The 72,089-nt window shown below is 37.8% G+C and overlaps 1 protein-coding gene across 4 annotated transcripts; it reads left to right on the forward strand.

Annotated features, from left to right (window-relative positions):
* The first annotated feature begins 15,775 nt into the window (after positions 1-15,775).
* LOC143358736 (myosin-IIIb) lies at positions 15,776-59,075 on the forward strand. Of its 4 annotated transcripts, XM_076796124.1 has the most exons (17): positions 43,240-43,374; positions 45,510-45,844; positions 46,221-46,502; positions 47,842-48,426; positions 48,999-49,390; positions 49,545-49,873; positions 50,889-51,395; positions 51,490-51,776; positions 52,765-53,039; positions 53,753-54,120; positions 54,330-54,440; positions 54,522-54,778; positions 55,436-55,644; positions 55,757-55,837; positions 56,407-56,574; positions 56,794-56,815; positions 57,124-57,264. In XM_076796124.1, the coding sequence occupies exons 1-17, from the start codon at positions 43,359-43,361 to the stop codon at positions 57,133-57,135; spliced, it is 4,236 nt and encodes a 1,411-aa protein (XP_076652239.1). In that variant the 5' UTR covers positions 43,240-43,358; the 3' UTR covers positions 57,136-57,264. The 4 variants fall into 4 exon arrangements, with proteins under 4 accessions (XP_076652219.1, XP_076652239.1, XP_076652213.1 ...); XM_076796104.1 differs by lacking the exons at positions 43,240-43,374; positions 56,794-56,815 and adding an exon at positions 15,776-16,075 and having other exon boundaries at positions 57,124-59,075; XM_076796098.1 differs by lacking the exon at positions 56,794-56,815 and having other exon boundaries at positions 43,241-43,374; positions 57,124-59,075.
* Positions 59,076-72,089: the final 13,014 nt, after the last annotated feature.

A 72,089-nucleotide genomic window follows, 5' to 3' on the forward strand; every position in this document is an offset into this window, starting at 1 on the left:
GTAAAAAAATTGTTTAAAAATTGCAATTTGTCGGAATAAAGATAGTAATATTATACCAAGATTTTTAATCTGTGCTTGTATTGAAAATTTCAGTCACGAAAATTTAATCAGTAGCGAGAATGAGTGTACAGAAATTTACTGTTTATTGTAATTAGGTGTAAAGTGCAATCTTTGTTTGACAATATGCGCATCCTATGCCAACTGCAGAGGCCATAAAGGATATTTTATGAAATTCGTAAATAAACGATTTATTCGTGATACAAATATGTGTATGTATTAAATGGTAACGCACAATTCACGTATGCAAAATGTACAATATGAAATCTTTGAATAAAATATAATAAAACAATATTTGTCGAACGATATCAAATAAAACATATTTTTATTCACCTTGTCTGCAATATGCCGGAGCAGTTTTAAACTTTTGTACTAGTGTATGGATAATATTAAAACTCGAGACTGTGCATCTAAAAATTCCATGAAAATAAAGATTATGTTCCCGGGTGCCTGTCAGGTTTCTTAATGACTGTTTTATATCTATGTATAAGAAGCTCGACAATTTTCGTTTAAGTAATAATCTCAAAACAAATTAGTAAAAGGTACTATTCAAAGTACCTTGTTTGTACACAAATAAAAATAGTAACCCTACTGATTAATTAATTTTAAAATCCTGAATTATTTATCATCGATCTTTAAAAAACCATTAAATAATTTCTAGTTGTCAAATTTTATATATTAAATGACTAAAAATTAATGTACATCTAGCAGGGAATTTTAAAATAATTTTTTTTCGAATTGAAATTCATTTGTCAGGAATATGAACAGTTAATTTGTTGTTTGTCAAGCGAATTAACTTTTGTGATATTTTTATCGTACGTTCGTTTAGTGTAGTTAGTGTCTTAAACGGATCGTGTGACTGAATTCAGCTACGATACCATATACTGTGTATGGCATTTCAATTAAGACTTCACTTTAATTTACCCCCCGACGATTTGGCGCGTCACTCCGAGATATTAGTTCATCGAAGCCCTTAAAGTGTACCCCTACCAATCCCGTTACGTGTTCATTCATTTATTTATACCGCAGGAGCCAATTATAAGTCGCCTACAAATTATTCAATAACAAGGACAAAGTTCTACATAGCCAATGCCATAAATTCAGAAACTGACAGTTCGAGTTAAAATATCATTACTTCCCCTTCAGAATGGCGCAGGAATAATATTGAGCAAGCTTACTATGCTATACTTGCGCAGTCAAAAACTGTTAATAAAAATCCCAATTCTTAATTGTTTACTGGTATACACGATCAGATCTTTGAAATTTATACTCCAGTTGTTGAGAGTTTGCATCAACTGTGCAGTTTCAACAATTGTTTTGCTAGGTAGTTTTTATCAACAAAAAAAGACGCACTTGATTAAAATTTTTTCTTATTCTAGTCAGAAATCAAACATTCAATATTCTTGATATCGCTTTTTTGGAAACGTCCGTAGTTTTGCAATGTATTTAAATTTGTCGATTCAGATAAAATTCTGTAGAAATATTCTATTAATTAATCTACATTATTTTTTCAGGACCTTTGATTTCGTTAACCCTTGTTAATCGGAATCGCAATTTGGATAGAATATTTTCAGCCTTTATTTGAAAGCTATAAATACATTTTCAGTACTTAAATTGAGATAGTAAATTGAAATAATAGAACTATAATTTCTGTGTAATAACTCTGTCCAGTATTTATCCAGTTCTGTCGCAGAAGTCAATTCAGGCTAAGTAAATGCGACATTGCGTGACCACCAATTAGATGGAGAAGGAGCTGCAATTTTTACAAATTACAGCACAATCACTCTAGCATTTTAATTATAGTTTTTAAACGATCCTATTGCTCAGTAGTCCTTACGGTGAAATAATATGATTTTGCGTATCAATTAATCAATACAGAACATTTAAATAACGCAGCATTACCTTATCTAGCATTAAAAATTTATCGCAAGGAATGTAGGCAGGTTGATGTCAACCTGTTATCAATAATCCGATTGCTGTGGCACAAAGGCTGATGCCGCTTGTTAGGAAGATCAAATTAATCGGCAGATACTCATGCCTGAATAATGAGAAATCAAAGCTTATACACGGGAAATACGATAATCCACATCGTATCGTCACATTATAATTATAATCGTTCAAACAGAACAGGGAAGACAGTGACATTTATTTTTACACGTGTAAACTCGATTTTCGTTTTGCACTCTTTCAGATCACCATTTGATTAAACATTTTAATTATCTCATCATTTCATTATTATGAAAACAAGCTAAACAATTCGCGATACGAGAAGAGAATGTATTTCAATTCAGCTGTGCATGTTGCAGAAGAAAAATTTTATCAATGTTAGCGGTGGTCCGACGATCTGACCCTCCAACGTCGGAGTCCGGGTCTATTTTGACCCAGAGTATCAAAATCGTCGTCCAGTTACTCAGTTTCAATTAAACAAGGAAATAGAATATTTCGGGTAATTGTAAAATGTTATTTCGTTATTTTTAGGTGATTGCAATTAAGAAAAAGTGTCCACAGATTTTTAAGCAGCGATATAGTATTCTAAATACCTGTAAAGCCTGCAAAATCCTGGTTGAAACAGTTTCATAATTCGAATAGAAATTTCTGAAAATTTGTACAAAAATGGCGTTCAAAATCAAAATACCTCTTCAATAGTTTAAGCACCCACTGTTCTATGGTAATTATTAGACTGCGGATTTTATGCATATACGAGAAAAATGAATAGGTCAAATACAAACATAAAATGACATTAGAACTATTTAAAAATCTCGTTACATTATTTTCAACTTCGCAAGATGGTGAAAAGAGGGAACGCATTTTCATTTAGCTTCGGTCTCTTAGAATCGATTTAGATTATTTTCAGCTTGCATACAGATCGGCAGTCCAGTAATTATTATTGATAAAACACGGAAACCGAGCTGTCTCCGAAGACACGTCACCGAAATGAACGCGCGGACGTCCCGCATCGTCCAGATCGATTGCCAAACCGCGGGTGGCCAACTTATTGCTTTGCTAATGCGAACTGGAGAGATCAGGAGTGACGCACAACTGACGATGCCCCCCCGCGGAGAAATTAGGCGTTTGTCACTCTGCCCGCTAAGCAGAATTTATCGTTTCTGCGGGATCAACCGATCCCGTCGCGAGCTCTCCCCCTTTTTCAAAAAATTCTTCAATTTATGCAAGGGGCGTCCCGGGGCCTCGAACGAGCAGCTGATCATTTCAACGCTGGGTCCGTCGCGTCGACCGATCGATACATTTGTAATTCGAATGATGACTGTTCGATAGATGCGGGAGCACAGGACGTCGGCGTCGGCGTCGGCGTCGGCGTCGGCGGCGTCGCGTCCGCCAAATCAGAATTGTATTTCTGAAGCGCTTTTGTGGATTGTGTCGTAAAATTTCGTATGTGTGCTGGGCTTTTTGCATAGCATGCGTGTGGAATGTAAATCAGGCGAATAATAGAGGCTCTCTAATAGAACTTGTGTTTTTCAGCGAGTATTGGAGAATTGTCGAGAAAATAAAATATGTGGGAGAAACTATATTTTGTTTCGTAGAAATTTTAATGGTTATTCCAACAAGCCGAACTTCGTGTCGTTCATGTTCTCAATGTGACGGTAACAGGTTCATAAATAAATTTTTCAGAAGAATGAACATTCACTGTCCACACTGCGCATATGGTACCTTTCCATACTTATCTATGGGCTGACGTAAGTCAAACAAAGGCAGATGTTTGTCAGCAAATATAATATAAATCGATAGACAAAAGTGAAAGTGTTTCGGTTCCTTACATTGCGACAGAAACTGTTTTTGTTCGAAGAATATTTGATTGTTTGTTTAAAGTTCATAGCGACCAGAATCTCACGAATGCTTTAACATCGGATATGACATACACTTCGAAACGATTGTCAAATCTGTCATTAGAACCATGATAGCTATTATAATGAATTTCAATAGTCTACAGTTTTGACACGCTACGTTGTACGACAGTATCGTGGATGTAACAGACATTTGCAAATTACTGACAAATTAGCCTATTACAGTCCCCGCTCTGATCAATGATACCTATTGTAATGAATTTCAATAGTCTACAATAGTCTACAGTTTCAATTGCGCGGATGACTTCGAACGTGGTTCGTTGAACAGGATTTGTTGTCACATTTAGGTTACTAAAACTATAAAAGTATTGTATAAACAATTACGTAATTATATTGTAAATAGATCCGGCTTAGGAGACTAACGGTTTTTCATGTGATCAATTATTCAAAGTGAAATAATACTTCCTATTTGCAATATAAACTTCCTCTCTGTTTTCGATGTAGGATTCGTTATCGGTACTGTGTAGTTTCATTTAGCAGTATTTGTATAGCTTGTGTATAGTTCTTCCATTGTTAAAAAAAAACCATAAACTTGTACCCTTTTATTCCATTGAACAATTTGTGGGCCAAACAGTTGTTGAAGACAATAAAAACTGTTGTAAAGTTGAATGATTGTTTCGAACTTGCAATTATTGTTGGTATGAATCGAAAGCAATTTTATAAATGTTAGAAAAGAAAGCTAACTAAACTGAAGGAAACTGTAAAATTGTTCAACGTTCTAATAGCTAACCATGTGCATAATAATAAATTACAGTGTCCCACATATTCACTCATAAAATAATACTTCGTTGTTCAATGTGATTACACGTAACAGTAATATTGTATATGAAGTTAAATTATTATAACTATGCCTTGATTAATTTCTATATTTTAGAATAAGGTTTACACGCTTGTATAATAAAACACTATTAAATGTTTAGTAACCTGATTCTCGTGTCGTTTACGGACAGTTTTTCATTTAAAATATTTGCGATATTAATGTATAGAATCTACCACATTGTAAATTACAAGTAACTAACTAAAAATAGAGAACAGAAAGTATTAATTAATATCATGGGAAACCTTAATAAATGATAGGACCAAAAATTGTTTGCTTTTAATATCAACGCAATATTCAGTGTAATACGATATTATTAAACAATATGATATTTCCACATTGTGTATAATGATAAAATAGATTTCTGCAAACTTAAGGTGAATTTTATGGAGTGTGTTGCTCCATCTATTTGACAGTAATGGTATTGCGTGAGAAAGAAAGGAGAAAATCAATAACACAGACGTAAAATCCGTAGCAGAGACGAGGTATGGAAGCACAGACGAGGTACAGGAGTAGACCAATCACCCAATGTATTATTTCGACTCAAACCCTTACCATTTTTGTGTCACATCCTACCGTATCGGTCGGAACTAATATTGTGGAACTAATATCACAGACGTGATGTAGGAATAGGCCAGTTCAATCATTTCATCTTATGCTGTTTCGTGTCGCACGACATGAAATACCGCGAGAATGTTCATGGTTTACAAGTTATTCTGTACCTTGAATTCTATTACCTACCTTTACTAAAAAATTCGGTGACAAGATGGTCAAGGGAGTGCTTGTCCACATCATTGGCGAAAGGAATTGTTATAAACATTTGTTTGGAACTATAGCGACGGAAGAAGGTATGGAAGTTGCGATAGGGAAGAACAGAGAGTAAGCGTGGACTGTATGGTATTAGATAATATATTATAACAGGAGGCGAGGTTTATACAAACGGCGAGATGATAAGGCGGTAGATCAAGCGAGCCAAGGACGACGGGTACCGGATTTGATATTTTGGATAGGGGAAACGATGGCCCACGCGACAAGTATGACACCAGACGTAAACAGAAGGTTTACGTTTACGTTCGTTCACCCGGTCCCAGCCTCGAGCTCGACTAGCTGAGCTATTGTCAACGCCGGGACACGGTCGCACCGAGGCAGTTCTTATATGGATGCCATAAACTTTTTGCCTGGTAATCCACATAAGAACTGTGGTGGCCCGAAATGGTTTTTGCGTTACCGGAGTTACCGGTAATACCTGCAATGATTTCGAACAAGTTTAAACAGCCAGAAATAATAAATTTAACAGTGAATTGCGTACGATAAATTAATGCGTGCGAAGATTCATGGCTTAAAAGTTATTCTGTATCTCGGTTTTTATAATTTATTTTTACTAAATAATTAGATGGCAAGATGGTCAAGGGAGTTCTTGTTGATATCATTACCAAAAGAAATTGTTATAAATATTAAACAGCCAGAAATAACAAATTTATCGATAATTACTATCCCGGCGATCGAGATCTACCGAAATTAATTAGGGTGGGAGAGTTGCGCACAGCCTTCTGCTGTGTCGGTCCTTGCTTGTATGTACCAGACCGGTTGGTATCGGTGCTCGACGTAGATCCATTGAGAGGGATGTTTGAGAGACCTGTTCACTCGTGTAAAATCCTCCCTGCCGTAAGTCCACCCGATTCGCTTCAACGCTAGTCGTTGCCTGGCGGCAGGTGGGTGGGGGAAACTTAGGGTATTGTTTGAACGCTTCTCTCGTCCATCGCTCTTCGTGAGGACACGTCGGGTATCGGTGCTGGCTGGAGTTGGGCTGCAAGCATTGTACGCGTCGCGTCACCCCTCGATCCAGAGCCTTCTGCTCTGGTTCGGTTTTGTTTCTCTCTTTGAAAGAATCAGAGCCTTCTGCCTGATTTGTTCTTGATTCCTCGTGGATCGGAGACTTCTTCTCCGATTCACACCTTTTTCTCCGCAATAATTACTCAACATACGCTGCGAAATTTAGTCTGTAAGACACAAAACCGTCGTTGTAAGAAAGGAAGCCAGAAGGAAGCGTATTGAATTCCTTCTGGGTTCCTTTCGGGTCTCTTGTGCAGCAACCTCCTCGTGGTGAGACCCGGGCAATCGGTATTATTCTCTATTTGTAAGAACATCTAGTATTTTACAAATAGAGAATAATATCGAGCTAATAGCTGCACATAATTTACAATTTGCGATAACATTGTAAAATAGAATGTAAGACTTAGTAATTACAAAAACTTGTGTACGTAATTGAATTGTCTCTGAATTTACTTTAGGCTAGCTTGGGATGGGCCAAGGTGGGCCTTCAATGCTTTCCTCGTTTTCCTCTGATCCACCTTCAGCTTCTTGGTAACCTCCTTTCAATTATTAACCGAAACACACAGTTTTCGTTTCGGATTACATAGTCATTCAATGAACATCATCAACTTCTTTCTGGATTTCTAATTAAAATTTGCTTTTGAATTTTTCAAAAGTTCCTTTTCTTAAAATTGATATGTTTTGCTCAAAATTAGTATTCCTCCGATCGGTGGTCTCCCAGGGGCTCACTCACGGGTGGGGCCCGTGGTTGAGTACGGGTATTTGCGAACCCGGGGCGTCCCGAAGCGTCTTTAGGTCGTTGCGTTCCCATTTTAGTTAGTAGTTTGAAGTTATGTCTTCTTCTACTTTTGTTGAATTTTGGTTGGTTAGGCCGCACTCGAGTGCGGGGTTATTGGCTTGGTTCTCGTGAGCTGGTGTTACGTTTTGCTTGAAGTTCTCCGATCAGTGGTCCCTCCATTTATTATAGGTATATGGTCTAAGCTTCTCGTGGATCTAGTTGCAACATTTATCGTTCGTCAGAGTAGAGGGCGTAAGAAGTCTAGTTGTTGTTAACGATGTCGGTATTTCAGATCGTGATACACGAAACCTTATATGGTGATTGGTCTATTCCTATACCTCAACTGTGGTAATACGGCATTTTCTACAGAGTCGCTAATTTAGAACTGTAAACATAAAATTGTATTGCATCGCAGACGAAATATGCAATATCTGTCAAGCTTGTGACGGACTACATACATTGCTAATGTCACCAGCAGCTTTACCAACAGAGTAGGAATACATTGTAGTGCCACAAGTTGTAAGTAAGAATCGAGTATTCTTTATACTTCATTTCTACTACTAATGTGGATTGTTCTAATTTAATTTGGACTTGTTTAGGGTTGTAGGAAAATTGGAGATCACGTCGAAGAATCAATGAATCTTAAACGATAGGTCAAAGAAAATTAGTTGCATGTTTAGAGATTTTTAATCAATTTCAAAATGTGGTTCCGTAAGATTTTTTTTAACTATTACCTGCTCAAATTACATCTGAAAATTCGCACTTGCTGGCAGATTCGATTATGTTTGAAAAAAAAGCTCGAAATTGTTCCGAAAAATCGGTAAATCCCGATTGATGGATCCGGCGAGAAATTAAAGTTTTCACTAAATAGAATCATGGTTCCAAAAAATTCGGAAGTCTTGTACACACACGTCAGTTGTGTATATGTCCACAGAATATGTGGCAAAGTAATAATCACTAAGCAAGACAGAGTAGGGTAGTAGGTCAAGAAATTTACCCTTGCTGTTAGGTGGCTGCCTTTCTATGAACATTCTTGATGCTTCTTCCTCAGTACGAAATGCTCGAAGGTGAAAGAATTAAGGGGACAGTTCGTTTTACAAATTTCACAATATCGCTATATTTTACTTCGATCGGTGTTTGTGCCACTAGAATTTCGGAAATCGAAGTGATTTAATCAGTGTAACAAAAACTGGGACGATGCGATTTATTATAGTGTTTATTCCTCTAACTCCTCTGCATCCTTCAATCCTAATAAAAATTAATTTTCTTCAATATATTGTTGTAAAAATTAATTTACAAGCCTGGTGAGAAAACAGTGTCGCTTATATATGACATACGTGTCGGTCGACGGAGTAATTATTAATAGCTGTCGCATGAAAGTTCTAACTGGAATATAGGTATGTATATGAAGAACGATGAACCGTGTTATAAAAATTGTAGGTGAAAAAGATTCTGCATCACATCGGTTCCGGTTACGATTCTGAAGCATATTATTATGTCGGTTATACGACAGTTCTGTATCGGTCCTATAACGGTCATGTATCGTGTCTATCATTTTATCTTTCGGTTTGGTATTTCTGCACAAAACAAAGTGTAGATGGAGGGTATTCACCTTTACGTTCCAGTTTGATTTATACCAGCGAGGCTCGGCCATGAAGAAACGTATTATGCGAAGAGCGACACTTGAGACTAATGGAGCAGAGCGTGAACTTCAGTCACAGTTGGTCGGAATGGCATTTCTACACTTATTATTACGTTTTTCGTAATAACTTTACACGAAAGCCCATTGGTACAATTTCCTTTTTCAGTGATTCGTTACGCGCGAAAACAACGGGATAGTTTAGAAACTATGCTCGACAACAAAAATCGATACAGTTCATTTGATAGTGACAGCGTGGCTTAATACAAAACAAAAATTTTCCGTATCAATTGCAAGGAACAGAAGTGTAATAGGAATTTTTGTTTTTCTTTAATAATTCTGATCAAATCAAAATAAATCGATGCGCTTGGACTTTGTTTATCTTTCTACTCTTTTAAATCTTACCAACTCATTTGTGCCATAATTACGTAAAATCCGCGATCTAGTTATAAAAGAAGCGAAAAAAGTATCATTCGTATATGTCAAGTATAATTTTTAATAATTTATTATAGCAGTTCAGTTCCATGTGCACAAAAATGTGCAGTTTGTTCATCACGCACAACAGTTAGGGTACTCGACGATCGAGTCAGTCTGTTCTAGAAACGTCACAGAAACAGTTACTACATGAACAAACAAATATTTTAGAGCATAAATGAAACATTTCAAGAACAGTGACACACAAACGACATTCCGCATTGACTTCTTCCTCGCATTCGCACAATTAGTATCGCTTATTCTACTCGTTTCGGGCCGTTCACCGTAGCTGAGCATCTGTTAAAGATAAAGTGACAATTGAATGGTTAGAAAGAATGCTCCCCGATTCCTCAGTTAAATCGTAACCCAATCAGCAAGATAATTATGGGAGATATAGTACTGACACGAAGTATCCAAGAGAAAGGTACAAAAATTCATTAAAAATATACCAGAATACTTCCATAGAAAACTGTTAATAGGACGGGTGATGTGTATCTGCACGATATTAGGTCGTAGCCTGTGGAAAGTAGTTTCTTTAATCAGATATCGAAAGCACACGACTTTCATGAAACTGTATAAATTTATTTCAAGTAATTCCTGTTCCTATTTCCCCGATGGCAAACTTATTGAATCATAATTATCGCATTATTTTCATGTGCGGAGTAACCTTATGACGTAAGAGAAAGTATTCTGGTTGTTCGGATTTTATTTGTGCGTTCAATTAGACAATCTTACGCAACACTTTTCATTTCATTTTTAAATGGTAATAAATACGAAATGCTAAGATTGTTATTTCTCTTTGCAAGTTATGCATCTTTTTATATAACTCCAAATGGAATCATTAGAATTCGAGTTTTATGCAATCATGGTAAAAATGAGTGCAAACAAATTCTAAAATATCTATGTTATATTTGAAATATTCAAATTATTTAAGGAAGAAATTTTTATTTGGACCCTGTTCGTTCCAATTGATGAAGAAAAGTTTGAATTTGCATGGATATCCACAGGTCATTCAACGTCATGTGTTACTATTAAATGCAGTATGCAACAATACATTGCAAATAGTCTTTTAGGCCTGTATCATTTAGCTTTCCTGTCATAAACTCCTAAAAATGGCTCTACTATTCCTCCCTCATGAATTAAGCTGTTCTGATTTTGTGTGACCTTTATGGGTACTAATGAGCCAGACACAGTGTTAATCATTCCATTCACCATACTCTGATGATCCATAATTATACGACAACAACTCACATAACGTACGAAGATGAAGGAAGCATGCATTCAGTTTAAGCAACCTTCCGTCTATTATCCGTTTACCGTGCGACAACTCCATCGTCCATTATCTTCACAAGCTGGTAGTAAAGTAACGTAGTAAATACTTATCACGCGTCGTTAAACTTTCACGTATTCGAGTATGTCACTGAACAGGAGGAATGCTATCTTGCTTATCGAACGCACCGTTCCACACTTCCTCTGACATACGTTCGCTATTTTACAACAACGAAAAAAATCGTAGCAGCTGAATAGCGGAGTATCATCTAGGAATCTCTCCGAGAAGAATGAGACGTTGTAGCGAACGTATCGGTCCGTCAAATTGCGGAACGATTTTTCCAGAAATTTTTCTGAAACGTTCGAACGCCGTTAATTGTTCAAAAATATTTTTCTGAAATGTTTGAGGACCGTTCACCGTTCAACAATTGTTTCTGACACGCTCGAGCACTGTTCACCCTTCAGAACATTTTTCTGAAACGTTCGAGCACTGTTGAGATATTTTTTTCAAACGTTCGGGCACTGTTCACCCTTCAGAAAATTTTTCTGAAATGTTTCAACGCCGTTCACCGGTCACAAAATTGTTCTAAAGTATTCAAGCACCGTTCACCGTTTAACCAATTTTTCTGAAACGTTCCAGCACTGTTCACCGTTCAGAAAATTTTTCTAAAACGTTCGAGCACCGTTCACTGTTCAAAAAATGTTTCTGAAGCGTTCGAGCACTGTTCAGAAAATTTTTCTGAAACGTTTGGGCACTGTTCACTCTTCAGAAATGTCTGAAACGTTCAAGCAGAGTTCACAGTTCAGAAAATTTGTCTGAAACGTTCGAGCACCGTTCACTGTTCAAAAAATGTTTCTGAAGCGTTCGAGCACTGTTCAGAAAATTTTTCTGAAACGTTTGGGCACTGTTCACTCTTCAGAAAAGTCTGAAACGTTCAAGCAGAGTTCACAGTTCAGAAAATTTGTCTGAAACGTTCAAGCACCGTTCTCTGTTCAAAAAATGTTTCTGAAGCGTTCGAGCACTGTTCAGAAAATTTTTCTGAAACGTTTCGGAACTGTTCACTCTTCAGAAAATTTGTCTGAAACGTTCAAGCACCGTTCACAGTTCAGTAAATTTGTCTGAAACGTTCGAGCACCGTTCACTGTTCAAAAAATGTTTCTGAAGCGTTCGAGCACTGTTCAGAAAATTTTTCTGGAACGTTTGGGCACTGTTCACTCTTCAGAAAAGTCTGAAACGTTCAAGCACCGTTCTCTGTTCAAAAAATGTTTCTGAAGCGTTCGAGCACTGTTCAGAAAATTTTTCTCAAACGTTTGGGCACTGTTCACTCTTCAGAAAATTTGTCTGAAACGTTCAAGCACTGTTCACCGTTCAATAAATGTTTCTGAAGCGTTCAAGCACCGTTCACCGTTCAGAAAATTTTTCTGAAACGTTCAAGCGCCGTTCACTGTTCTGAAAATTTGTAAGAAACATTCGAGCAACTCTGACTGTTTAAAGAAATTTTTTTGGAACGTTCAAGCCCCTTTCACGGTTCAGAAAATTTTTCTGAAACGCTTAAGCACCGTTCACGTCAAGAAATGGTCGAAGAAATGGGAATTTAATAAGTAGCAAGCAGGTCGCTGCGTTTCATCGATAAATCATCGTGCGAGAAAGTTGAAACGCGATCGAGCAACAATTTAATATTTATATGTGACTAATGTGACGAACTCGGCGGATAAGCGTTTCTAAAGTAGCAGCGATAATTTATTTATATTTTTGAACGAGATCACATATCATGGATGGTATAATTTGATTTGAGAATTCGGTTGACGTTTACATTGTGGCTGGCAGTGTGTTACATGCTCGTTTTATTACACGTTTGATTAATAGATTCGTCTCATGCAACGCGCTCGCCTCATTATCTCTTCGTTTGCTTCACAGAAGCCGCGCTGTGTACAGGTGTACAGTTATGGAAAAGGTGCAGAAGAACTGGAAGAAAACGCAATGTTTAGTGGAGTAACGGTAGACAGAACTGTGAAACATATAATTCATTCATTACGCTGCACTTGGAATTAATTATGCTAATGTAATGGCGCTCCGGCGAAATAAAGGATAAAAATCGAGTGCTACCGATGGGAACGTCAACATAGGGACCATACAAGCGTGCTATACTTAAATGTCGGCGAACAAATCGCATAACAACGTACTGATACATTTGAATCATCGAGAACTAGGTCATGAATAATGATACGGGATTTTTTAGCGTTTATTGACGTAAGATGTTTGTTATAATGTCAGCAAATTCTAGGTTACTTGAAACGCGAGGACCCATATTTGCAGAAACGTCAATTTATTAATTAGCAGTTTTTTCAACCAGCAAAAAGTATTATTTTATTTTACATCGTGGGTATAATATTGAACTGCAGTGCTCGATATGTTACAAATTTTTAGAATTGTATTTATATTTCATTTTAGGAATGTTGAAAATGGTGGAACTATATTAGGAAATATTTATGTTTAACTTTGCTGAATTAATTCTAGATCCGCATAGGAGTGGCCTACACGATTAAAATTTGTTAACAAACATTTTACCTTGCCAAGTATTATCATTTACCATTTTTTTTTATTTTATTTACATTCCTGAGAAATGCAAGATTAAAATTTTTTTGTATACATAGAAAGAGTATTTTAAGTATGTGTATGCAGTAATAGTATTTAAAATATTCTTCTTTAAGATGTCAACCAGCTAGCTTAATCGCCTCAGCAAAAAAGTAGTTTTGAATGACCAATGACCGTCTAGTAAGATAAAAATACTGTTTCGTTAAGTACCATAGAAAAAGTTGAATTCTTATGCAAATCTAGGTTGTAGAGTTGGGAAGAATTTCAAATAAGTTATGACAAAATACAAAAAAAAAAAAACTGAAAAATTTCCTCAAGCAGATTCTATTTGAAGAGTTTACTTCATTTAATGACTAAGCAAAAGTGACGAAGGATATCATCTTCTCCTTAAGTTACAAAAGTCCTCCCTCATGCTGCTTACTAGCTTGATATTGATATATGTAGCTTCATCTAATTGCTATTTCTTTGAGTCATTACAGCATGATGTAACAGAATCACATTTGAAACCAGTTGATGATGTAGGAATATGTTCTTAATGAATTTATTACAGTTTCGAATTTATGATAATATAGAAAGAATGGCAGAAAGTTGCGATAAGGCCATTCATTATAATGGCAAGTACTTTCTGTAATTATTATCATTTTTTAACGAAGTTTTTATGAAAAGATTGGAAAGCATTAATTTCTACAATTAGGGTAATATGGAACACAGCAATATCTTTTCAACTAAATAACAAAGCCAATCGGCGACAGTGTCAAATATTCCGCTAAAGATAACAATATTCGCATTGCGTGACAGTTCAAAGTCCGCAATTCATTCAAAAGAATAAAAATGTTTTGTATAATTATTATTCTTCTGTCGAAATGTGTATGCACCCAATGTGGAACACATTGAATATATACATGATATGGAACGCTTAATATCGTACTATAACGTTAATGGTGATGATGGCACAGAATGTTTTTTTATACGTTCAATTACAAACATGGCAATAATGATGAAAAATGAGTTCAGTGCGTTTTTTGTTCTCATTGGGGTCACGAAAAATGTGTTTTAGTCAGTGCAATATAAATCTAAACAGTAGATTTTTTCCACTTGGATAAAAGAGAAATTTTTATCCGTTGTACTTAAATAAATATTCCCAAAAATTGAAGCAACATTAAGTTTCTTCACAAATTTCATACTTCTTACTAGGTATTATTTCCTCAAATTGCATTGACCAAAAACCTGGCAAAGATGGTTCCGAAGAGACCACCCAATATTGATGATGACGTTTCACGAACGGATGATTGAGAACAAAACAGACAGCGTCTATTGATATGTCGATTATGCTTGGAGTTCACCAAACACCAACAGTGGACTGCATCAGCCCCGTTCAGCGTACGGGGGGCAAGGGCGCCCGCCGATGCCCGCGGGCACTGCCAGTGTCGCCAGATGAGGGGAGGGGGCACGAATTGAGTAGAAAAAGTTACCCTCTCTCTTGGAAACTTGGGGGATAGCGCGGTAGAAGGGGAAATTAGAGTGGGGGAACTTCCCCGCTGTCTCTTCACGACTCCCACTGCCAGTGTACCGGTCCTCCACTGTCAACTATTTCATATTGCCCTTTGCCTCGCGTCCTCGCATGACTGCGAATGTACGCATGTACATCTACGCTCCACAAAAGTTTGGTGGGGTACCCAGAGTTGTGGTTCGTTGCCCGCCGAGTCGCTTATGCCCGGGACAGTGTCGCCAGATCAAGACTTGTTCCCCCACTCTAATTTCCCCTTCCACCGCGCTATTGTTCACACCTCCGCCGCTGTCCGGTCACGTGACGCGTCTCAGTCGTGATACTGCGGTGCTGGCAGAGAGGGGGTAACTCTTTCCCCTCAATTCGTGCTCCCTCCCCTCATCTGGCGACACTGTGCCCCGGGAACCGAATTCTCTGCCCGCACGGGCGATGGCTGAACGGGACTGGGCTAAGCGAAAAAGCTTGGATTCGTTTCTAAACTTAGTGCTCTTGCTATTTTTAAAAAGTAATGTAGAACAGTCACTTTCAGCGTTCCGTAACCCCAGTGTTGAAAGATATGCAAATTTGCGGGCTTCTAGAGCATTGTCAGAAGGTCGTATATAATGAAGGAAAATGTACAAGAGGTTGCCTTGTATCTAAACATTTTTAGATAAATGACTTCTGGACGGAACTTTTCCTGGAATAGTTTCAGTGTTTACGGACGGGCTCGGATAAAGATCGGCCGCGTTATCGTGACGATTTCGGCGGTCGGATCACGGTTGGAAGAATCGATTCGCGTGAAGCCGATACCAATCGAAGGAAACACCGTATCAACGTCGGCCCGATAAGGCCGAGGACGTTGCGGAAGGAGTAACGGAGCATTCAGGAGGCACCGAGGAAAGGAAGAACGAGAGAGAGTGGGGCAAACCGTGTGGTTCCCGTATTCCACGGGCATCAGCCGAAGACAGAGGCAGCACTCGCGTGTGCCCTGCTGCTCCTCAGCGGGCTGATCCTTTTTGCATCGTCGTGCAGTACCGGTTAGACGGTCCCGGAGTCGCGAAGTGCCGTGAACTCACCTGGCCGAGAGAACTTTAAACTGCTGCTTTTTTCTCGCGTTCGAGCACGCAACTGGTCTCGAGTTCCACTCGCCCGCCGATGCCTCCTGCGATCGTGTTCACGTGAGTCTTCATCTTCCTCCTCGTCCCGTGCCACCGAGGGGATCCTCGTCTTTCATCTAATTAACCGGCTGAACCGATGAACTGGGTAAGCAACGTCCGGACATATTCCTTTCACGGGTTTGACGCTTATTTTTCTGTTCACTGGAAACGTCGTAGACAATGCCCAGTGCACAGACACCGTGAACAGTATCTGCTTCTAATTTTTGCGTCGGAGTTAGTTGCATCCTCTTGCCGACGAACAGCAAAATTTGATGCGTTAGCTTGTCCCCGAAGTTCCTCTCGTTTTTTATCAACGCACTCGACGAAAATTCAGGCTGGTTTTTTTTCGAAAAGGCGGATGGTAATTGAGAGAAAGCTTGTGACAAAAAAATGAAACATTAACGAGCAGGTGGTCGTGTGTTTTGTGTTCGTGTTACCTAACAATGTTGACGCTAAACTTACCATGGTCGAAACGACCGGTTCTCTGTTTCACGATTACTAAAATTACTGGAAATTAATGAATTGACTTCTTTGTTTAAGCACATAGTGTAATGAAAATCGTACTTTTATATGTTTTGTAGGTTTAGTGTTGAACGTGAAAGAAACTTTTGGCACAGCCTAACAGGTTTGGTACTGGTTCGGACAGTTATGAATAGACTCCAGTTTTTATAAATTTACAGTAGACTCCCGTACAACTGTTTAAAAAGACCTGTATATACGTGTATTACTTCTGGCAGAAAATGTGCAAAGAATTGTTTATGAAGATTGTTCGCTCACTGTCACACAAGGTATATGTACACAGTCATTGCAAGCAATTGTTTGATCGCGTTCTGGTCTACTGTGTAGCGACTTTTATTTTGTAAAACTCAACGCTATCGTATATAATTCACATCAATAACATTGGAAGGTTTGTGATGTCATACGCTCATGTTTGTTTGGTACGTTCACTCCGGTGAGCTCTTCAAGTCTGTGCCAGTTTAATCCGAAACTAAAATTGAACGTTCAATCATTTATTCCGATCTTGACATTTATAAGCAGACTGCGGATTTGTTGTGCAAGATAAAAATTGTCTGCATCGGTTGCAAGAAACTTTAACAATCTGAACAAGTCGAAAATGATATATTAGGCGTGCAAATTAATTTGTGATATTGTGCTCATAAAGTTGTTGATCGTATACGAACAACCGAGACGCATTCAAGTCATGAAAATAATCATCATTTTCAAATTACAGCTATTCGACTTTATCATAATCGCATGAAATCCAGTGATTGCATTCTGCGCATTATTGTGCGATTGAAATAAGTATAGCCCGCTTTGATTTTAATTTTGATGCTCTTCGGAGAATAACAACTCGAGCAGAGCACAGATAAATAATCAATTTTTAATAGTTACCGTACTCGTGAACGGATCATAAATAACTGTAGTTCTGTGTAACAGAACGCATAATTGAAAAGAGGTTCGGAGCAAAGTCAACGGCACCATTTTCAACAAACTATTTTCCGAAGAACGTTACGACGCCATAAGTACCGGCGGATATATAAAAACAAACAATCAAAACGTTCAAGCAATTACCGGAATAGTCTTGCAGAGGAGCGTGCGTGATCCGCTTAAAATAACACGAATTCTGTTATGGTGCTTGTGCACAGCGTTCACAGTGATGCATTATGCACAAGGTCTGATCCATTCTGCAGTTTCGATGCTCGCATTCAAACCTGAAACGCAACAATTAAGTCGCATTGCGATACTGCATGCGAAACGCGTTGCAGCATTTGTTTATTCGTTGGCGATTCGTTCGAATTCGTTGTTTCAATTGTCAAATAGTGTTTCATTAAAATATTTTAATAAATGAAACAGGAATGGATTGATAAATAATAAACTTTTTCTTTTAGTAATGCACGAAGTTAAAACAGTTACTTTAAAACAGATTAAATATATATATCGGTAACCAATCAGTATCCAAATCGGCCCATTGTTATTTTGCGTTATTATGATAAATGACAATGACACGGTATGACATGAGCACGAGAAAAACTGGTTTCTTTGGATATGCAGTCTCCGGTATTGATAGAGTTGCAAAAGTTTTTTTTTCTTATAATATTTTATATCAATCAAATCGTCGAAGCTCTACTTTAAAAGACACTTTGTCGGGCGAGAGTAATGAGTTACCTTTCATGGAAAATTTATGTGCACGATGTCTCCGTCATTATTACCCTCTTCATTGGTATGAAGTCACTCCATCGTTACGATCAGAATTCGTTTATTTGAACAAAGGAAAGCATGCATTGTATGTAAACGCCTACATACACTTGAAAAGAGAATGGCTTTGTTGCTTGAGGACACTTTGTTTAGATAACAGAACGTCCGGATGCTAAAGTATTCGGATAATGTGTGTTCAAATGCGAAGCATTTTTTTCTTATCTGTACATAGCAAGCGTTGAACGATTGTATTGCAAATATTAGTGAAAATTCATATGTTTAAACTGACTCGTGAATCTGGGGAAAAATAAAATTTTGATGTTTTTTAATTTTCGAAAATTACAAATGCACAGACTGTGCAACATAATTATTGCATTCCGTGCTTGTACATGTTGCTTTTCAATATTCAAGCCATATTGATTACCTTTGATATTAAAGGTTGCATGTATATTTAATATTTTGCTTTTTGATTATGGATTTTTATGCAGAATAAAAATGTTCTACCTAAATTTCAACAACCAGGCCTTACATAAGAAGGCTTAAATATTTTCTATCTTAACAATTTTAATAGGTTCGAAATAATATAACAGTATCTTTAATCGCGACGTCTTCATTGTTCACAAATGCATAAAATTCACAGTCGAAGTAACTGTTCCATAATTACATCTTCTTGCAGAAGTCAGTTATATCTTCTTGAAGTGATGTCGATGTAAGGATGCCGGTTACATTATTCGTAACGTAGTGTTGCCTTCTTTTCTCCGTTATGTTACAAGCATTCTATGATAATGGGAATTTACGGAATAGTTCTGCATTACTAATCTTCTGCATAGCGGGAAAATTATTTTCCGTAATTGTGTCAATTTGCTGTATCCTGATCTTATCTCGGCTGTCCTGCTTTGTTCCTCGCGATTAAAAATTTGGACTTTGAACTTTCAAAAATGAATGATTGATTCGCAACGAGCACAGCATTGTGCAAGTTTTCATGTCATATCTGTTTTCCCATTAACCGTCTAGAAATTAATATTTTCATATATTAGCTGTATCATCTTTGGCACACGAAAGCATTCGATTAGAGTTTATAACAAAGCTGAGAAAAGTTATATAATACTGCAAGTGTTTCAGAAATATTATGTGTATCATACTACAATATTCATTATGAAATTTCTCCATTTAAATCTCATTAATAGACTACAGATTTTATGCATTTATGATAATAAATGAATAGACGCAATTTAAAACAGTAGAAAAATTAAAATGTCTATGTGGCTGCTATTTCTAAGCAAATAATGCGAACATTTTTATTTTGCAGAAAAATTTATATATTCTACATTAATTGAGCTTAAAATGTTACAGAAGAAAAAATTTAAAATAGCTACCAAGCTAACTTCACACCGAAACCCTTTTCGTTTAATATTTAAACAACAATTTATTGTTATGGCTCACAACGCGTCTGCCAGACAAATGAAAGATTTTGAAGCTTTGATGTCATTCGCAGTCTCGAATATTACACAAATGATACAGATAATATATACGGACTAAAAATATTTACTACGTTTTGCAACTCGTATTTGCTTCAATCGTATCACTGCATTATCGAACATCTGCACACAAACAAATTTCATTCATTACTACAAGGAAAACGATGTGAAATATGTGTATAACTTATTAGTTCATTCCACTGTGGAAAAACTAGGATTATAATAGTTCATGCGATGATATAAACACATAGTAATAGATGTATTAGCGTGTTATAAAGATCGTTTAAAATCTGTTTCCCGAACTCTCGTTTATCAAAGTCATCCGATTAAGAGGTATCGAGATAATCGAGAAATATCAAGGTACACTATGTTATCATATGTTGCCATTTAAAGGCAAGCTCGAGTCACCATTCGCAAGTAGCCATGGAGGCGGTGTACCTTGAACTCTCCCATGGCCGAAAGGTCAAGAACGAATTTCGCGGAGCACAATCGCAAAGGAAACAGCACGGGAATTCAGAGAAAGGTGTAAACGCTGGGCAACTTACTATATAGGGCACGCCCGATGCCCACGTGTGCTACAGAAATGGCAATAACCGATGAAACCAGTTATGAATCGCCCCAGCACGTTAATGCGAGTCTTCGTGAATCACGAGAGCGTTCCTTTCGAAACGGTTAGACACGAAACTCGCTTATTTCCCGGTACAGTTACCCTATTGTTGGGTATTCAATAATCATTTTCGTAATTAGATGGTAAAACCTGATATACGCGGATTTTCTCGTTTTAAATTTCTAAGGATTTCTTCAGCTGTGAAAAATCTCAAGGAAATAAGAATATCCCAAGGAAATACGAACATCGCAAAAAAAAAAGTAATTTTGTAAATATCACTTCTCTCTTGACGGTTTTAACAGCGATCGTTAATTAAAACCCAGCGAAGACTGTTTTGGTTTTCTGTCAAATTGAACGTTTTATTAGCTCAATGGAAACATCCAAGTTTAATTATTTTGAAACGTAGACCCCGCAGACGTTTTAATTGAATTTATTCAAACCTGTGCATTCATTTTTAATGGAACTTCTTTCTAATTGCTGAAATATAAATAACTTCATTATTGCACGGTAAACAGGAATTCACTATGGAACGGTGAAGTTTAATTTTATAAATTCACAACGACCTCGACTTCCTTTACCTTTGAACAATAAATTTTGATTAATGATACGACGGGGTATACGAAAGAATAATTACTAATAATCAGAGTTTATCGGTTTTTGATTAAATTCTCTTACTCGCTGTCCCGTGAAATGGCCGCAGGTTAGTCATCATCAAATTATCTCTCGACGCCTTGTAAATGGTATCACTCACTGCGTTCTTGCTGCCATTTCGACGGAGATCTGTGACCGATGGGAGCCTAGTTGAACGGACAATCAAAACAAGTCTTTGTACAGGTATTATTCGTAAATATATTATGTCATGAATGCTATAAAATTCGATTTAAATTTGTGAAAAATACAAAGCGTTCATATCCGAGAATATACACCCTCTTGACAAATTATAATTATTTGAGTGAACGTATTTGATTGTGGATTTCACCGTGTGCTTTTAAAGTGTTAAACTTGTCACTTAATTTATCAATTTCTGACGATTGCAAGAATAACTGTTACACTGCCAGTGATAGAAAGATCTACAAGAAATACAGTGAATTCAGAAATACAGTGAATGTCGCGGAATTATCCCCACTATTGTGGAGTATACTGTGGAGTATTTCCTGACCGATATTTGTCCTTGGATAGACCCGTTTTTTGGACATATATCGAGTAAACACTGTACCTATAAACGTATGTTTAATGGAATTAGTAAATAAAGCTGTGAGTGGTCTGGAATGATATAGTTGCCAATTATATTCGTCAATTTCTTTTTAAAAAAGTATGTGAACGAGGAAAATTGGCAGTGAATTGTGGATTTTTATGTAAAATAAAAGTGCATCGATTGCAAAAGGCAGAAGCCAAATAAAAATGTCTCTCTTCGATAAGTTGAATAACTCGGAAGCAACATTCTGAAATCCTCTTCATCATTCTCCTTGATTGATCAGATTCTATCTCTCACCTTTCTTATCTTTTGACGTGGACAGTTTACACTAGTTCAGACTCGGTAATAGAAACTTGACCTTCACCGTTTCGATAGAGCCAATAGTGATTTCGTGTTCTACTCATTGTACGCTTATACGGATCGATAGCTTATAAGGTTTGATGGTTCGCCTCTGCTCTTCAAGATTGATATCGATATATCGATATAACGTGTACACCGATGTACTGGTGCGTATACCGTTAACCACCTGCCCATAAGTGATTGACAGAACTAATCAAACGCTTATTACGCATTGGTAACTGGAAGTGTATTTCTAATGTCTAGCGCATTAAAACTATGTTTTGTATTTTCATGGGATTACTGTACTCACTTTTAGTGTACGATGAAAAGCTCTCGTGCGAAAGGGAATAGAAACGGAAACAAGATTTGAGCGGTGCATGTGATATATGAGGTGATCAAACGTTTTTCAAATCATTTCTAATACGCATTAAAGTAATGGCTTCAGCAGGAAAAGGAAAAGTGTCTGTCTAATTTGCCGGAGAACTCGAACGTCCATTGCTGTTTCTACGGCTATTAGGGACCCAATTATTGTGGGGGTACCAATTACCGTGCCTATATTAATTATATTTATTTCTGAAGCGTAATGAATATTAAAAAAGAGATATTACATATCTTTCATTAAAATCAGTTAACATATATGATATAACATTTTCAACAGTTTAGGTCTTTGTAAATAAACGGATGATAGAAATTATAACACAGAAAGGGACCCAATTACTGTGGGGGTACTAATTGCTGCGTCTATATTAATTGTACTTATTTTTAAAGTATAATAAATATTAAAAAAAGAAATATATACCATATATATTAACTGGTTTTAATTAAAGAAATTCAATATCTCCTTTTTAATATTCTTTATGCTTTAAAAATAAGTGTAATTAATATAGACACTGTTTTAATTTCTAGTATTCGTTTATTTACGAAGACGTGAACCGTTGAAAATGTTGTTTGTTTCAAAATTCCCATTTTTATAGTGGTTCTAGTTTGCGAGACGTGTGAGCGATCACCGTGATATCATGGTCTCCCGAATTACTGACCTTCCCGGCTTAATTATTCCGTACTTGAAGAGCGCGGTATTACTCAGCGCGTGAGAATTTCACGAACCGTGAGCGGTTCTTTGTGACGTAAGCGATGCTATCACAGTGACGAAGAGCCACTTAGACGGTACGATGACCACTAGAAACTTGTGTCGCGGTTCGTATGTGATTGTTCATCGCTGATTACGCGAAACTTATTGCGGCTAGGAAGCGTGAGGTACACGCGCTTATTCGTCGGATCAAAATTATTATGTAAGAGAAAGTAAGTGGCTGTGCAACTTGGCCGTACTCTATCGCGCATTTTCGACCGCTGTTCTCTTCGTTAATGATCCCTTTCTTTTCTTGACGACTGCGTTAATTCCAACAAATACACTCTAATTAGCAGATATTGATCTACCGTAATTTAACGACGCGTGAACCGAACATAAACGATGATGCAACGTAAAATCCAAATTAAAAAAGAAATGTTTACGTTGTATATATTATAATGAATTTTACAAGATTTTGATTAATTATAAATTAATTCATCAATTTATTTGTGTATTTATTTGTGTTAACCGCGTGAGGAAATTATATTGACAGAATGTGCAGACTTAGTATAAGTTTCTAGAGTATTTTTGGCATAGTTTTCACTAATTTATTAATTGTGTGTTAATATACCTTAAGCTAGAAGGTTATATATAGAGGCAGGATATTATTGCACAAGCTTATATTCTATGACCGCAACCAATGTTAAAATTTGCAATTAATTTTCATTAGTTTTATTCCATTCAGAAATGCCGGACTTGATGGTTTTTCGAAACCTGTCTAAATATTTTCATCCGACGCTTTGTACAGTTTGTAGCCCCAGAAATTGATGCACAATGAAGTCAGTATAATACTGTGGGACGTTATTATATCCTATTACGTTAATTTTCTTTTCGTGCGCCTCAGTGCGTTCAGGAAGCGCGTTTCCACTTCGTCCGGGATTGATACAGACATCTAAATTGACTAAATTTTCGAGTAATTTGCGAAATTATGATTTCACAATGCGATGCGAATTGCAACAACAATGAGAACACGCAATCAGGTATACAAACCCATTTTTAAGTACAATTTCTGCTTCGTGTTGCAACAATTTCTTTTATGCATTACCTACTTTCCGATCAATGGAAAACGGAAGTATTTAAACTGTAAGCGTGTAACTTTATAGTTATAATTACTACACTATACTTCCAATGAAATGGCAATAAAAGTTCGAAACGGTTTTCTGATCCTCGTTTAATTGAAATGGCGAATATAACGGCAATAATTAATAAGTAGGATGAAAAAGCAATCAATTTGTTTGGAAAGAAAAATTGGTTTGTTAATGGATAAGTACCTCGGTAATGGACAAAAAATCGAACAGAACTCCAGATAAGTGGACAATAAAATTAATGTCATGTAATTATATTTGTTAACGAGATTACACGTTTGAATAATAGCTCCCAATATTTATCATTAAATATTTTAATCGTAGTTGATGTTGCCGCCTCGTCGACTGCGTTTTAAACTATCAATTAGGGTATAGTAAGCAACAGCAGTCTTCGTAAGTAGATGTGGTGAGTAATGGACAGACACTCTAATACACTTAATATGCAGTAGCTGTGATCCATCACTTTGAAAAGTCAACCATTTCAATAACGATGTCTTGCGGAAGCATAATTTTCCGCATAATCGATTCGTTTGTGCACACTTTGACACGGTCCACATTTTATCGCGATGAGTCTATAGCAAAAAGAATTTAAATTTATTTTTCGAATGTTTAATGAATTCGAAGTTTGCAAGCGTGCTCGAGTTTTGCGAGTTAAATAAACTTTCGACATTACACTCGCCTGCCAGTTTCAGTAAACGAAGGAAATTAAGACCAAATCTTTGCGTTGTTTCGTAACAGAAAAGTCACTTTCGCAGTGGAACTGTACAGCAACGAGATTTCTTTTCTCTAATTGTCATTAATTGCCGTCTCGTTTGGAGAAACAACTAACAAGGAAGAAAGTGCATTTCCTTGGAAGTTGATTAAATATTTTCTTATCCCGTAAAATTCTTCGAAGTCACCGAATTACAAATATTAGAAGCTTCTAAGCCTAAACGTTCATGGATCATCATATGGAAAGCTAAATACTTAATTATTCTCTTGGGACTGGAACATGGACGTTTCTGTAAGTCTGTGTTTTGCTAACTATGTGCAAAATTATGTGCTTGAAAAGAATTGAATTAAAAGGTTATATCTTAATCCTGGTTGGAAGTTGCCATAAACTATTTAGAATTTTCATAAGATTTGTATTGTACTTATATACAAGAAAATACTAACATAGAATTTTTGTCTTATTTTTAGTTCTTGTGTGAAATATTTTGCAAATATTGTTTGCAGTATTGAAAAGAATTAAATTAAAAGGTTATATCTTATTCCTTGTTGGAAGTTGTCATAAACAATTTATAATTTTCATAAGATTTGTATTTTACTTATTACACGATACAACGTAATATACTAGAATATATCTTGATATACAACAAAATACTAACATAGAATTTTTGTCCTATTTTTAGTTCTTGTGTGAAATATTTTGCAAATATATGATTGCAATATCTGAATACATTTAAATTGTTCTACATATGTCCAATTCCTGGGTATTTTGATTGGTGTGAAAATACAGAACATGTTGATTATTGCAAACAATGGTCACAGATTTCTTACAATCTTTCTCGGAACGTTAACTATCGAAGTAACAACATTGTCTGTGTTATTCGGTGTTGAGAAACCTCCCGAGTCGAACAAAAGCCCGGTTACTTCCTTTGACCATAATATTTTAAATTCACACTATTCTAATGGCTGAATGTATATAGGGCGTGGCACGTAAATGGGAACACCTAAATATTTCCATTCTTTATAGATCTGTGGAAAGTTGGCAACGTGAGCCAAAAGAAATCTTTCTTGTCAGCATTTCCTTTGCCAATGAGAACTTTAAACAATTTTCTTAAACATCTACAAGCCAACAAAATATGCCCCTTGACATTTTTCCGAAACAGAACACCGATTGTATTTAATACTAAACGTATGAAGTGTAAGAATTGTACTAATTGTAAGAATTTATAGATACAGGTATGGTTTTAGAAAACTGAACAGATTTATTTTATATAGACTCTATATAATTCTTATTTTCTGTTCTTGAATACTGAAAGTTTAATAATCTCCTGCAGGAAACGTTTTTGTGGTTTCTGTAATTGTAAAAGAAAGGAACAGGTTACTTAAACCCGTTCGGTGAATTCCGCGTTAAACGAAGAAAGTGATGTAAAATAATCGAACAATATATCAACTTTATACGTTCACGAAAATGAAAGTTAATGGCATGCTTTACTCGGTTCACAGAGGATACGGTTACGGCGATTTTATTGTATCGAATTTCTTGTAATACCTAGTTCCGCTGGTTTTACTTGGAGCTGGACAATCGGACCAATTAAATAGAAGAAAGCGAATAATTCTGGTGCTTCGATTTGGTTGTCGGTCGGTTCACATGATCGTGACGAATGTCCGAACACAGCGATACTTTCACCAATTCTGGTCGTCGGCCTCTTTCTTTTTTATTGTCCAGCGCACTGATCCGTGGTTTCCGTTTCTTATATCCGCTATCCGTGGAAATAGCTATGGCTGATAAGAGCATGACTCATTGTTAAGGATGTTGCGGATTTATTTTACTATCCACGATCCGTGCGACACGGTCATCATAAAATTTTGAGTCATAATGTGATGAAACTGAAATTGATGGTGTCTGAAGTTTTGACGAATTTCTGTGACAATTGCTGTAAAATACCATATTTAATTGCAATATAGTGTATTTAATACAGTAATTAAATACTATATTTAATTCTAATATAGTGTATTTAATGTAGTATTTACATACCATATTTAATTTTAATATAGTGTATTTAATATAGTATTTAAATACCATATGTAATTTTAATATAACGTATTTAATATAGTATTTGAATTCTCCATTTCAATTTAATATAGCGTACTTAATATAGCATTTAAATCCTGTATTTCAATTTAATATAGCGTATTTAAAATAGTATTTAAATTCTGTATTTTATTTTAATATAGTGTATTTAATATAGTATTTAAATACTGTATTTAACTTTAGTATAGTGTATTTAATATAGTATTTAAATACTGTATTTAACTTTAGTATAGTGTATTTAATATAGTATTTATTCAGAGATAAATCTGAAATTTCTTGAAGATTTTAAGCTTTTATCTTTTGAAGTATACAATTTACTTTAAATTGTTGTTACGAACTAAATCTGCTAAAATTTTCTTTCAATGCAGTTTAATCTCGCTTACCCATAATATATATTTTATGTCCAAATGGTTGCAAATAATATTTGTATTTAGTACACATATCCTCTAAAGTGGCTTGAAATATGATCTAGAGATAGAAGTAAAAAAAAAAGCAACTATGAGATAATTCGTTACGTAAATATTTGAGTACTGTGCTTAAGTAAATAGGAAGTACAGGCTAAAGATTAGAAGCGATAAGAGTATACTATCACTCAGAAGTTTAGAGGAAAAAGGAAATAAATGATACTAAAAGCAATTCCATTAATAATTACATTGCTTTATTATTCTTTGTTAGTTACATACGACAACTTGGAGTATGTGAATACATATTACGAGTGTCTTAGTCTTCACTAAAATCACTTTCTGGTTCATCAAAAAAGTGATAAAACATGTTTCAGTGATAGCGTACTCGCTATACATATAATGTAACCAGAGAAAAAAATCGAGAAAGTTGTTGTAACATGAACAGCTATTTTCACCTATTAGTACACTAATATTATCGATGTTGAAAATAATTGGATGATCAGATAAACAGCTAATGAATTTTTTTTTAAATATCCAGCAACAGTTTCCCCATAAAAATAGTCTGTACGGTGCACAGCAGACCTGATTTCATAAAGTAAAAGCACGTGACTTTTACTCACGACGTGTACTCAAGTGTAAAATTTTACGAAACATTTGTGAAGCCTTTCACAACTGATGAACTTTGATCTTTGATGCTTCTATAGAGATGGTTTATGATACGTAATATTCGGAATAATATTAACCTAACGATTAAGATCTTGATCTTTCGAAATTTAATAACATCTACAATCCTCAGATTGGATATTGAACTAATTCCATGTTCAATAAGAAGTATCATTTTTTAAAAGAAAGCACATTCTTCTAGTTAAATCCTCAACATGGAATCACAATTGTAGTAATTAATTAGTGAATTTTATAATTAAGATATGAAAAGAGAAATATTTTACATGAAAAGTCGTTTACTCATGTCAGAAAGAAGCATACCTTCGAATTATTTTCAATAATTTTAATTGGTACATCCATAAAGGTAAGAGTAAAACGACAAAATATAGATACATTTCTCGCTAGCAAAAATGTAAAACGTGTACATTCAAAAAAATAGGTAAATACCAAGGAAACCTGCTACATAATTAAGATTGATAAAATAACATTCTCTGAGAACTGGGTACGGTGTTGGCATGCACGTTTCACTATTGAATTCTTTGCTAGAAATAAAGAAGCAAGAAACCGTTCATGTGTTTCTCTATCACCAAGTAGATTAAACTTTTACCTTTTACCATTAAATCTTACAGTTTACTATTAACTATCGGGCGAAAGTTTCAGATCGATTTATAAACTGATGAAAATTGAGATACGCTTACAAAGTTTACAATTTCAAGAAATTATAAATAATTACACTAATTTACAAACTCTAATAGAAATGTTACCTCCGAGTTGGGAAAAAACTGAACAAGTATAATCATACCAAATGCGAGCAAGCAATTTCTATTTTTTGGCCAGTATTATAATTATTAATAGAATTATTACTTTCATGATTTCTTTATAATTCCTTAAGAATTAAAATGTAATTTTTGTTTCACAATATTCTATAATTTATGATCAATTATATTCTACTATCTTCTATCTTTCCCGAATTGCAATTAAAATAGTCTCTGAATAATTATACAGATAGATAAATATATATATGAAAAAAACGAATGTTGTTCTTCCTTGAAAGAGGTTATTCCCGAGGTCATTTGAAGTAATTTTTTTCTTTACGAAAATGTTCTCCGCGTCTTTGCTGAGGAGTTATTCACGAAAAACACGGACCAATCCGGACGCGGCTACAGCGGACCGATTCCGGCTCGGCCAATGCCAACGCTCTGTTTGCTTTTGTCGCTCCCTGATTGGTCCGCGTTTTTTGTTAATAACTCGATAACGAAGCCGCGGAGAATATTTTTGCAAAGGAAAAAGTTACTTCAAATGACCTCAGGAATCACCACCCTCAAGGAAAACAACATTTTTGGGACAACCTGAAAAAATATATACAATAAATGCATTTGTGTATATAAATAGTATCAACATTGACAGCTAAATATTATTAGATTTCGGTCAAGTCCTGTAAAGTCATTAAAGTCTCTACTAGTCTGGGTTATTAATAGTTCTAGAGCTGTTGTAATAGCAAACTTATCCATAGTGCACTAAGCACAATGTGTTATCAAATGACAATAACTATATTCTACAGCTTGTGCAAATTATCAATGTTCTTATCTGTTATACTACAACGTGGAAAATTGTTTAATCTAAATTCTAGGCTGAATCTTAAGACGCATTTCACAACCTCTTATATTTATACAGTCTTATTATAGATTAGGTTTATCTGAAGGAAGTGTATAAAACATAATCAGTGATAAGTTCTGACTTAAGCTGTTTTCTAGAACTCGCATAGACCACACCTGTTGCTGATTCACAAAATCCGTTTAACAATCTAAATTCTGATCTGTTGTATCTTGTAAATCTTGATGCGAAAATATTAGTGTAAATGTTACTCCCTGATGCTTGAAGTGTTACAAACGTAGTTGATGCGGACTCGTGGGAATGTATGAAGCAGCATATATTTGCAGCACGTTAATGAAAGATATCCCCCGATAACGGGGACCCGCTCTAACGTTGTAATTTTCTTAATAAGTATTCGTTTACGTGACACATAATTCTTATGTAGACGCAACACGCTATCCGGTCTTTAGCTATTAATTGTTTCTCCTCACGATTTCATCTCCGACAACTGGATCCAAATAGAAGAGGCCCGATGAAAAGAAAAATTATGGTAATTTTCGTAGCGGTTGCACACTTGGCACCAATTCTGTGTGTTTACTCTTGAGCTGGCTAGCTCGGTGCACAAAATTGCCCACGAAACTTCGATTTCAAGAACGCTGCGAACTTTCCTCGCCCTCTCTCCAAGCCTTACGTAAAGCAGCACTTTCTTCGTGTAGTTTACAAAAAGAAATATCAAAAGTAGAAACATGATGCACGTGTTGACGTTTACCGAGTACTTGTGAACAACAAACGCACATTTAGCAGCACTCTGAACAACATTATAACAAAATTAGAAAATACTGTTTTATGAATCGACGTATTATTAGGTAATTCGACTGTGGATTTTTATTCATTCGTAACATACGAGCAGAGTTGTGCAGAATTACAATCGAATTACTCCAGGAATTATAATTACAAAGTAATTGCATTACATTGTAATTAAATCGTATTGTAATTTATAATTCAGATCTTCGTTCAATTAAATTACAATGTAATTCGTAATTGCAATGGAGTACAATTACAAAATACTTTGTAATTAAATTACATTAATTACGAATTACCAATAATAGGATCACTTAGACGTATTAAATTCTTCAAAGTTCTGGGCTATACATAATTTGGAGAGCTGTATTTTAATTATATCGTATTTCAATTACACATCTGATCAAAATAATTAGTAATCGAATTAATTGAAAGGTTTGAATTATGTAATTCAGTTACAACGTGGTTGAGTTACTATATAATTGAAATACAATGGAATTCAATTGTGCAATTGAATACGGTGTACGAAGATCTTCAGCGTAACAATGATTCGAAACAGCTTGTTGGCATTTAAGAAGCCTCGATGAATTCCACTATAGATCAAGATTACACTTTCACTATTATTTTTGTATTCACGATATCTGGGTACCCATGCAAATTTAGATCTCCATGAGAAATTTCGCTGTATGCTCTCTTCACTCTACGTTTCCCATTCAACAATCAGCCATCGTTAATCGAAAATCAGATCAAGATTGCTTGAAGATCAGCCGTAGATCGCGCATAGTATCGAGCCGAATGATAAACAAAATGTAGATCCGCGAATCGAACAGGAAGTCCCAAGTATAGGCTCCTTGATTTATTGTCTGATTCCAGCCGTGAGTATTCCCTGACATTGTCTGCGTCCTACGCTCCTCGCGATGCGTGGGCGCTTCATTTCCATACAAAGCAACCTGATTGCATTCATCTGGTTTTCAGTTATTAAAAAGCTAGTAATTAACCCGCCAGTTCGTTATGTAGGAAGCTTGTTGCGTAATTCGGCCCGATCCCGAGCAGATCTACGATCCAGAAACGTGTTCGATCTGTATTCCATAAAATGTAATGATTTATTCAAAATTGTTTGAAAACATCGCGATAGATGATACTTTAGAATGTGATTTTTGGAGTAGATGCTATCTAATATGTAAACGATGGACCCGCCAAATGGCGATAACTATGCTGCTTGTTTAATTGAGTTATCGCTCTTATGCCAGAACGATGTTTTGTGTCTTCAGCGATTATTTAATCATGACGGATCAGTAGAAAAAGTGACAAGGCTGAAACCTTTACTGAGATATCGGTGAGAATTTTCTGATTAAAACGAGTCCAAACACGATGCAATTTGCATCATTGTGACGTGTTCTATCGACGATTAAGTGGAACCTCGATTATCCGAACCGATGATATCTGAACTCGACATGATCCAGACGGTGAACAATTCAATTTTAAACGATTTTAAGCATTGTACAAATCAGTAAAAATGTAACTAGGTAGGTGTTTCAATTCTACGAACACTCACGTTCCAGTGATTAGTTCGGATAATCGAGGTTCTACTCTATTGCGTTTTAAACGAGCAAATGTGGTCCAAATCGTATCGTGTTTGGTATCGTTTTAATCAGAAAAATGTCGCAAATGGGTTAGTCAGAGTTTCGGACGTTGAAAGATCGTCGTTTTGCAATGAGAAAATTATTAACAAATTGGTCGAATGCTTCTACTCGATTTTCGGCGTTTCAGACAGCGTGTGAAAGTCGAAGAAAAGGATTCCACGTGTGTGTAGTATCTGAAGAAGACTACTTTTAACGTCGAAGATGAAGTAGTTATAAACAATGTTCCCGAACATTTCGAACACGCGTAATTGGCTGTTCCCAGCAAGATGGACGCGTGTAGTAGAGCGATGCTTCGTGGTTCGTTTGAAAATTTCGATCGTTAAAAGAAACTGGCGCTCGTCAGTGTTGCATTCACCTCCTTAAGGAGCCTCTCTTGGCGAGCAATGGCTCGTTGAATCGCTATTGCTGGGAATTCTAGGCGGTCTGATTATCGCCACGCCTGAAAACCGATGAAAACTGCGTTCATCAATTTATTAAAAAAGTCTGCGAAGAAAAAAAAAATATATACAAAACAGTGGAACCTCCGTTATCTGAACTAATTGCGTTCGGTACGATCGAACAACTGAAACGACACATTGCAACCGCATTTCGAATGAAAAGTTACAATTTATTACGTACAGCACGTACCACTGACACATGAAAGGCTCCGAAGCTAATCAGTGTGAAACGAATTTTCTCTGAAAATGACATGCGTAGTTAGAGAAATCCTTTATCGCGTCGAAACTTTTCTTGAGAAAGCAATTAAGTCTTAATTTTACATTACGGTGACGCGCGATTTATTGGCGTGCATTTTCAACAAAGATCGGGCCAGAGGCAATAAATAAAAGATCATCCGTCGATTTCGGGAAAGGCTTTCAAACAGAAAAACGTCGTGCGACCGATCTCATGCTAAAAAGTTACGCAACTATGCTCCACTGTTCAGTACAGATAACGATATTCCAGCAAATCGAGACGATAATAATCGAGAGGCTCGCTCGGTGCATTAGAAGGACTATGCAGCACTATTTTCGAATCTGTCTTAGAGTTTCACATAATCATTCGTCTTGTCGCTCGGCACGACTTATTAATCAGTCAGGTTTCCGCGACAGGTGAAAATCTCAGGTGTGGAAGCTCGTTAGCTCATCAACGAAGCAGACCGTGTTCCACGCTACTTGCTGGTACCGCACAGAATTAGAACGTACAGTCTCGATAACGTAATTCGATGAAGTGTATCGCATGTCGTTGTCGTATTTCTTGTCTCGTAACAATCGAAAACCGGTGTACCCTGAGTCACATGGATCTGATAACTTCGGCGGATCGGCTATCGCGGCTGGCCGAGCTTCTGGAACATGTGCGACAATTATCTGCACTTGAAAACGTACATTAACCAAAATAACAGACAACGCGTCTCAGCTTTGGCTTCAAAATGTTTTCCTCGCTTTTGCTTCTCGCTTCAATGCAAGAGGAAAACTCCATTTGCAATTTCTCCTTTCGGTAAGCAGAAACGAGTGAATTCATTTCACGTGGTTCGAGAACACCAAGTCATTTGCACAAGTATTTTTACTTGATGCTGATTATGCTTCAATTATATTGTGTATTCGATTTAATGACGTACTCGACTGAACTTTCTATTAAAAGAAAATTCATATCGACAGCAAGAATTTATGGTAATTCATTTGTAAATAATATTGTGTTTTCGATTTAATTATATATTCAGTTCAATTCGTATTAACTTATGAAGAATATATATTAATTAAAAGAGAGTTACGTTTTTGTTTGTATAGACTTAATACAAACAAAAATAAATAATGGAATAAAAATAGATTATTATTTTTTTACATATAAATTAGAGCATGAAATGCGTTCGAAATAAAAAGTTATTGATTTCTATTTTTTTTTGCTTTCAATGATATTGGTTACGACATATAATAAATATTTGTTATAAGGTGATGCTTGTTTCGGCGACACCATTATCTTCTCCAAAAATACAGCTCACATAAATAAGCAAATGTGAAATTATTTTTGGACAGACAGATGCACGATTGATTTGTAAACGAAAATAATTTTAAACAAAGTTGACCACGTAAGACACGTGGAGCAGACTTTGAACAAGGCTGTAATGCGATTAATAACGAGCTACCAGTGTTACTTTTGTAAGACTTCACACTCTCCGGCGAATGATTAAAAAGAACACAATGCCTGTGTTGGAGCGTATCGAGCATGAACGCAAACAGTGGTCAAAGGTTGGAAAGTAGGGCTATGCATTATTGTAGAATTAGCACACTTTTACGGTGTCACGAGTGGCACTAACGGAAAACTCATGTACCTACAAAATGTTAACAACAATCTAGACCAAGGATTTTGTGTGTTTATGACAAAATTCGATTAACCAAAACTTAAATCCAACAAAGTGTCATTGTGACAAAATACCATTAATTATCGCTGGATTAATTGAAAGATACAGAGACTGCATAAACATTTATTTCGGACTCCTGCGAGTTCTAGGCCTGTGCCGGAGTCATTTCTGACCCACGCCGATATTTCACTAGTTTTCCTTCGATATAAGGCGATGGCTCGGGACCGGCTTTCGTCGTATTTCGGATGAAGATGAAGAAGGGGGGACAGCGATTTTCTTATTTCGAAATAAAAAGCGTCATCTTATAACGGAATAAAATCGTACAAGTTGACGATCGCTCGAGCTTATCACCACCATTAATTATCCCCACGTTAATCAGTCAAAAGTAATAGAACAGCGCTTTCAAATTCTTTAAACATTTTTACTGCGTCTGAGCTGCTCAGTCCTGTCATGAATTCGCATAAATCTAATTACCACGACACAGTGCTTCAAATCAAACCACGTTCATCGAACGGTGCACCTATAGCGCCAACCTTAAAAAGTCACGTTCGTCGCAGCTTCTTTATGACATGACATGTGCGATTCCGCAGATGGACTGCGGAAACGGACCAAACGAAGTGCGCGAAATCACCGTGCCCGACTATGTCAATTCATGCCGATGCAATTTTTCAATGCCCTCGGTCATGCGCGACATTATTCGGCACGGCAAGGGCAAAAATACCAAAGAAAATGCATTTCGCGTTACTTAAAACCGTATAAACAATTCCAACTCATTGCACTCTTAGACCTGAAAATTAATCACAAAATGGGAACTTTATTATCACTAGACTGCGGATCTTTATGCAAAATAAAATTTTTTTACCTAAATTGCAACGAACTGAAATGAAATAGAAATTTATTTTCCTTCTTATTATGTTTAGCAGATTGCAAATAATACAATAGTATGCTTAAATTTTTCCAATATTTTTGCTACTTAAAATTACACAATTTTTGACATAAATGCATAAAATCCACAGTCTAGTTATTATGTAAAGAACAACGAAATTCTAATCCTCGCCAAAAAAAAAAATCGTACGACAAGAGGTTAACTTGGAAAGTTGTTTTCTTCGTATTCACTTTGCGTCCAATTCTTTTTTTCTTTCGGGAAAAATCCATCGGCACGGGGGCAGATCGATAAAAGAAACTCGGTGTCGTTCGATGACCGATGTCGCAGTGTAACGATCTCGCGTAACAGATCGTTCGATTCCAATGTTCGCTGCGCGAAACACGTGTGTTCCCCGTCTACCGGAATTAATATCGCAACTCCGTTCTGCTCCGACAAACATGCGGTATCGATTTCGAGGAAGCGCGATCCGATTTTACGTGGCGATAGTTCAGGCGAAAAAAAAATGGAAGAAACAAAGCCACAGAAAAAAGGCCAGGGAAATCGAACTCGGTCAGCGATCGGTTTGCGGGATCGGCTGCGAAACCACCGATCAAGAATTTTCCAGCCGATTCGCGACGCGATGCGGAAGTATGCGCATTGAAAAATATCGAAAAAATACACTGATGTATTTTTTCTGATGTATTTGACACGATTGTTGAATCGTTTACTAAGCTGCGTTTGAAATATAAAATATTAAAATAGTAAGCAAAAATAGTAATAAAATACCAAATATATAAATTATACTTAGTTGCGTAAATAAAATTGCGATTAATTGATTGAATTTTATTTTCTAGTAAAATAAACTTATTTTCTATTATCTTGAGAATATTTAGCTCTGGATTTGGTTTTTCTTTCTCATTATTGTAGTCAGCTGTATTCGATCCCAATATATTACAAATCCTATTTTGAGAAAATGAAGGTCACTTTTTTTATATTTTGATGGTAATAATTGATTTGTATGAAATGTTTCGACAATTTGCGTAATGGTTGCCATGTTTTCTCTACGATTGCGTAAAGTTGTGATGTTGACGCCGTTGATGGTACACACTATACCGTTACGTCGTCACGGTGTGCAAATGAAACCAGAACCGTGAAAAAGTGTGCGTTTCAGAATGACTTATGTTTTAATAAATCCATGATAAACGTCAAATCATAGAGCAGATTGTAATAATAGATGTGTCTACGATTTGTTAACAATAATATTTACGTCGAGCACGGGACCAGTATAAAAAAGGAATAACATGCAAAAATTATGATTGCAATGTGCTAATAGATTTTTCAATAAAGCTTGGAATAAATTACATTATATACATTCACACGTTTTCAATGTAATAAACTATGTATTATTCAGTAAACGTGGCACGTTTTACATTAATTCATTCTCAAACTCTATTTTTGTATTTTTCAGTGTGAAAAGTGCAAACGGGTCAATTTAACGTAAAAAATATAAAAATCAGACCAAATTCTCACACGTGTATACTCCAATGTATTTTTTGTTAACAACGATGTGTCTGCTTTTATTCGAATTCCAGAATGACTATTAAGATTGTAACATTACACGGTACTATTCCTCCGTCATTTTACGTGATTCAGAAGATAGTATTAGTAAGAATAATTCAGGCGAGTTTCCCAGGTACGCCGATTTTCCTGGATATAATTGCGCGTAAAGTAATTAGCATAGTGATTCAGTTTAGAGAGTATTGTTCGGGGCGTTTGATACTCTCATCGTTATGCTGAAGAGGTATGGCTATTGATGGCATGCACTATACCGTTAAACCGTCACGCTGAAAGGATTAAACAGCGGAACCGAGAGCGTCTGTGTGCGATTGAAAAAGTTTCTGACCTTTCACTTTATCTAGCTTGTCATCCGACCAGTTTTTTTGCCGAAAACGGAATCTGCCAAAACTCAGCGATCCCAGAAATTAATTTAAAACACTGATACGCTAGAGTACATTCATAATTATTTGCAAAATACGAAAGCCTAATCCACGGTACTAGTAGCAAAATAAAAATCCTCTTAAATAATAGAACATTTTAATATATTTGTTCGACTTCTTTTATAATATTTTTCAAACTTGGTTTCAATTTTGTTGAAAATCGTCTTCATTCCTCGTGTTAACAATATAAGTTATTTTCATTAATATTATTTTGAAATATAATGAAATATAAATTTCAATCTGTAACTTTGTATTTATGCAGCAAAAGAACTCATGCTTGTTATACTCTGTGGTGTCGATTACAATACTCTTACTATACTAACACGTACACGTACATGTTTTTTCAAAAGAATTTGTAGTACTTCATTATACAAATCTGCTAGAAACGTTTGTAATTTGTCATTCAGAAACAATGCAAGAAACAAAGATCATTTGTACACTAAAATTGATAAAATTATTAACCGTAGCATTAAAGAATAATTTTTTGACAAATTAAAAATATTGTCAGGGTATTGTGCAATTTCCTGTGATCGAACATCGCGTTAGATGTACGCAGGCAAGCAAATTATCTTTTTCCAACTATTTATAACTTTCTTCCATTAATCTTTGTTTGCATTGTTGAAATCATGTTGCACACAATTTGTGTATAACTCATCGTGATGATCTGCCTTGAAAATATGTAGAATTTATTATGACGCAAACGCACTACATTTGCATAGAAACGATTTCTAAAGGAACCACGCTTCGTTTAGCAAATGCAGTTTTGAATATGCATCTAGCAGCAACTTCGTTGCAGTTTTTCTTCACTTCGACCTAGCTGTAATGTATATTGCGACATTGAACTTTCCGTGAGAGTTCTCTGCGAAATGTCTACTAAATTTTCTTTTCTCATCGTAGCATAATTTATTGAAAGAGAAAATTTAATCGAGATGGGAATGTAGTTAATTACTTTTAATAGAAAATGTTCGCATAGAATCTAGAGAGAAAATTGTATTAAATGAAACATTGTAGTTTTCTTTATTGAATTCAATCTGTTTATTGAATAAATTATCATACTTACTCGATTATTATTTTATACACATTTTCATGACTCAGACATTATTGTGAGTATCGCAATTTGTGTAACTCTGTTGTGAACGTTTATGCAAACTCTCATTTTAATGGTCAAACTTTAGGGTGCATAAATAAAATTCTATTTTTTGTGTTAGTAGATTTTTTAAATAGATGAAAAACTTTATATGAAGATTGATATGATCTTTCTATAAGTTACTACTACTAATGTTTAAACAGGGTAAACATATAGTAATAACAGGGTTGTTAAACATAAAAAAGACATAATTCTATTTTAAAAAGTTAATACTTATCCTTACATTTTCCAACTAAACAAAATTCTGCTCGTGTTATAATGATTTAATCCATGTTTCTCTGCAAATGTTGATGTAAATGAAGATGATAATATCAATCGACCCATTTCGTAATATAATTATGTGGCATGTACCATGTTAGTATAATTTTCAACTTAAGAAGAAATTCTAATTTCGTTAGGATAAACCAACTGTGCATATGTTAGTGAAAATTTGCAAACTTATTAATATACATATATAGTACAATCCTGTCATGAATTTTTATACTTTGTTATCGTGAAGACTGCAGAAACTATTTATCAAGAATGCTTGCTTGGAAAAATAATTCTAGATTCGTATGCATGGTTGTATTAACAGAATTCAAAACCATTTTTTATTAAGATGACTGTAAGTGACTACTGAACTGTGAAAAGCAAAAAGTTTTTATCCCAATTATTCTTGATTTTTTAATAATATTTCAAGGTCCAGATCATAGTAAAGATTATAAATATTTCATGAATACTTCGGAGAATCAAATCTTTTCCACGGTTCAAAAATTCATTAGTCCTGTTCATTGAAAATTGTTTCGAAATTTTTATTGTAGATAACTGCGGCGTCAATTATCGCGCAAACTATCCGTGAGGAATATTTTTCGAACCGGTCTGTTTCCTCGATGAATAGTTATTACCGTCTTTAAGATAACAATGTTATAGAAATTCACGGTTGTAATTTCAATTTATACATATAAATCAACAAGATTCGCACACATAACTAATGCAGTTTATTAGAAAAATTCGAAAGAATTGATGGACAAAAGCCTGATGTAACAACCTACGTACAATATAATGAAGAAACTCTTTGTGGAACGATGGAGTTAACTAATTAAAATCGATAATTATGAGTAATGAAATTCGAAAGTTCGTAGCCAATGACACCGTTGGGACTCGGAAACCAGGTAATAAGAATAACTGTTAAATGCCGCTCAGGCCTGCAAATTATATTAAAATCACAAAAAATATTTATAATTCCGAGTGGTTCTAATTAAAAACGATATTCACGTTTAATGAAATGTTGGTAGCAAATTACACCGTCTTAACTGAGAAACCGGTAGGCAATAACAATAATTATTAAGTACCGTTCAGATTTGTTACTTTTTGGTATTATTTTTTTTTTACTAAGCGTTGTACAGTATTAACATCTGAATGGTGGGGCTTGGTTAGATTTTGACCCAGAGTTACAAAAGTTCCACCTGAATTCTAACTTTCCAGTGGCCAGATCAAATTATTATATCATTATATCATTATATCCCAAAAGTGCTGTACTTGTCATTTGAAGCAACTTTTCCCTTTACGAAAATGTTCTCCGCGGCTTTGTTAAGGAGTTATTAACGAAAAACACGGACCAATCCGATCGCGAAGGGACTCCGGTTCGACCAATGCCAACGCCGCGCTCAACGCAACATGTCGCCGAGGCGGAGTCTGTCCGCTGTAGCCGCGCTAGGATTGGTCCGTGTTTTTCGTTGATAACTCCTGAACAAAACGGCGGAGAACATTTCCGTAAAGGAAAAAGTTACTTCAAATGACCTCGGGAATCATCTCTTTCAAGGAGGTACATTTTTGGGACACAAAATAATGCGTTAAAACTTGAACGGACCTAGTCTTGCGAAGGTTAAGAAGAAGCTCCGTATAGACCTAATTAAAATCGATAACCACGAACAATAAAACGTTTGCAGTCAACGGACAATTATGAAGTGCCGTTCGAGGCCAGTGAAAATTGAAGTCATGATAATTATTGATCACTCCGTGGATCTAATTTTTTGACCGAGGGTTGTGCGGTATTGCGACGAAGCTCCGCCGTGGAGTCTAATTAAAATCGATAATCATGAACAATGAAATGTTCGTAGCCAACGAGACCGTTGTAACCGAGAAGCCACGATGTTCGTGACTTCGTCAGCTTATGCGCTAGTTAATGTGGTTCAGCGATGTATTGTCCAAGGCAGCTGGATATCCTGACGCAGCTCCAAGAGACATTACTTTACAGTTCGGGCCTTTAAGCCAATTTCACGTCGGGTTTCTTCGCTCTAATACCCTTTCGACCACGTGACCGCGTGCACGGTGATTGGTTATTGTTTACGATTGGCAGGCTCGCGTGTAGGTATCGAACCATGAAATTTCAGAGACGAGAGAGGCGCCCGTTCATTTTATCACATAGAAATCAGATCATAATCATCGCCACGGATCGCTGTTATTCCCAAAGAAATTGACAATGCTTTCGAAATGATCGATGACCACGATATTCCTAGAAACGCGAGCATCGATCTGTGAAATTGACAGGATTCCATTATAGTATTCTAGGCCGAAGACACTATACTTTTCCCTGTTGTTTTTAACAAATAACCGCCGATTTCGTGCAATTTTCATTCGCAAGTCCTGCCCATGGAGAATTTTGAAAAATTTATAAATAAATCAAATGATATGGTTGTCTCTGACAAAATTGAAGTTGATTGAAATTTTGAACGGTCAATGTTCTTTCAAGAAAGAATGGAAGACTAACGTTTGAACAGTAATTGTTTAAAAATTGAGAGATTTAATGGTCGTTGGAGATCGGAATGAAAGAAAATGTACGTGCAGACTCTGGTTTTATTTTGGTTTGGATATTTGCATAAAAATTCACAGTCTAATTGTCATGCTCTTTTTTCCAAAGAAAGGTGTGTTGGTACGGTGAAGTTCTAATTTGGGAAATATAGTTCTTCCACGTATGTAGAACACGTCCATTTGACAAAACATAAATCTTACGGTTCGTTATACGTTTACATGTGATCTGTGAACGTTTAAAATGCAGAATCACATGTAAGCACACGCAAATTGTTTCATAAATGCGAAACACGGCGAGGACTCGCAGATTTGCTACACTTCACGCCGGTGAGCATACTACTGTGCGCAATTATTAACACTTGCTCGTGCACGCTCACAAGATTATGAAATTATCTGTGTACTTTGCCGTATCCTTTTATTTAGATTTATGAGTTTCATGGAAATTTTAATTGCCGGCTATTGCCTTTCGGAGAGAAAAGAAATGAATGCATACGGCACGACCTACAACCACTGCAACTATGATGCTGCACTTTTTTAAACGCTTTTTCCAAATTTATTCCATTTCTCGAAGTGATTTTAGCCTCATCAAATCATTTTAGTTCAGCTCCTTAAAATAATGGTAATCTTATACTACCAATTTTTTGGCAATCTGACAGAAACTGTTTAGGTTTTTGCAGGTAAAGTTAAGCAATTTTAAAAAAATTATATGCACGCAAATTATAGCGAGAAAATAATTTCCATGGAGATCAATGTGAAAATAGCACGATAAAAGTATTAAGTAATAACATTATCATGGTGCGATTAATTTTCGTGAATGAAGAAGCTATTCTGTTGTTGGAAACTATAGCTGTTGTTTTTTCTGTGATCCATAAATGTCCTGTTTAATTTCATATTACAAAATGCCATTCAAACCCACGAGTGGCTTCGACGTTTAGGTGGCTTCACCCATTGACACAGTCACACATTGTCATGTACACGGGATACTTCTTACTTAATAGTACATTTGCATGAATTATAATATAAACGGAATATCCTTTGTCATAGTTGTTTTCTTAAGCAAATAATTGATTTAATGGAACTTATTATTTCAATAAAAATATGAATCAATGATATTATAAAGCTTATAATTTTGGAATCCACTGAAGAGCATCCTTTAATCAACAATTAAACAAAAAAAAAATGAAAATAGAATGCTGAACACTGAATACGACAAGTTAATTTGCAATTGTACACGCGAAACTAACAGCATGATATAAATCTACATGCGTACGTATCTGTGACACTACATAAACATAGATATCAAATTGATCCCATTGAGCATTTTACTTTTTAATGTGTCTAAAACATGAAAATGAAAACTTTCATTTAATAAATTCACAAACATTCACACAGATAAAGTAAAATAAAACATACTTTTCTAATCAATAAAATAGATAACGTTCGTTAATAAGATGTAATAACATTGTGCCGAACAGAAAATAAATGCATTTCAGCTAGCATAAATAAAAGTTTATATGTATTTAATTAGATACTTTGGCATACTAATTGGACCGCAGATCGTTATCAGTGCATGTGGAAATTAAAGTATAAGGAAACGTACATTTTCTAATTAATATTAATCAGAATTATCTTTATTTCATTGTAACCTGAATAAATCTTTCAGTAGACAAAACGATAATACTTCAAATGCTTCCTTAAAAAAAAATGTCTCACAATAATAAAAAGTAGACTAAAAATTTGTAAAGATATTGTTACATTGTTTTCTCTCATCTCTTACCGAGACTTTTTTTAGATCGACTTGGAACATTTTTCTATCGCACAAAAGTTCGCAGTCATATAATAAACGATGTAATTAGGGGTGTAGGGGTTTAAATTGGCCAGTAAATATTCAGAAATACCGAAACGACAGATTTAGGGTACGACGCTCGGAACCAACTCGCGCAGATGAAAGCGTTTGATCTTAGCGTGTTAATTGACACTGGTTTTCCGGCCGGGAGTCCTACTTCCCCAGGATGAGGACTATCAGATTAGCAATGCGATTCTAAGCCAATTCCCCCCGTATCGTGGAATTAATATCAAGACTGCGAATTAAACTGACAGAACTACACGTGGCGTGGTCTTCTTACGAGACCTATTTCTGAGTCCGAAGTGCGCCGGTCTTACCGAGCGCAATCCTATTAAGGGGTTAACAGGTATCTGGTTAGAAAACGAACGACCCAGTCGTACCTCGTACCTGGCCCAGTGAGCAGTGAACATTAATATCACTTGCACTTAAATGAGGCAACGAGCTTTTTAACGTCCCGATTGTCCGAAACTGTTCCGAACATGGGTGATATAATCGGTTAGTCGACAAAAAAAAGAAACAATAATCGCGCCCACCTAAACCCGTCGTGCACCGAGCTGAATCCCAAGTGCAGTGAAAACAACCAGAAAGCGTATTTTCAGAATTTACTTGTGACCACGATATCTTACTCTCCTATCGAAGGACCGAAAGGTTTTGGACAATGGTGAACCTTAAAAATTGAAAAAGAAAAGATCACAGTTACAAAATCGTTGGGCAGATAATAATTTTGTTCAATGCGAAGAATAAATATAATCCGAGGAATGAAATTCGATTGTTTACTTTGATTCTGTTCGGCGGAGCAGTGAACGAAAATGTTGTCATATTTGATTTGCAAAACCTTGGAAAATGTAAATTCGATTATTATAAGAAGATGTAATATTCAGTTATATAACCGACTTTGCGGACTTACAGAAGACCTCTTGCTCGTATTAACCCAATTAGAAAACCCGCTTTCGAGGTCCGAGCTGTCCGCAAAAACTATAACTTTCTGTTAGATCATTTCCACTTTCTATTTAAATCGTATCCGTAATAGACAAGTGAATATAGTTTATTTTATTTTGCGGAATCGTGTAACGTATCCCGAGCTTGGAAACTGGACTTTAAATATGAATAAATAATTTTCTCTTTGACACTAATCGTTCGCGACAACATTTACTGCTGATCCGTGCATTTACCGATGCACGAACAATGCAGCGGCGAGTTTTCTTTTCGCGGTAAACCGCAACTTTCTATGGAGTCACTGCGCTACGAAATTACTTCACTATAGTTTCCGCTCATCTGCCATTAAACCTGAGGCTGCAAGGTGTAAAACATTATTATCGTAATTTGCTCATTCACTGTTTAGAATGTACGGGATCCGTGGCATCATAATTTCTTTTTCCTAATAAAGCAGCGTAGAATAATGGGTTTCGACGTTTATACACCGCTAATAATGAATCACAGATATTAGGCGGGAAACACTTCCGGTTGTAACTCAAGTGTACCGTGCAAATTCTGGCGGCTACGTTGAACCTGTAACTGTATAGTCTTCATAATTAATCTAAGACTGTAATTATCAGTCTTTATTACGGCCGTTGTTGCTACTGTTATTAAACTTATTATTTATTATTAACGGTTGTTCGCGAATTTAAAAACTATTTGATCAACGCTGGTTACTTCATCTCAAGATTCTACACTTCTTTTGGAAAAGTAGTGCACCCCATTGGTTATCATTCGACTGCTGATTTTTATGCAAAATCAAAATTCTTTAAGTCGATTGTCAGAAACAGAAATTAAATTGACGCGTGCGTCCCCTTTTAACAATTTTAATAAGTCTTACATAAGTTATTATAAGTTCTTATACAGTATATTGTTAATTTTTTGTTGTCACATAAAATTTGCAGTCCGCTTGCCATAGTGAAACGAGTTCAACTGTCATTTGAAAGTGCAAAATGATCTCTTCCTTGAGATTCAAATTGCATTAATACAAAAATAAACTACTACACAGAATTCGGTTGTCAATTTTCTAGAATTGAGCTGAAAATAAAATAAAATAAAAATTCTACAGAGAATTTAATTGTCCAGTTTCCAGAATCCAGCCTGAAAAAAATAAAATAAAAATCCTATGCAGAATTCGATTGTCAAATTTCTAGAATCAAGCCACAAAATAAAATAAAATAAAAATCCTGTGCAGAATTTGATTGTCAATTTTCCAGAATTAAGCCACAAATAGAATAAAATTAAAATTCAACAGAGAATTTAATTGTCAATGTTACAGAATCGAGCCTGAAAAAAATAAAATAAAAATCCTATGCAGAATTCGATTGTCAAATTTCCAGAATTAAGCCACAAATAGAATAAAATTAAAATTCGACAGAGAATTTAATTGTCAATGTTACAGAATCGAGCCTGAAAACAATAAAATAAAAATCCTATACAGAATTCGATTGTCAAATTTCCAGAATCAAGCTAGAAATAAAATAAAATAAAAATTCTATGCAGAATTCGATTGTCAAATTTCCAGAATCAAGCTATAAATGAAATAAAATAAAAATCGAATGCTGAATTTGATTGCCGATGTTCCAGAGTCCAGTCATAAAATCTAAATGTGATATTTCGCAGGGACTATAATTTTTGTTTGCTTCGTGTTCCAGAAATGACAGGAGGTGGGACCAATATGGCGTACCACGGGCTGAGTCAGCACGTAAATTTCGACGTGATACCCGATCCCGGGGATCGTTTCGTCCTGGAAGAATTAATTGGCGAAGGCACATACGGAGAAGTATACTCGGCGCAGTGCAACGAAACGGGCAACAAGGTTGCGATCAAGATATTGGAGAACGTGGCTGATAACATCGAAGAGATCGAGGAAGAGTATCTCGTGCTTAGGGATCTCAGCCTTCATCCGAACATCCCCGTTTTCCACGGGCTTTTCTTGAAAAGAGCGAAGCCGGCTCAGGAAGAGGATCAATTATGGTTCGTCATGGAGGTATTGTCGCTGTAATTTTCGACTCATAATACAGGCAGGAAAGCATGACAGATGTGCAATTGAAATATAGTGTGTCCTTCGGTGTCTTAAGCATTAACGTCGTCTTCCTTGTCATTTATCATAGAGCAATCAGTCGATCGAAAACCGCCGACAAAAATGATATTGGACGATTATGCAGAAAAAGTTGAACAAGGGGTTACATCAATTTGCAATTATAAATTAAAGTATATTTTCCGCGACAGTACTATAAAGAATATAATCAATTTATTTATCTTGAATTCAATAAGCTAAACTTGCACCGATTACTTAATGGACTCTCAAATCCAAATTTTCTTTTAATTGCCTCCGAATAAATGAAAAGTGATCTTTGTTACAGCTGTGCACCGGAGGATCGGTAACCGATCTCGTGCAAGGTCTCAAGAAAAGAGGGAAACGTTTGACCGACGATCAAATAGCTTATATTCTCCGAGAAACGGTGGAAGCTTTAATTTATTTACACACCAATCATTGCATGCACCGCGACGTGAAGGGGCATAACATTTTGCTCACCGAGGATGCGAATGTTAAGTTAGTCGACTTCGGTGTGTCCTCGCATCTTGCAGAAACGCTCGCAAGGAAAAATACTTCTGTTGGCACGCCGTACTGGATGGCACCTGAGGTGAAGTATAAATTTTCATCGAATTTATCACACAAAATTCCTAAAAGAAAGAATAACAAATTGTAGGTATGTTACGCTATTAACATTACATTTATCACACAAAATTCCTAGAAGAAAGAATAACAAATTGTAGGTACGTTATGTTATCAATATTGTCGATTGCTATTTTAACAAACCCAATTTTCTATGATCATTAATTACAAGTTTGCCGACAATCCACTAATCTGGCTTCTAATTTTATGCAAATGTATCCAAAACACTTCCATGATTTTTCAACGTAAAACGTAGAAAAAATTGTTATTAGAAACATATATTATTTTGCAAAATTGTCTGCACGCAATTCAAACCGCTTCATTTGTTTGAAATAGTGTTCGGTTTGTTCAGCATTTTCTGTGTTAATATAGTCACGAAAGTTTACCATGTTTTCACAAGAGTTTCATTTTTGAAACCATTCTGACGTTGCGCCGCTAAAATTGGAATACAAATTACTCGAAATCACTACTAATTGTTATGCTCTATTTTACTTTATGTTGTTAGATACGCGATGAACGCATTTATAATGTAATGATTATAATAGTGATAGTCAAGGAATATATCTTCGCAAGTTTCGACCTAATTATTCAAGATTGCACACAACGTTGCTAAAGCTAAAACTGCTCCTCAATACATGGACTCAAATTAACAATAAAATATTATCTTTGGCAATTGCTGTTACATGAATAAAACGAAAATTTGTTGTAGAAATATCAATCATAAAATATAGTAAAATAAAGGACGTTTAGTTGTTTAAAGAAAGTACCTAGGAAGTCGCACCACTTAATGTTTTAAACAATCTTCTGCTTAAAATGTTTTAAGTTCAAATCGTGTTTGTTCGAAACGAAAGAATTAAACATTTTTCATGTACTGTAGAACCTCCGTTATATAAAACAATTGGGGGAAGAAAGAGTTCACATAGGAAAGGGTTCACTTTTTTTAATGTTGAGTAACCCTTTTCCGTGAATTTATTAATTATTTGCAGAGAAACTAAAAAGCCTACTACTTTCCAAAATGATCTGTGTCACTCTCAATTTTTCCTCCACTTTACAAGTGATTCAATCATTGTTTTCTTCATTTTTCAAGTAATCAATCTACAATATAATTATTGAACTGTTTCAACTCAAGATAACATTAAAATTGATTAACCGTGGGAGCCTCAAATTTATACACCTAATACATACAGTACAGTAACAGGTGTTCACATAATAGAGCGTTCACATAACGAGTTTTCATATAACGGAGGTTCCACTCGACTCCATATTCAGCAGTGAAGTTTTAACAAACTATGAACGTGATAAAATAGGTGATAGCCTGCGAACAACAGCTGGATTCATCGTACGATTCCCGTTGCGACGTTTGGTCAGTCGGGGTCACTGCCATCGAGTTAGCAGAGGGTGACCCACCCCTCTCCGAGTTGCACCCTATGAGGGCACTGTTTCAAATCCCTAGAAACCCGCCCCCGGCCCTGAAGAACCCAGACTTCCACACGCCAGAGCTAGTGGACTTCGTGACGGAATGTTTGGTCAAAGATTTGGAGCACAGGCCGTTCGCCAGCGAGCTCAGGGAGCATCCTTTGCTGATGACCATTGAGGATCGCGTGGATAAAATCCGAGAAGAGCTTCAGGAAGAGATCCGCAGACAGAGGTCGGATGGAAGGGTGCACAGGCAACCGGAAGTGACCACCAAACATGGGAAATTGAAGACCGATCGAAAAACCAGGCCGGAGAAAATGTATATGGACGACCTGGCTGCTTTGGACATGCTGTCCGAGGACGGGATTGTGGATCAGTTGGAGCACAGATACGAACAGGGTCAGATCTACACGTACATCGGGGACATACTCGTCGCTGTCAACCCGTTCACGAATTTGGGATTGTACACTGGAATTGTGAGTAGTTTCGTCGATTTTCGCGAACGAAATCTGCGAGTGAAATTCTCTAAAAATGTGAAAATTAATGTATGTATGTACGTGCGACTGGCATAATTTGATCGATCTTTCTATTTCTTCTTATATTTTCTAATGGATTATGACTAGACTGCGGGTCTTTATGCAAAATAAAAATAGTCTGCATTGATTACAAGAAATAGAAACAAAGTAGAATGTTGTTTCTTCACTTGCTAATTTTAATAGATGAGAAATAGTATATTGACATTTGAAATTGTTGAAATTTTCCTACAATTTCAAATTTTGTTATAAACTCAATTTTCTTATCAATGCATAAAGATCCGCAGCCTAATTACGACTTTTTCTTTCGTTAACACGGTTGCTATCATTTCACGTTTGTGTGCGCGATACGCAGAACTAAGACGTCATTAAAATTTCTAGTCTAATCCTCTTTGAAAATCTTCATATGTAAATATTCACAGTCTAGTAATTAGCTCCCGCTTCGGAATACGGATTCGACAATTTTGCGTCGACAAATTGAGAATGTTGACGGACAATTCACTCCGCCTGTTTAGGAGCAAAAGCGGTACAAAGGACAAGCAAGATCAGATAATCCTCCGCACATTTTCGCGGTCGCTGACGCCGCGTACCAGGCGTTGCTGCATCAACGCCAGAATCAAGCGATCGTCATTAGCGGAGAGTCTGGAGCGGGGAAAACGGAGAGCGCGAATTTGTTGCTGAAGCAGCTGGTCTACCTAAGCAAAGCTCCGAATCGTAATTTAGAGGAGAGGATTCTTCAGATCAATCCGATAATGGAGGCTTTCGGTAACGCCACCACGGGGATCAATGCCAACTCTTCGAGGTTCGGGAAGTACTTGGACCTAACCATGACGAAGGGCGGGAAGGTTACTGGTGCAAGGATATCCGTTTATTTGTTGGAGCAGTCTCGAGTAGTAGCCCAAGCCGAGTAAGTTGCCATGAGTTGTGTTCGGAAATTCCCTCTTCGGGGACGACCTCAATGTCTTTCAGTTCTTTTAATCGTTAATATTTTTTTCTGTACAATCGCCATGATAATCTCGCTTTCTTGATAACTTAGACTTTCGCTTTTAAAATCATTTTAGAAGCGAACGGAATTTCCACATATTTTACTATATGTACGATGGTCTGGAGGCAGACAATCGTCTATCAGAGTTCTACCTAGACGAGAACCTGCGGAAACACCATCGGTACCTCATGGACAACAGTCAGACGTCCCAGACCCACATCGACAAGTTCCAACAGCTGAAGAACGGCTTCAAGCTGCTTGGGTTCCAAGATGGCGAGGTGGACACTGTCTATCGTATCCTGGCAGCTGTGCTTCACCTGGGAGACATCGAATTCGGCGAGGTTGCCAGTGAAGACAATACTGACAACAAAAGCCGCGTGATTGACACCACGCCTTTGCAAAGAGGTACTGAAAACTTTAACATTGATCTTCTAAGTACGGCGTGCTCGTCCGCGACTCTCCCTCCCAAGGACGGCGCGATTGTCCGTAATTGTGTCTCCCAGGAACGGCGCGTCTGGCCGTGAATGGCACAAAAGCCACTATAGTGGTTCCTTCAGTTACAACTGATGATTTCCACGGAAACCACTATAGTGGCGTGCCGTTCAGACTGATGCTTTCCACGGAAACCACTATAGTGGCGTACTGTTCAGACTGACGTTTTCCACGGAAACCACTATAGTGGCGTACTGTTCAGATTGACGTTTTCCACGGAAACCACTATAGTGGCGTACCGTTCAGACTGATGCTTTCCACGGAAACCACTATAGTGGCGTACTGTTCAGATTGACGTTTTCCACGGAAACCACTATAGTGGCGTACCGTTCCAACTGATGCTTTCTACGGAAACCACCATAGTGCCGTACCGTTCAGACTGATGCTTTCTACGGAAACCACTATAGTGGTTCGTACCGTTCCAACTGATGCTTTCCACGGAAACCACTATAGTGCCGTACCGTTCAGACTGATGCTTTCTACGGAAACCACTATAGTGGTTCGTACCGTTCCAACTGATGCTTTCCACGGAAACCACTATAGTGGCGTACTGTTCAGACTGACGTTTTCCACGGAAACCACTATAGTGGCGTACCGTTCCAACTGTTGCTTTCCACGGAAACCACTATAGTGGCGTACAGTACTTAATAGGTTAACTTGCGGATTTTTCGATTATATTTGTAAAGTCACGCACAACTACTAAACCTACTCGACATCGGTTGACAATGCTAGTTGAACGACGAAACTTTTTTCGCTTGTAATTGTTCGTCCAGGAAACATTTACTGACACATTTGTGACCTTTTGAGAAGAGAAGTGTCGCGAATCTGGTGATAAAAGTTTCATTTAAAAAACGTCATTAAAGCCATCAGCGGCTCTATTTCGTTTGCTCGCTAGCCTCGAGTTTAAGATCGCTGGGTTACGTTTCAGTCTCGCAGCTGCTCGGCGTGGAGGAGAACGATCTTCTGGAAGCTCTAACGTCGAACTCGGTCATGACCAGAGGAGAAACAATCACGCGAAACAACACGGTGGCAGAGGCGTGCGCGGCGAGAGACGCCATGGCCAAGGGACTTTACGGCCGGTTGTTCGACTGGATGGTGAATCAGATCAACTGTTTGCTGAGTTTCAATCACGCTCCGAATTACGAGCCGCTGGCCATCGGTCTCCTGGACATCTTCGGGTTCGAGAATTTCCCGAGGAACTCGTTCGAGCAGCTGTGCATCAACATCGCGAACGAACAGATACAGTACTACTTCAACCAGCACATTTTCACCTGGGAGCAACAGGAGTACATGGCCGAAGGAATACCGGTGGATCTGGTCGAGTTCTCGGACAACAGACCAGTCCTGGACATGTTGTTGAGCAAACCTATGGGGCTCCTAGCCCTTTTAGATGAGGAGAGCCGCTTTCCCAGAGCCACGAATAAATCTTTAATTGGTATGCTTAGCTACTCTCTTTCTCTCTCATTCACTTTTGGTGCTATTGATTCGTGTCATTTGATTCCGGTCTTTGGGTATCGTTCGTGTTGCAGAAAAGTTCCATAACAACATCAAATCGAAGTTCTACGTACGACCAAAATCGGACGCAGTCTGCTTCGCTGTTCACCATTTCGCAGGACGCGTGGTTTACCAAGCGGAAGGATTCTTGGAAAAGAACAGAAACTTCCTGCCTCCCGAAGTTATCCAACTGGTCAGACAGTCTCAGTACGACATGGTTCGCTTCTTGTTCCAATGCCCGATCACGAAGACTGGCAACCTGTACTCGGCGGTGCACGAGACTGATTCGAGGAAGCTATCCCCGTCGAACCAGAATACTAAGGTATCAACGAATGAGATGCTCGAGAATTGATTCCGAATGAAACACAGCCAACGCCAACGCCACAGCGTATAGCAATTAACCCATTAACTGCCAAATTTTAGAATGAAACTAAACTGTCAGGCGTATCAAATATATTTCTGGCGCCGAGTGGTGTACGTAAAATTCCAAAATTCCCAACTGGGGATCGTGGCAGCTAATGGGTTAAGAGCCAAGGGTAGTCGCGTGACTTTTGCAGAGTCAGCAGGTCGGTAACTGCTGTACAATTTCCGTTCAATTTAAGTTCCGTCTTGGTCTTGATCCGACGGATCTTAAGTCTGTGACTAAACTTGTCACATCTTTTGCTCTGTATTATCGACATCATGAATTCTGACGCCGGAAACGTGTTTCAAGTTTTTGGCTTTATTTCGCAGAGAATCAAGACAAAATATAGCTCAATTTGTAGCTGGAGATATTGTCTAGTACGCGCTGCTCTCGATTTCATCCAGAAAACTCATCCAACGGCATAAAAATGCTTGGATTCCACGGCATGCGCATCGTCAATTTTTGGCCTACTTCTAACGCTTATATTACCAAATATCTGCATAATCTCGTCAGCTCATGACCAGCGCGCGCTAGATTGAACCTTCCTCTTTCGAATGAGCCCTTTACCAGCGACAAAATATTCTTACATAAGGGCGAAAAGTTGAGGCACGTAAAACCATTTTTCGCCTATTTTCGTCGGTAACGTGGTCACTCTACCTTATCGCGAATCTACGGAGTCTTGGCTCTTAAAAGTAGTGCTAATTTTCTAATGGAAATAATTGATAGTTATTCCCATTTTATTATTGTCATGCGATGTTTAAAAAATAATATTTGTCTTTAGATCGCTGCAGAAGGCTTTCTCACGCATTGTATGTGAACGCGTGCGTTCCATTCATGATGCAGAGGCTGAAATGCTTTTTCTATTGTTAAACGGTGAAGTCACACGTGATGGGTTTAATTGTTTCAGGAACGTTACTCGAGCCGGGGATTGGCCTCGCAATCTAGAGCTCAACAAACGGTGGCAACATACTTCCGCTACTCCCTTATGGATTTGCTGCAGAAGATGGTATCGGGGTCACCTCAATTTGTGCGCTGTATAAAACCGAATGATTCGAGAAGCCCTAGATTTTTCGATAAAGAGAAGGTCGTGAAGCAGCTGCGGTACACTGGCGTATTAGAGACAATAAGAATCAGGCAGAACGGCTTTTCGCATAGAATACCGTTCAATGACTTCCTTAAGAGGTTCGTATTAACATTCATTTTTATCTTATACTCGCATATTAAAATATTTAGTTTTATCGGGTTGTAATATTTGTTTCGGTATCTTCAATAACTTCTTTTCATTAATTTACAGTTATATAGAAAATAATTTAGGATAATTATCTCTTCAACTTTCATTTTTCATGGTAGCTATTCACCCATTTGTATGGGAAACAAAATATGTTACTAAATTTAGTAAAAAGTTAAGTAACAAAAAAGATCAATACACTGTTCCTTTAATACAAGAAAAGGGAATGGATTTTTGTCCTTCGAAGGATTATGCTCTACAGTGATTTCTCTATATATGTCGCCAAGGCCTGGATGATAAACGTCGCGGAATTATCCCCACTACCGTGGGTCATACCCCGTGAGTGGCTAAGAAGCTCGAGAGTGTAAACATAACACGCCTCGAGTATGTCTCCTGGACGATACATGTCGTTGGCAAGACCCGTGTTGTTGACATAAATCGAGAATTCACTGTATTCATATTTACAATGGTCTCTTTGGTTTCCCCGATCTCATGCTAAATATGAATTGACGTATCATCAATTGAAAAGTGTTAAATCAAGAAGAGAAATGGACCATCTGACTGATCAGCTTCAATGTCGTGTGTAGTACAAAGTGTTTAGATGAGTTTGAATGTCAGTGCTTTTTACCAATTTATTAAAGTGAAAAATATTATTTTTCAATTGCAGATACTGCTTCCTGGCATTCGGCTACGACGAGCGAGTGGTAGCGAATCGCGACAATTGCAGGCTTCTTCTAGTCCGCTTGAAAATGGACGGATGGGCGTTGGGTAGGACGAAGGTCTTCCTGAAATACTATCACGTCGAGTTCCTGTCGAAGATGTACGAAGAGCAGCTGAAGAAGATAATCATGGTCCAGGCGTGCGTCCGCCGATGGCTGGCCAGGATCAGATTCAAGAAGCAGAAGTGGCAGTTCGCGGTGTCCGTTGTAACATTGCAACGTCATATTCGCGGCTGGTTGTCGCGAAAGCATCACCTGGAAGAGATGAAGAAGAAGCAAGAGGAGGAGGAAGCTAATGCTATACAAAGAGCCCAAGGTAGCAGTGCCAGGAGTACATTGACCTCTTTTCTAAATCTTCAGTAAAACAGTAACTAATTAATACTGATGACTAGATTGCGGTTCTTTATGCAAAATAAAAATTATCGACATCAATTGTATGAGTAACCATGCAGAATTTTCTCTTCTTCTTCAACAATCTTAACAAGGTGAAAACAACACACTGACACTGTATCTTTATTTTAACAGAAGAGCAGGAGAAGAAGGCCGAACCTACGGAGCCAGAAGAAGGAGGAGAAGAAGAGGGCGAGGAGAAAGAGGATTTGAACGAAGACGATGCGGCAGTCATCATTCAGAGCCGTAAGTTGCGAGCAAGAAGTCGATTGAAAACTCGGGATCGATTTAAGAAAGGAATGAAAATAAACGTCTCGGCGTTCATAGATTTCAGAGGTTACACCATCCGCAGACGCTTCGGCGTTGAACTTGAAGAACGCTTCAAGAGGATCTTGAATCACTATGACGACAAGCCCGAGGCGCATAAAGCGTTACTGCGGGAGGGTTTGAAGAACGAGGATGCTGCGTTCATTGTCCAGCAGTGGTACAAGAAGGAAGAAAGGGTTAAGAAGAGGAAACCATCTGTGAACGATAATGTGCATCCTAAACTGCGGCAAGCTGATCTCATACACTTCTCCCAGAACGTAAGTGAAATAGTATCTGAAATGTCTAAAATAACTATCTCAAATCGAAATAGTCTTTACTCGATATATGTCCCAAATATCTAGCTGATAAAAGTCACAGAACTATCCCCACTGCCGCGGGGTATACCCCGTGAGGGATAAAGTAAATACCATCGCAATTATATCATGTTTGGTATCATTTTCATTAGAAAAATGCCACGGGTATGTTGGCGAAAGTCCCATAAAAAAATAATGAAAAATAAAGAAGTTTTGTTATTGGATCAGTAGTGGTCTCACACCGATACACCTGACCCGTATTATGTAACGCTCCTCGGCGACCGAAGCCATTCGAGCTTCGCTGACCGACAGTATCTCATAGCCGATATATGTCCCTGGATATATGTCGTGTTGTGGACATATATCGAGAAAACACTGTACCGCCTAAAGTATTATCTCCTGGACATACATAAGTAGCTTAATACTTTTTGTAAACAACGACGGGCTGCGCTAGCTCGGAAATAAATTCGAAGAATCATATCACGAAAACAATTATGTGCTAAATTGACCGAATACCTAGGTACTCTCCCAGGCATTTTGCGCATGGACTTCCGATAAAAATGAATGCAATATTCGTGGTAAGAAACGAAACTAACTGATACGAACATTTTTGGATTGAAGGTCCACATGAAGAACCAAGAGGTGCACAAGAACTTGCGCCGCAACAAGCCAGGTGTTCGATTAAACGACGTCGAGGAACCGCCTCCCGATTATGTTCGACCCGAAGGATTCAGCATGGTACAGTCGATCCTGCAGTATCGCAGCGGCAACCAGGAGGAAGGAGAGGAGACCATCAAGTACTACCACAACCTGAAGAACGAGATGAGCAGGTAAATAGACTTATCCACTCTTCCATGATCGGTTGTCCACGTTCACCTTTCCCGAACGAATGGCAAATTCGAATGCTCAATTTTCGAATGCTTTTGGCACTCGCATCGGAAGTGGTTCGGAATTCGAAGAAGACGAAGCTGGCTGGGACTTACCGTTGATACAGCTAGAAAATGACCTTCACCCATCGTCGAGGTATATTTACGATGAGTTGCTCGTAGAGGTTGCTGAACGCATGAAAAGTCGTTGCTACACGAGTGCTAGATGCGTCTCACGTGCCAAACGAAGGCTATGTAATTTTTGTTTATGTACATTTACGTGAAAAATTCCGAGATCAAGGGGTTACTACATCGTGTGATCCTCATATCATCGTAGTGTGAACGTATTCATACTTTTAATGGCTACAATTCGTCCTCTGAGCGCTTTGTATCGTTGGGGTCTGCAGAGAAGAGACTCGGAAGGAATACGAGTGGAATGACATCTAGGAACACTGCTGCAAAGGTTCTAGATACCAACACATGGAAGTTGATGTTTTGATTTTTCATTGTCAACGCAGTGTGTTTCGCTGAGCTCGTAAATATCGCTACGCTACTTGGATATATCTGAAGGTCACGACTGAGCATTCAAGGTGGGGGAGTGCCTGTCCCGAGTCTCTTCTCGCCAGACAGTTTTTAATTGAGATTGTGTTGTTGAGTAGTAGTAACGTTGGAAGGGGGGGGGGGGGTGTTCGTTTGACGCAGAGATTGTGAGACATTTAATTACAGGAGTCGGATGGGCCAAGTTCTGGAGGTAAACGCCGAGAGGAGAGAACGCCTGGCAGCTCAAGGCGACTTTTCAATAGCATCGGAGCAACAACTGTCGGATATATGGCACAAAGCTTTGAGAAACCCGGCCGATTCGGCACAGCAGGACGAGAACCAACCGAGACCGAGGTACATCCGAAAATAATGATCATCCGTTCACGCCTGGCGCCTCTTTGAGTCCCCAAAGTATCAAACTCTAACTTCTCACGATCATTCTTATTCTTCATTCGCGTCTCTTATTTTCTGTTTATTGCGTTCTAATAGACAGCAAAATATATCATTGAACTAATAACGTTACTACCGGTAGTTATGTTACTAATTCTTTACTATGTTTCTACACTTTGCCAGAGGTATCATGGCAAACTTCCAGGTAAAATCACACAATTATGCCGTCCGTAGATTGTATCATTCCGAGTATTTCGTTGTGTAAGAGATCTATGTAAAATAATATACACAAGTTCCAATTTTTGGGGGAGACGCTAACGATCGAGTTAATTAGTTCCTTGTTCTTAAGCAATAGGCTGCTAGAAGGGGGAGAAGAGAATCGTGCTTGTACTTGTAGTTGTTCTAATTGTTTATCATATTCATTTTGTATTGTTATCTGTCGGCCACTAGTTCCGAGAACAGTAATAGCGTCGTGTTTTGGTCATTTTATTCGGTGGGATTCTGTTCTTACAGTTCAAGGACTAATCACCTGCCTAACAACATCGTGCGGTCCCCTGAGGGCAAACAACGTAAGCAACCTGGAGTCAACTCTTCGAATATCAACAATCCACATGGCTTACGATCCAAGTACATCGACAGGCGAAACGAAATGAACGAGAGGCAGCAGCCGGGCAACGGGCACACGCGCATCGGCAACGGAAGTCCCGCGAGAGCCCATCAGAACGGAGTTAATGGGCACTCGAGTTATGCGAACGGACATCCAAACTTCGTTAACAGGCATCAGAGCTCCGCGAACGGACACGAAACATCGATTAACGGCCACTCGAACTCCGTTAACGAGCATCCGCCATTAAACGGGCACGTTTCGAAAGCAAACGGATATCCGTCGTACCTGAACGGATACCGGAACGTAATCAACGGTTGCCAGAACGGTTTGTTTATCAATAAAATGGTCGCCAATCAGTTCGACGGTCCGAAACAGGAACCGAAGAGGCATCCCGTGTTGAGTAACGGTTTCAGGAATAATTTGAATGACTGTAAAGGTGTGGGAGTCACGAATCAAAATGGCGACTCGGAGAAGAAGCGTCCAGTTGAAGCAGATGGCAGGAGCGTGACGAATAGGAGGTTTATCGATCATGATGCTGTTAATGGTCGGTTAGGAGCGAAGAAAGATTTGGGAAAGGACACGTTCGGTATTCCTGTCGATCTGAGACAATTGTTGAGGCCCACGGTTGTGCAGAAACGGCCGGAAGTCATCAAGGTTGATTACGATCCCGAGGATCTAAATGGCCCCTATAATTTTAGACAGTTGTTGAGACCTGCAGAGTATCTTCCCACCGAGTCCCTCAGGAAGAGAAAAGGGGGGCAGGCGAGCAATGGAGTACCAGTAACGAAGGACAAGGTTCCCGAGAAGCACGTGAAAAGAAGAGCACCATTGGCACCGAATCAAAATAAGCTCGTCAACGCGAAGAAATAACGCTACGTGATTGTCTGAACGTTCAAACTTTCGTAGGCTAGACGATGTACGTGCAGTCAGATGACAGATTTCGCGAGGACACGAGGCAGTTGGTTAGCACAATGGTTCACGATGCAGGGGTCTTCGAGATTATGGCTCAGGAAGTTCAGGATCGTATTCTCTGTCTGTGGGAAATTTGAAAAAATTCTACTTTGTTCTCTAAGGAATTCTTAGACAGCGCATTATTTCTTGACTTTTCATTAGAGTTACACAATTCTTGCTGATTGTAATTAATTGTAATAGTTACGAAAGTGCATTGTCGTTGATAACTTCTCATTGTTCCTGTAGGATCTACTGGACCATGTTAACTCGATTTGTTTTATATATTTTTCTAGATCAGTGTAGACTTGCCAATTCCTGAATCGTCTGAACACCCTATATATGGAAGCAGCATTCGCTTTCTTTGGATGCCTGTGGCATCGGAAGTCTTTTGTTTTATTCTAAGTCAAATGCAAATTGCGTAACGGTTTACAGCTAATTTGTACCATTCATCGCGAAGTTTTTATTCTTTGGATTTGATTTCTCACTTTCCTTGATTTTTACTTTTATTAATTGTGATGAAAAAGATTGTTCGTTGTATTGCGTTGGTGATATAGATTGCTGCTTCCTTTTGTCACGTATTTAAACGCTAAACTTTCGTTAGAACTAGTCATGTTGTAGCTTTACAAAACACTTAGATGTACTCGATAACGTTAAAAAAACATATGTTTCTGAAGCTTCGACGGTTTTACTGTGTGTTATGACATTTCTATGTAAGACAAACTTGATTTTCAAATTGAAACGAATATAATTGATTGTTCCTTAATGTTCTATCTCACTAAAAATTTACGGAAACACTTCGAATAGTAGGAAGTACCGAATGTTTGTGAAAACTTAATAATTGTATATAAAATTGTTATAGGAACAAGAATCATAATATATTAAACACCTGTTGTGCTTTAGTCTATAACTTTGTGTTGTCACTTATTTCCGAATCCAAATCACAACCAACAATGCCTTCAAACGTAATGTTCGAACATACATTACAAATCATTAATACGAATATTTTAATAGAGGGAACTAGAACTAACAAATCAAATTGAAATTAGAAAGAATATTTCGGAGTCTTTCTTCTAATATTTTCGATTTGTGAGTACAAAAAGAAAAACAATACATTTTTTCAATTGAGACTTCATTTTTATGAAATTCAATTTTGTTCATCCCCTAGGCTCGCGTGCATTGAATTTTGTATAAGTCAATGACAAGTCAGACCATAAAAATTTTCCGAAATTTTAAAAAAATCGAATTTTCTATTAGGAGAACGTGATAGCACAAGAGGTGGCACGAAAATTCGAAAAAATTTCGAAATTCAGTAGTATAACTCAACGACAAATCGGACTTTCGGGAAAAATTAAGGGGTCAAGATTTCTATATGCAGATACGTCTTTTCATGACAGTGTCTTTATTTATTCATTGTTGATTCTTACATAAAATGATTGTGTTAAAATACAATATAAATGTTTACATGGAATGTGGATTGCGAGGCGGTAACCGTGTTATCACACATGGTTACGTCCAGTAATTTAAGGTCAGCGTCACCTAGCGGTAGTCTCAAGAGCGAATTAGTAACAAATATCCGGCTTTAGTCTTCTCCGTACAAGCAGACGAGGTATAATCAGAGAGGAATCTGATTGGTCTACTCCTGTACCACAGACGAGGTATAGGAGTAGACCAATCACCATATGGGGTTTCGTGTCTCACGATCTGAAATACCGACAGCGTTAACAACAACTAGATTTCTTACGCCCTCTACTCTGACGAACGATAAATCTTGTAACTAGATCGACGAGAACTTTAGCCCATACACCTATGATAAATGATGAAGATACGACTCTGAACCCAATACACGACCGTTCACGCACACGGGTGAAAACAGGTGTAAATCTAACCCGCTGAGGACAGCAAACCTAACACTAACCTAACACTTGCTCAACAGGGACAAGCTAACCCTTTTTCATTGAATAGAACGGTATTCAGAAACAAAAACAGCGTGTTTTGATTAATAATTGAAAGAGAGCTGCCTCGAAGGTGAAGATGGGCCAAGAGTAAACAAGGAGTGCATTGAAGGACCTTCGGCTCATCCCGAGGTAGCCTAAAGTAAATTCAGACACAATTCAATTAAATACACAAGTTTTTATTATTAGTACGTCTTAAATTTTATTTTAAAATGTTATCGCAAAGTTATAAATAAGCAGCTATTAGCTCGATATTATTCCCTATTTGTAAGATTACTAGAAGTTCTTACAAATAGAGAATAATACCGATTGCCCGGGTCTCACCACGAGGAGGTTGCTGCACAAGAGACCCGAAAGGAAGCCAGAAGGAATTCGATACGCTTCCTTCTGACTCCCTTTCTTACAACGACGGTTTCGAGTCTTAGAAACTAAATTTCGCAGAGTATGTCGAGTAATTATTGCGGAGCAAATGGAATGAGTCGGAGAAGAAGTCTCCGATTCACGGGAGATTAAAAACGAATCAGGCAGAAGGCTCTGATTCTTTCAGAGAGAGAAACAAAACCGAACCAGAGCAGAAGGCTCTGGATCGAGGGTGACGCGACGCGTACAATGCTTGCAGCCCAACTCCAGCCAGCATCGATACCCGACGTGTCCTCACGAAGAGCGATGGTCGAGAGAAGCGTTCAAACGATACCCTAAGTTTCCCCCACCCACCTGTCGCCAGGCAACGACTAGCGTTGAGGCGACTCGGGTGGACTTACGGCAGGGAGGATTTTACACGAGTGAACAGGTCTCTCGAACATCCCTCTCAATGGATCTACGCCGAGCACCGGTACCAACCGGTCTGGTACATACAAGCAAGGTCCGACACAGCATAAGGCTGTGTCGGAATCAAAAATCGAACCGAGCAAAGTGAAGTTACGGCAATAATTACTCGACATTTATACAATACTAATAAACAAGCTTAATAACTAACGCACGCACTCGAATCGAGCAATTATTGTGAGCCAAAAAAAAACTAAATCTGACAAGTCTCTGAACAATTCCAGAGAAAATAAAAATGGAGCAGAAGGCTCAGATTTACGAGAAAGAAAAATGAAAGAAGCGAACCAGAGTAGTAGCCTCTGGTTCGAGGGTGACGCTACCAACTGGTCACAGCAGAAGGCTGTGACCCAAATCAACAAGCGAAACTAACAAAGTGAATCTAACACAATAATTGCTCGACAACTAATACGAACTTATAAATACTGTGAAGTCTTCTTACTATTCGTTGTCTTCATTCGACGATGATCATGCTGAACTGTTGTGATTTAACTGAAACAGACTAATAATAATTAGACACAAAATGGAGGAACACAGAAGTAATCGAAGAAGAAACGAGTCTTCGTACGATGCGTTGTCTTCGTTCGATGATAAATTTCTGCAACTGTTGTACTCAATCTGAAACAGATTAGTAATGATTAGACACAAAACAATGGAGGAACAACGAAGTATCAGAAGACGATGAAATAAAGACAAAACGATGACCCCGTACACGAGTACGGCCTACCTAACATGCACACGAGTGCAAATCTACCAGCTCACGAGAGCCAAACTAACCCCGTACACGAGTACGGCCTACCTAATATGCACAAGAGTGCAAATCTACCAGCTCACGAGAGCCAAACTAACCCCGTACACGAGTACGGCCTACCTAATATGCACAAGAGTGCAAATCTAACAGGCTCACGAGAGCCAAACTAACCCCGTAAACGAGTACGGCCTACCTAACATGCACAAGAGTGCAAATCTAACGGCTCACGAGAGCCAAACCAACCCCGTACACAAGTACGGCCTAACCGACAAGAAACTAAGAGTAGATGAAGTCAGAACTTCAATCTACTGAGGTGGCGCTTCGGGGCGCCCCGGGTTCGCCAATACCCGTACTCACCCACAGCAGTGAGTCCCTGAGGGACCTCCGTTCGGAGGAATACCAATTTAAAACCAGACATATAAATTTTAGAATAAGAACTTTTGAAAGTTCAGAAATAAATTTCAATTGGAAAGATGAACAATTCCAATCGAAAATAAATCAAACGAAATTGGGACGCAACGACATAAAGGCTAGGGTCATAGCAATTTTAAGAAACGGAACTTTTAAAAAGTTCAGAAGCAAATTTCAATTAGACATCCAGAAAAAATGTACGATGTTTATTGAATGAAAAAGTATTCCGAAACAAGAAGTGTGTGTTTCGATTAATAATTAAAAGGAGCTGCCAAGAAGGCGTAGGTGGGCCAAGGGTAAACAAGGAAAGCGAGAAGGAAGGCAGGAAGGACCCTTGGCCCATCCCATGCAAGTTTAAAATAAATTCAGACACAATTCAATTAAATACACAAGTTTTTATTATCAGTACGTCTTAAATTTTATTTCACAATGTTATCGCAAATTACAAATGAGCAGCTATTAGCTCGATTTTACTCATTATTTGTCAGATAATAGAAGATCTAACAAATAGAGAATATTATCGATTGCCCGGGTCTCACCACGAGGAGGTTGCTGCACAAGAGACCCGAAAGGAAGCCAGAAGGAATTCGATACGCTTCCTTCTGACTCCCTTTCTTACAACGACGGTTTCGAGTCTTAGAAACTAAATTTCGCAGAGTATGTCGACTAATTATTGCGGAGCAAATGGAGTGAGTCGGAGAAGAAGTCTCCGATTCACGGGAGATTAAAAACGAATCAGGCAGAAGGCTCTGATTCTTTCAAAGAGAGAAACAAAACCGAACCAGAGCAGAAGGCTCTGGATCGAGGGTGACGCGACGCGTACAATGCTTGCAGCCCAACTCCAGCCAGCACCGGTACCCGACGTGTCCTCACGAAGAGCGATGGTCGAGAGAAGCGTTCAAACGATACCCTAAGTTTCCCCCACCCACCTGTCGCCAGGCAACGACTAGCGTTGAGGCGACTCGGGTGGACTTACGGCAGGGAGGATTTTACACGAGTGAACAGGTCTCTCGAACATCCCTCTCAATGGATCTACGCCGAGCACCGGTACCAACCGGTCTGGTACATACAAGCAAGGTCCGACACAGCATAAGGCTGTGTCGGAATCAAAAATCGAACCGAGCAAAGTGAAGTTACGGCAATAATTACTCGACATTTATACAATACTAATAAACAAGCTTAATAACTAACGCACGCACTCGAATCGAGCAATTATTGTGAGCCAAAAAAAAACTAAATCTGACAAGTCTCTGAACAATTCCAGAGAAAATAAAAATGGAGCAGAAGGCTCAGATTTACGAGAAAGAAAAATGAAAGAAGCGAACCAGAGTAGTAGCCTCTGGTTCGAGGGTGACGCTACCAACTGGTCACAGCAGAAGGCTGTGACCCAAATCAACAAGCGAAACTAACAAAGTGAATCTAACACAATAATTGCTCGACAACTAATACGAACTTATAAATACTGTGAAGTCTTCTTACTATTCGTTGTCTTCATTCGACGATGATCATGCTGAACTGTTGTGATTTAACTGAAACAGACTAATAATAATTAGACACAAAATGGAGGAACACAGAAGTAATCGAAGAAGAAACGAGTCTTCGTACGATGCGTTGTCTTCGTTCGATGATAAATTTCTGCAACTGTTGTACTCAATCTGAAACAGATTAGTAATGATTAGACACAAAACAATGGAGGAACAACGAAGTATCAGAAGACGATGAAATAAAGACAAAACGATGACCCCGTACACGAGTACGGCCTACCTAACATGCACACGAGTGCAAATCTACCAGCTCACGAGAGCCAAACTAACCCCGTACACGAGTACGGCCTACCTAATATGCACAAGAGTGCAAATCTACCAGCTCACGAGAGCCAAACTAACCCCGTACACGAGTACGGCCTACCTAATATGCACAAGAGTGCAAATCTAACAGGCTCACGAGAGCCAAACTAACCCCGTAAACGAGTACGGCCTACCTAACATGCACAAGAGTGCAAATCTAACGGCTCACGAGAGCCAAACCAACCCCGTACACAAGTACGGCCTAACCGACAAGAAACTAAGAGTAGATGAAGTCAGAACTTCAATCTACTGAGGTGGCGCTTCGGGGCGCCCCGGGTTCGCCAATACCCGTACTCACCCACAGCAGTGAGTCCCTGAGGGACCTCCGTTCGGAGGAATACCAATTTAAAACCAGACATATAAATTTTAGAATAAGAACTTTTGAAAGTTCAGAAATAAATTTCAATTGGAAAGATGAACAATTCCAATCGAAAATAAATCAAACGAAATTGGGACGCAACGACATAAAGGCTAGGGTCATAGCAATTTTAAGAAACGGAACTTTTAAAAAGTTCAGAAGCAAATTTCAATTAGACATCCAGAAAAAATGTACGATGTTTATTGAATGAAAAAGTATTCCGAAACAAGAAGTGTGTGTTTCGATTAATAATTAAAAGGAGCTGCCAAGAAGGCGTAGGTGGGCCAAGGGTAAACAAGGAAAGCGAGAAGGAAGGCAGGAAGGACCCTTGGCCCATCCCATGCAAGTTTAAAATAAATTCAGACACAATTCAATTAAATACACAAGTTTTTATTATCAGTACGTCTTAAATTTTATTTCACAATGTTATCGCAAATTACAAATGAGCAGCTATTAGCTCGATTTTACTCATTATTTGTCAGATAATAGAAGATCTAACAAATAGAGAATATTATCGATTGCCCGGGTCTCACCACGAGGAGGTTGCTGAACAAGAGACCCGAAAGGAAGCCAGAAGGAATTCAATACGCTTCCTTCTGACTCCCTTTCTTACAACGACGCATTCGAGTTTTACAAACTCAATTTCGCAGCGTATGTCGAGTAATTATTGCGGAGAAAAAGGTGTGAATCGGAGAAGAAGTCTCCGATCCACGAGGGATCAAGAACGAATCAGGCAGAAGGCTCTGATTCTTTCAATGAGAGAAACAAAACCGAACCAGAGCAGAAGGCTCTGGTTCGAGGGTGACGCGACGCGTACAATGCTTGCAGCCCAACTCCAGCCAGTACCGATACCCGACGTGTCCACACGAAGAACGATGGCCGAGAGAAGCGTTCAAACGATACCCATTTCCCCCACCCACCTGTCGCCAGGCAACGACTAGCGTTGAGGCGACTCGGGTGGACTTACGGCAGGGAGGATTTTACACGAGTGAACAGGTCTCTCGTACATCCCTCTCAATGTTTCTTCGCCGAGTACCGGTACCAACCGGTCTGGTACATACAAGCAAGGCCGACACAGCGTAAGGCTGTGTCGGAGTCAAAAATCGAGCCGAGCAAAGTGAAGTTATGGCAATAATTACTCGACTTAATTACAACGACGATGAACAAATCTTAAAAACTAACGTACGCAAGCAAGTCGAGCAATTATTGTGGACAAAAGAAGGAAACTAAATCAGGCAAGTCTCTGAACAATGCGAGACAAAATAAAAGCAAGCGAATTTAACAAAGTGAATCTAACACAATAATTGCTCGACAACTAATACTAACTTATAAATAATATGACGTCTTCGTACCACGTGTTGTCTTCGTTCGACGATAAAATTTCTCATCTGTTGTACTCACTCTGAAACAGACTAATAATAATTAGGCAAGATACAACGGAGGAATCGAAGTAATAGAAGACGACGAAATAAAGAACAAACGATGACCCCGTACACGAGTACGGCCTAGCTAACACGCACAAGAGTGCGAAATCTACCCAGCTCACGAGAGCCAAACCTAACACCAGCTCACGAGAGCCAAGCTAACCCCGTACACGAGTACGGCCTACCTAATATGCACGAGAGTGCGAATCTAACCGGCTCCCGAGAGCCAAACTAACCCCGTACACGAGTACGGCCTACCTAATATGCACAAGAGTGCAAATCTACCAGCTCACGTGAGCCAAACTAACCCCGTACACGAGTACGGCCTACCTAACATGCACACGAGTGCAAATCTACCAGCTCACGAGAGCCAAACTAACCCCGTACACGAGTACGGCCTACCTAATATGCACAAGAGTGCAAATCTACCAGCTCACGAGAGCCAAACTAACCCCGTACACGAGTACGGCCTACCTAATATGCACAAGAGTGCAAATCTAACAGGCTCACGAGAGCCAAACTAACCCCGTAAACGAGTACGGCCTACCTAATATGCACGAGAGTGCGAATCTAACCGGCTCACGGGAGCCATAACAACCCCGTACACGAGTACGGCCTAACCGACAACAAACTAAGAGTAGATGAAGACAGAACTTCAATCTACTGAGGTGGCGCTTCGGGGCGCCCCGGGTTCGCCAATACCCGTACTCACCCACAGCAGTGAGTCCCTGAGGGACCTCCGTTCGGAGGAATACCAATTTTAAATCAGATAGATAAATTTTAAAAGAGGAACTTTTGAAAGTTCAGGAGTAAATTTCAATTGGAAAGATGAACAGTTCCATTCGAAAATAAATCTAACGAGATAGGGACGCAACGACCTAAGGCTAGGGTCGCCCCGGGTTTGCCAATACCCGTACTCACCCACGGCCCCGACCGTGAGTGAGCCCCTCGAGGGACCTCCGTTCGGAGGAATACCAATTTAAATCCAACTGTATAAATTTTATAATAGGAACTTTTGTAAGTTCAGGGGTAAATTTCAATTGGAAAGAATAACAATTCCAATCGAAAATAAATCTAACGAGATAGGGACGCAACGACTTAAGGCTAGGGTAGCCCCGGGTTCGCTAATACCCGTACTCACTCACGGCCGCATCCGTGAGTGAGCCCATGAGGGACCTCCGTTCGGAGGAATACCAATTTTAAACCATATACACAAATTTTACAAGGGGGACTTTTGAAAGTTTAGAAATAAATATTCGATCGGAAAGATGGACAATCCGAATCAAAAATAAATCGAACGAAATTGGGACGCAACGACCTACAAGCTCGGGTCGCCCCGAGTTCGTTAATACCCGTACTCACCCACGGGCCCGGCCCGTGAGTGAGCCCCTGAGGGACCTCCGTTCGGAGGAATACCAATTTTATGTTAAAAATATAATATTTCAGAATACGAATTTTATGTAAAAAATATAATATAATTTCAAAATACCAAATTTATTTAAAAAATATAATATAATATAATAAAATTTCAAAATACCAATTTTATGTCAAAAATATAATATAATATAACAAAATTTCAAAATACCAATTTTATGTCAAAAGTATAATATAATATAATATAATTTCAAAATACCAATTTTATGTCAAAAATATAATATAATTTCAAAATACCAATTTTATGTCAAAAATATAATATAATTTCAAAATACCAATTTTATGTCAAAAATATAATATAATATAATAAAATTTCAAAATACCAATTTTATGTCAAAAATATAATATAATAAAATTTCAAAATACCAATTTTATGTCAAAAATATAATATAATGTAATTTCAAGAAAAGAAACTTGTGAAAAATTCCGAAGCAAATTCGAATTAAAAACACAGAAATAATAACACTGTCCAATAAAATTAAACTTTTTTCGAGTTTTGCAATACCTGTTGGGTGATTCTTATACACTTTGTCATCCTAAAACCGAATCTGAAAGTAGAATTGCTCCATCACGCAACGTTTTCGAAAAATTTTGGTTTTTGTAAAAATGCCCGATTTTGATACGAAACTACGTGTTACGCAAAAACTAAATACGCGAGAAAGTTCAAATTTGAGTCAAGAGATAGATGGGACTCTCCTCTACATATTCATATAGTCAATTATATTTTTATGTACTTCCTAATAGTTGTAAATGGTTGTTAAAGTTTGAAAATGTGCCGACGCGGGTACTTTGTACGCTCTATTTTTGTATTTATGTGAAAAATCCTTTATCTAGCAGGAATTTACTATACAGGAATGCATTCTACAGACATTTCTGGTAAAGAAACCATTCACGAAAAGTATTTGGTTCCCTTAATGTACGAGAAGGATCAGAAAATGTTAATTGACAGCGTGTGCGCGACGCGTTCGCGCCAGACGGCCATTGCAGCCTTTTCGCGACTCGCCAGGGCCGTCGCTATGCGTAGTCGACGTTGGTACCACTCAAGTATGTCTTTGCTTACTATGCTTAATTAAATACATTTTTTTTTGTCTTTTTGGGTGCCAATCATTACAAAAGATTATAAAAATACGAGTTATATTCACATTTCATAAGCATTTCCACAATGAAATGTGAATATAACTCGTATTTTTATAATCTTTTGTAATGATTGGCACCCAAAAAGACAAAAAAAAATGTATTTAATTAAGCATAGTAAGCAAAGACATACTTGAGTGGTACCAACGTCGACTACGCATAGCGACGGCCCTGGCGAGTCGCGAAAAGGCTGCAATGGCCGTCTGGCGCGAACGCGTCGCGCACACGCTGTCAATTAACATTTTCTGATCCTTCTCGTACATTAAGGGAACCAAATACTTTTCGTGAATGGTTTCTTTACCAGAAATGTCTGTAGAATGCATTCCTGTATAGTAAATTCCTGCTAGATAAAGGATTTATCACATAAATACAAAAATAGAGCGTACAAAGTACCCGCGTCGGCACATTTTCAAACTTTAACAACCATTTACAACTATTAGGAAGTACATAAAAATATAATTGACTATATGAATATGTAGAGGAGAGTCCCCTCTATCTCTTGACTCAAATTTGAACTTTCTGGCGTATTTAGTTTTTGCGTAACACGTCGTTTCGTATCAAAATCGGGCATTTTTACAAAAACCAAAATTTTTCGAAAACGTTGCGTGATGGAGCAATTCTACTTTCAGATTCGGTTTTAGGATGACAAAGTGTATAAGAATCACCCAACAGGTATTGCAAAATTTTTTTGGTGTTGGACAGTGTAATTGACGGCTTTCGTTGAATAAACACATATACCAAAATAGAAAATGTATATTTGTATTGTCACTTACCAGCTGTTGAAAGTTGACCAAGGTGAGCGGAGACGGCTTCCAGGAACCGCTGTCCGACCGCGAACCAGCTTAAGGTGGACCAGGGTTGACCAGTGATGTCCACTGCAGCTCTGGAGGATCCCTGGTCCACTCGAAGGTAGGTGAGGGTAGGCCAGGGTGGGCCAGGGCAGCTCTGGAGAACCTCTGGTCAACTCCAAGGTCCTTCGTCCTTCTGGTCCCGGAGCCCTCCCGTTCCGTCCTGAGTGCGCACCACGACTGACTGACTGAGCGCGGACGCCGTGGTGGGGTGCGCGGTGCGCGGTGCGCAACTCCCCCACCCCAAACTAACTTCGCCAGACTTCGATCGCCGCGATAGTAATTATTGATAAATTTGTTATTTCTGGCTGCTTAATGTTTATAACAATTTCTTTTGGTAATGGTATCAACAAGCAATCCCTTGACCATCTTGCCATCTAATTTTTTAGTAAAAATACCTAATAGATCTCGAGATACAGAGTAACTTTTGAACCATGAATATTCGCACGTATTAATTTATCGAACACATTTCACTGATAAATTTATTATTTCTGACTGTTTAATGTTTATAACAATTTCTTTTGGTAATGGTATCAACAAGCAATCCCTTGACCATCTTGCCATTTAATTTTTTAGTAAAAATAAATTATAGAACTCGAAATACAGAGTAACTTTTAATTTACGAATATTCGCACGCAGTAATTTATCGTACGTAATTCACTGTAAAATGTATTATTTCTGACTGTTTAATGTTTATAACAATTCTTTTCGCCAATGATGTCGATAAGTACTCCCTTGACCATCTTGCCATTTAATTATTTAGTAAAAATAAATTATAGAACTCGAAATACAGAGTAACTTTTAATTTACGAATATTCGCACGCAGTAATTTATCGTACGCAATGCACTGTAAAATTTATTATTTCTGACTGTTTAATGTTTATAACAATTCTTTTCGCCAATGATGTCGATAAGTACTCCCTTGACCATCTTACCATTTAATTATTTAGTAAAAATAAATTATAGAACTCGAAATACAGAGTAACTTTTAATTTACGAATATTCGCACGCAGTAATTTATCGTACGTAATTCACTGTAAAATTTATTATTTCTGACTGTTTAATGTTTGTAACAATTTCTTTTGGTAATGGTATCAACCAGCAATCCCTTGACCATCTTGCTAACTAATTATTTAGTAAAAATAAATTATAGAAACCGAGATATAGAATAACTTTTAAGCCATGAATATTCGTACGCATTAATTTATGTACGCAGTTCACTGTAAAATTTGTTATTTGTGGCTCTTTAATGTTTATAACAATTCCTTTCGCCAATGATGTCGATAAGCACTCCCTTGACCATCATGCTAACTAATTATTTAGTAAAAATAAATTATAGAAACCGAGATATAGAATAACTTTCAAGCCATGAATATTCGCACGCATTAATTTATCGTACAGGTAACTCCGGTAACGCAAAAACCATTTCGGGCCACCACAGTTCTTATGTGGATTACCAAACAAAAAGTTTATGGCATCCATATAAGAACTGCCTCGGTGCGACCGTGTCCCGGCGTTGACAATAGCTCAGCTTGTCGAGCTCGAGGCCGGCCTCGGGTGAACGAAAACCTTTTGTTTACGTCTGTTGTCATACTTGTCGCGAGGCCATCGTTTCCAAAATTCCGAAATATCAAATCCGCTGCCCATCGTCCTTGGCTCGCTTGATTTACCGCCTTATCATCTCGCCGTTTGTATAAACCGTACCTCCTGTTATAATATAAATGTTTATAACAATTCCTTTCGCCAATGATGTCGACGAGCACTCCCTTGACCATCTTGCCATCTAATTATTTAGTAAAAATAAATTATAGAACTCGAGATAGAGAATAACTTTTAAATCATGAATATTCGTACGCATTATTTTATCGTGCACAATTCACTGATAAATTTATTGTTTCTGGCTGTTTAATGTTTATAACAATTCCTTTCGCCAATGATGTCGACGAGCACTGCCTTGACCATCTTGTCACCTAATTTTTTAGTAAAGAAAGATGATAAAACTCAAGGTACAGAATAACTTTTGAACCACGGATAAATGAACACTGATAAATTTATTGTCTCTGCTTGTTTAACGATTGTAAGAATTCCTCTTACGAATGATGCTGTCGAATACCCTCTTGGCTATCTTACCACCTAATCTTTTTAGTAAAAATGGCTAATAGTACTCGGGATACAGAGTAACTTTTAAAGCATGTCTTGAGCACGTCTTAAAGCATGTCAAAGTAACTTTTATGCATGATTATTCGAAGTATACAAGATACTCGATTCTCATTAAGATTTCTAATTACTCGGTATTTCATACCGTGCGACACGAAACAGTATATTGTGACTGGCGTACTCGTACATCTCGTCTGTGATATTGGTTCCACAATACTAGTTCCGACCGATACGGTAGAATGTGACACAAAAATGGTAAGGGTGCTCTATAGCCCCGCGGACGTGAGACAAAAAGGTACATTAGGTGATTGGTCTACTCCTGTACCTCTTCTGTGCCAGAACCTGCATCATTTTTTTAGCCTGGAACAGAACCTGCATCATCTTACCTGCATTATTAGCAGCGGACTCCAAATAATGCCAGAGTGGATGCTACTTCTATGTTAAAAGAGGGTCTTCTATGTGGGCTCTGATTCGGCCTAAAAGATGACAAGTTCTAATACAGGCTAAAAGATGATGCAGGTTCTGGTCCAGGCTAAAAAGGTGATGCAGGTTCTGTTGCAGACTAAAAAGATGATGCAGAAAAGTGGGGACACTAAAACCCCGAGCGTGAGCACTTTCATTTCCTCTCTGTAACTACGTAATATTTTTATATCTCATGCATACTTTTCCATTATTTACCATGTATTTCATTTCATTCACAAGTACGAGGAAGAAAGCTATTGTTAATTCTTGAAACTTTATCTATCTATTTAATTCATAGTTCCCATGATTTCCAAAAAAATG

Source organism: Halictus rubicundus, chromosome 1 (assembly GCF_050948215.1).
Source record: "Halictus rubicundus isolate RS-2024b chromosome 1, iyHalRubi1_principal, whole genome shotgun sequence".
Classification (NCBI taxonomy): Eukaryota; Metazoa; Arthropoda; class Insecta; order Hymenoptera; family Halictidae; genus Halictus; species Halictus rubicundus.

Excerpts from the sequence above, each read along its gene's own strand:
- LOC143358736 (XM_076796098.1), top strand. Across the intron at positions 46,503-47,841 it reads CGTACTGGATGGCACCTGAG|GTGATAGCCTGCGAACAACA; the intron begins GTGAAGTATAAA and ends GTGATAAAATAG. Across the intron at positions 54,121-54,329 it reads TGCTATACAAAGAGCCCAAG|AAGAGCAGGAGAAGAAGGCC; the intron begins GTAGCAGTGCCA and ends TTATTTTAACAG.